Below are 70,850 nucleotides of genomic sequence, written 5' to 3'. Positions count from 1 at the left end.
AGAATGCCACTAAACATCCTATAATGCACAGGACAAAATCCCACAATGAAGAATTATCTGGGCCAGAAATGTCAATAGTATTGAAGTTGAGAAACCCTGGGTTTGATGTAAGAAAGAAATTTCTAAACTTGAAGTTATATAAGTATCGGAATGGGTTTACAGGTCCAGGACTACTGTGGGGTGAGTGAAGCACTGGCCTCTGGGTGCATAATTTGAGTGTCAAAAACCTCAGTAATCAAGATAAATAATATTTTTAGAAAATCAGTGCAAAAAATCCATGATGAACAGTGTATCAAAATTTTAAATAAAGACAGGATCCAACAGAGATGGGATTTGAGTAGAGGAAGTTAAAATCTTGTTTATCTTGATTACTGAGGGGCATCTCGCTTAAATTTTGTGCCCCAGGCAAGGACCTCAGTCCCCTCACTCTAGTCCTGACCTGTTGGATTATCAAGGGTGTGGAATCGTTTCAGCTAAAAGGTGATTTGATTTGAGTATTACTAAGCTGGGGAATAGTTAAGCCTGGTGGAGGTAAATGAGAAGGTCTTTTCCAGCTCTAGAATTTTAGATTTTGGTGACTAAGTTAAATAAGGAAGCGACCCCTATGTTAAGCTGCATAGAATTTCTGTAACATGGCTTCCTAACTTCTCTGATTTATAGCCTGGCCTCAGTTAGCCAAGATCATCTTCATTATAAAATGTAATGTATGAATGGCATCCCAAAGAAATACGTGGCATTAACTATACTCTTTAGCAACACTCTTCTACTGCAAATTTCCCTGTCAGAAAAATAAACATGGCGTGACTTTCCCATTTTACTCTTTCTCCTTCTCATCCTCTCATCTCCCAGCCCCACCTCACCATAAAGCCTCCTGACTCTTCTTTTTCGGGATCCATTGATATTGACATTCTTCTACATTACCTGCCCCTTTTGTTCCTTAAAATGCCATAGATGGAATCTTTGTGTGTGTGTGGAGAGGGGGAGGATTTTAAATATTTTTCCTTCTCTTAGGCTTGGGGAAGTAGTCTGTCTATATCTGATGACTAAGTTTATATATGTGGGCTATAGAGTACTTACCACATAATGCTAACCTCTCAGAAATGCCAGATGAAAGCTTCAAAGATAATTTATTATCCTGAGCGGGGCAAGATAGACAGTTATAAAAAATTACAGTAATATTACCAATTAGGAGAAATGTGGTCCTGGATCCATATTAGAACAAACACTCTAACCGTTATAGGTCGCCTTCCATTAATTTCCCCAGTTTCCGTCTATGTGTGGCTCCCGTTAGAGTACCTGCATTCAGCAAATGTACTCTTGCATGAAGTAACTGGATATGGAACCCACCACTTCCCCACATCCTGTCACTTAATCTAACTGACATATGTACAATTCCTTTTGATCTATGCTAACCATCCTTATCTCAGTGCAGATCTCTACTTCTATCTGTTATTTTTAAAAAATGCTTTAATCAGAGGGTTACGAAAAGTTGGGTTGAATTATAGGGTTTGGGTTTAGAATTTTTTTTCATTCTGTTAGAAACAAAACAACATCAAACTTGGGCTCCTTCTTCCCAACCTCTTAGTCATTGCTATTTTGATGAGCTATTTTGTGTTTATTTCTTGAAAAAAGACCAAAAGGAAAAGAAAAAGAAACTAAGTGGTAGATGGGTAGATGAGAAATAATTCTAATTTAATTGGAATTACCAAAGCTAGACATAGCCAAATGTTTTCTTCTCGTTTTTCCCTTATCCTTTTCATTTTCTTTTTTCTTCTGGGTCCAGGGTGAATGGAAGTTCAAGTAGTCTGCCCACTGCTTAAGCAAAGGATATGTTTAATTGTCTAGGATTTGGGACTCTGAGCTGCCTGGATGTGTACTTTGCTGCAGAAAATCCACCAGGAGAGGGCAGAGGAGAGCACTGGAGTGGAGACTGTTGCCTGGGGGCAGAAGTTCTGCAGTCCCTTTAGGATTATGCATTTTGACCCAGGACAGGTCACAGGATCTAAATGACACATATGTGCCTAGGTTCTCCAATTCTCAAGAAAAATACTCAAAGTTTCCTTTATAATAATCAGGCTACATGAACATCAGGTTTGTGGGCTTCCTATGGCGGAAAAGAAATTATGTCTCCTGCATAATTTTAGTTAGATCTTCAGAAAGGAGATCAAGTGAGACAAATGGGGTATTTGTTCTCTTTTCTACATCCCTGTTCTCTAAGCAGATGTTACTCTACCTATTTTATATAACATTACAAGCATATACTGAACAAATGGAGGAATAAGTGAATGAATCATTGCAAATGGTAAGGATTCTTTTAGAAAACTTTTCTCTTGGTCATACATAAAGTAGGAGTCATGAGGTAAAATGTTTTGTGTTTTTTTTTTTTTTACTGTGGTTTGCGCTAATCACTGCTGATAAGAGAGTATCATACAAAAAACACTACCACCCTCACCCCAAAAAAAACAAAAAAAAAAAAGAAGAAGAGAGAGAGAATGTCATATGACACTTTAAACAGAATCCTACGACTACTAAATAAATTATTACCTCATTACTGGAGGCATAAGCTGAGGGTTCAAACATTTTCCTTTAATCACTCTGCTCCTTGTGTTGCAATATAACTTCAGCTATGTTAAAACAACTCCCTCCATTGTACTATTGTGTTTTTGTGCATATTTGAAATTTTTCATAGAAAAAGTGTTTTAAAAACTTCCCACCCACTGCACCAATTTATTGTTCATAGTAAATAAGTCAGGGAGTGTCTCTTATGTCTAATGTTTTGAGGCAAACCCTTTAAGTGCAATCTGGGTCATCTCAGTGATCTCAAGGTTTGTGTGCCCTAAGTTGTATCTTCTGTTCAGGTCTGTTTCAGATTATGTCTGTAGGATAGAAAAAAATCCATTACCATAGTAAACCAGCACCTTTTCAATATACAAGTTCAGTTAAAATATTCTCACAGAATGCTTCCATTGAAAGAGGCTGACATAGAGAATGGACTTGAGGACACGGGGAGGAGGAAGTGTAAGCTGGGATGAAGTGAGAGAGTGGCATGGACATATATACACTACCAAATGTAAAATAGCTAGTGGGAAGCAGCCGCACAGCACAGGGAGATCAGCTTGGTGCTTTGTGTCCACCTAGAGGGGTGGCATAGGGAGGGTGGGAAGGAGACACAAGAGGGAGGAGATATGGGGATACATGTATACATATAGCTGATTCACTTTGTTATACAGCATAAACTAACACACCATTTTAAAGCAATTATACTCCAATAAAGATGTTTAAAAAATCTTAAAAAAGAAAATGAAAGAGGCTGACAAAAATAAATACTAGGCTTTAGGAAGTGATCATTTAGAGGTTGCCTCTTCTAAAAGATTCATTTTCCTCTCCATTATAGGTATCACTAGAAACTCAAAGAAGGGTGAACCTCACATTTGCAGGACACTTGTGCACCAGGCACGCTTCTAGCTGCTTTCATTCGTCACCTCATTACTCTCCACAGCACCTAAAGTGTTTGGTATTATCAACCTCACCTTACAAGCAAGAACTGAGGCAGCTGAAGTCCTGACCCCATCGGTTCTGGTGAGAAGCACCAATGGCAGACTAAAATATGGCTAAAAACTTGGTGAGGAAATAGCTGTGTACCCACAAGTGGTGACAGGATGACAGGAGTCACCTCCTCTGGGAGGACACTTGTGATGCTAGAGTCCTCAGGTTGGTCAGTCAGGAGGTAGAAGCTACCTTCCTTATTCAAGTGCTCTGGGTTTCACATGAATGTCATCTCCTTTGGTGGGGCTTCAGAGCACTGTAAAGGCATCTTAACCTTCAGAAATGACGCTTTAGCACCCGCATGTGCTGGATCTATTAGGATGATCAACTTGCCCCAGTTCACCTGGGACTGTCCCATTTTAAAAGTCAAAGTCCTGCATCCCAAGAACCCCGTCCATCTCCAGCAAACTGAGATGCCTGGGTTTCAACATGGCTCTGTAAGAGTTAGTAGTTTGGAGTCTGACAAATCACATCGATGTGAGTCTCATAAAATCCACCAAGTCACTGTATAGACATCAAATATGTAAAAGCAATAAAGTATTATATTTTCAGTGACTCCTCTCCCCCAGGAGAGACTAAGCTTCTGTGAGTTGGCTTTGATAATGGGAAAATGCAGTCACTAGAGCTCACGCTGGCAAATCAACATCATTTCTGGGCTCCTCTAAACACGAGGAATTGATATTTCTTTCATAGCTCAGCCCTGCCCCAATGACTTTTCATTATTCCTGTTTGAATGAGTGGGTAGGCTAAACACAGAAAACTTAACTGTGTTATACCCATTATTAGATAAGAACAGAGGGTGAGAATTTCATAAGATGAGGTGGGGTCAGGGGAGCCGTTTCCACTTGACATCATAATAGCGTTAGCTTGGAAAAATTATCTGGAGCCGCATAGAGAACACACTGGATTTAGATCAAATCCACTAAGTCTGGCTATTTATAATAGATTCCTTTGTACAGTCTCTTCTGCTTGTTACACTTGACATGAAGTACTTAGCAGCCCTACAATAAGAGAAAAAGTATTTGTAGGTATTTAGTAAAGTGGAGTCATTGAATAAAAAATAATAAAAAAAAGAAAGGGCAGAAAAAGAAAGATCCATCAGGATGGAATAAAGGAAAGTAATAAACAGGGATGGAAATGGGGAAATAAAACAAGTTACAGTTTCGATTTGTAATTCATCTTTTAAAAATCTATTTCAGGCCTGAGTTATATTGTAGCCCAGGAATATTTAGTCCAGACAAGGCTAAATGGTAAAGACAGGCTGATTTAAAAAAAAAATTTTTTTTTTTTGGCCACGCCACGAAGCTTGCGGGATCTTAGTTCCGCCACCAGGGATCGAACCTGGGCCCCCTGCAGTGGAAGGGTAGGGTACTAACCACTGACCACCAGGGAAGCCCCAAGACAGGTTGATTTTTAATAGTAACTCATTCAACATTAGATGTATGTATCATTTTCTTCATGACTGCTTATATACTATGTTCTGGGAGTCCCCAAATAGCAGTTTGATCTTCAAGTCTTTCGACTGGTTTTAAATAACTTTTCAGATAGGCAAAACGATTTGTCTTTCGGAAAACATCTCCCCCATTATTTTTAATAGTAATCAATATCAGGGAGAGAAGTTATTTACATCCTGAAACCAAAATGAACTTATATCTGTTAAAATACGATCGGCATATATTGCCAGAGTTCACTTAAATACCATGAGTTGTGTGAGTCTCAGAATGCAGGCTAGAACCAGCAGTATCAGTGTGCCCTGGGAACCTGCCAGAAATGAAAATTCTCAGCTCCCCACTCCAGACATGCTGAATCATAAATTCTGGGGGGAGGGGAGAGGGAGCAGCAATCTGTACTGTAGCAAGCCTTCCCGTTAATTCTGATGCACATACAAGTTTGAGAATCACTGCATTTGTGTATCCACAGTGGTGGCGTTATTTCCTAACCATCTTGTTTTATCACATGGATAGGCTTTACCAACCAGGCCAGCTGTACTGTATTCTAAAAAGTTCACTCTTTCTTCAAAGATTGATCACACCTTGCCTGATGCTGCCTCTGCCTCAAGGTGTGATTGATCACACCTTGCCTGAAGCAACCTACAGAATAGTTCTAGCATATGGGTCATATTTTCAATCATTATTAAAATCCTTACTTTCTTTTTTAATTTCAAAAATTTTTGATATAAATGACATATAACATTGCATGTAACCTACACACATTCTTCCTTATATTTTAAATCATCTGAATTTACTTATAATATGACATACAATGTAAATGCTATGTAAATAGTTGTAAATACAATGTAAGTGCTATGTAAACAGGTGCTAGTGGGGAGCAAAGTCAAGTTTTGCTTTTTGGAAATTTCTGGAATTAAAAAAAAATTTCTTTTTTTCTATTGAATCCTCGGATGTGGAACCTGCAGATGTGAAGGGCCATCTATATATGTACCACCCAGAGCTTCTGCTTGAACCCTGACTGATACAAATTGGCAGTGGTGCCAGATCAAACCCAAGGCCTCCTTTTGTATGACTCCTGAGCCAAGATGGTTTTTATGTTTTTAGAGGGTTGTGAAATAAAACAAAGAATGTGTGACAGAGACCATACGTGTCCCACAAGGCTGAAAATATCTACTCTCTGGCCCATTACAGAAAGTTTGCTGACCCTTGTAGGAAAAGTAGGAGTGTAAAGTGCTATGGCTACTTTTTAAACAGTTTGACAGTCCCTTAAAAACATAAACATAAATTTATCATATGGCCCAGAAGTCCTGCTCCTACATATTTACTGAAGGGAAATGAAAATACATGTCTGTACAAAGACTTGTACCTGAATATTCATAGCTTTTTAATTCATAATAACCCAAAATCAAACAACACAAAGGCCCATTAACAGCTGGATGGATAGACAAATTGTTATACATCCATAAAATAAAAGGCAATTAACCACTGATACCCAACAACATGGATACATGTCAAAAAAAATGCCAAGTGAAAGAAGGCAGAGAAGGAAGAGTACATATTGCATGATTCCATTCCATTTATATGAGGTTCTAGAACAAGTGACATCAGTCTATAGTGACAAAAAATGTACTAGTTGCCTGGGAGGCCAGTCTGGGGGGTTGACTGAAAAGGGGCTTGAGTGAACTGCCCAAGGAATTTTTTTTTTTTTTTTTTGGCAGTTCTGTGCAGCATGTGGGATCTCAGTTCCTGACCAGGGATGGAATTCGTGCCCCCTGCAGTGGAAGTGCGGAGTTCTAACCACTGGACCGCCAGGGAAGTCCCTGGGTGGCTTAAACAACAGAAATTTGTCTCATAGTTTTGGAGGCCAGAAGTCCAAGGTCAAGGTATTGGCAGGGTTAGTTCCTTCTGAGGGTTTTGAGGGAGAATCTGTCCCATGCCTCCCTCCTAACCTATGGTGGTTTGCTAGCAGTCTTTGGTGTTCCTTGACTTTAGATACATCAGTCTGATTTCTGCCTTCTCCCTGTGTATGTTTCTGACTCTGTGTCCCAATTTTCCCCATTTTATAAGGACACCGGTCCTACTGGATTAGGACCCACCCTAATGATCTCATGTTTGCTTGATCATCTGCAAAGATCCTATTATCAAATAAGGTCACATTCATAGGTACTGGGGGTTAGGATTGTAACATCTTTTGGGGGGGACACAAGTCAACCTATAACAGTTGTTCACAAATTAATATAGAGGTGTAGGACTTGGTCTCATGAACATGGTCTCTCAACAAATTCCTCTCTTCCTTAGGCCATAAGTCTTTGGAATCTTTGCCTGTCTTTCCTGTCTATCATGTTATCTTGATCTAGGCCAAGTTCTACAGGGTAAGCATAATTGAATTGATTTGGTTGAGGCAAACATTTAAACAGAGAAAAGACAAACATATGTACTCAATATTCAGCTAAACTATTCACTCACTGATTTACGTTAAGGCCTTAAAGTAAATATTACCTATTTAGAAAGGTTACTTTATCTAAAATAGTATGGCTGCAGCCGCAGTTGCCTTTACAGAGTCTATTTTTGAGACTTCTGAAGCTGTCATAGCCATAAGTGCTACCAATAAACCAAAGGTAAAAATTATTTTTATTAATATAATTTTACTTCCCTTTTCAGAGTGTAAAGTTTCTAAAGGCTGACTTTTCCCCCATCCATTTATTTATTTATTTATTTGTTTTTCTAAAATTTATTTACTTAAAAAATTTTGGGCTGCGTTGGGTCTTCGTTGCTGTGCGCGGGCTTTCTCTAGTTGCGGTGAGCGGGGGCTACTCTTTGTTGGGGTGCCTGGGCTTCTCATTGCAGTGGCTTCTCTTGTTGCGGATCGCGGGCTCTAGACGTGCAGGCTTCAGTAGTTGTGGCACGCGGGCTCTAGAGCGCAGGCTCAGTAGTTGTGGCGCATGGGCTTAGTTGCTCCATGGTGTGTGGGATCTTCCCAGACCAGGTCTCAAACCCGTGTCCCCTACATCGGCAGGAGTATTCTTAACCACTGCGCCACCAGGGAAGCCCCGTCCATTTATTTTTAAATGGAATACTTTATTCTAAAATTTTCTAATTAAAGAGTTAAGACATTTTTAATGGACAAAATTGTATCTGTCTGGTTTTTTCTTTGTATTTCTTAATTTCAGCATAATATAAAATTTTCACAGAAGAGAATAATTCTATTGGAAAATAGAATAAAAAATTCACCCAAATGCCATTACCTAATATAGCTATATATTTTTTCCTGAAATTCTATACACATTACATTTAGATGTACCGATTGAACAGAGCATATTTTTTTTCCTTCAAAATATAGATGTGCTTCTTCCTGCTAATAACTTTTAGTATAACATTTCCACTGTATTTGTGTTCATTGAGAGGAAAACGATGTCAGATTTCTTTCTTTATACTAACGAGTTTACACATTTCCTAGCCTTTTCTTTATGTAATAGGTAAAAAGATGAACTTAATACCAACTAGCTAATCAACGACTGGACAGGGTTATAGTAATGTTCCAGGCACTGAAAAAGAAATTAGGGAGGGAGAAAAGAGGTCAGTGTCCTTAAGAACTGGAAATCTAGCTGACGAATTTACAAAAGAAGTGCCAGATCTGAACGCAGATCAAATTCCTTACTATGTTGATCTGCACATTATACTTCTATGCCTGGGGAAGCTCCCCCAGGGCCATTGTGTGTCAGCTACCAAGGGAAGGGATTCAGTGTGACTTGATTTCTTCAAGTTTTTTGCTCAGTGGGGCTAACAGGTGGTTGAGGGAATTATAATAATAAGGTAGTGAGATATCAGTTATTATTTAATATGAAAGGAAAAATATGCTATTGACATAAGGCATAAAAACAGAGATTCTTCTCCCATTTGGAATGAAAGAAACACACATCAAGAGCGGTTGCTAATGAAAATGAGAAATTTCTACTACCCACCCTGTAAAACAAAGAAAACAAGCAATAGAACCTCACAACACCCCACCCTTCTTTTATATTAAGTACCTAATTTCTGAATGTGGAACATTAATTATATTGTTGAGATTAAGCCAATTTTGGTAATTTGGATTTTCAAGCTCATTATCTCTTGTATCCAGATGCAAATGAATGAAAATTCTAGGGACAGGGGTTTTACAGAAGATTTACCAAAAAGCAGGGTCCTCTCCACAGAGAGCTATTTATTTTCCATTTAGCAGAAGTCATGGCATAGAGCAAGTCCCAAATAGTGCAAATTACTACAAATGTCTCTGCTCAAACATTTTCAGTCTCTCTTGCATCAGGATAATTGTTTCTACATTTTAGCTTATTTTGTTAGCATAAACAGGTTTTTGAGTTTACCTGGATAATTTTTTCACCTTCCAAGTTCCTTTTGCCTGTAGCGTCCCAGCCTTTCTTAGGGAAAGGACTCAGCACTTCTTCAAATAGTCATTGTGATTTATAATCCTATAAGTTAATTGGCTTGATAAGGGCTTCTGGGGCTTGAGTTCCAGGCATGGACACTCCAAATTCTCATTATATTGAGGACCCTTGTATTGACCAGCAGTCTTCACTTGGTTATTCCCCAAGCCCAAGTTATGGGATGTGTGAGCTTTGCCTCTCCAGAAGTTTTCCTCTAAATTCATCCTCCTTGTGGAAACTGTTGGATAACCCAACCTTCCCGTCTAAATTAGCCCAATTACTGAACCACGATTATAATTAGCAGCATACCCATTTTTTCATTCACTTTGGGAGCCAAAAGTACTTTCTCATCATGAGTTAATTCACCAGGCCAGGTCTTGGGATTGTTGTCCTATCACTGTTGCTAAAAGTTGTCATATGAAGTCAACAGAAGAGAGTTTCAGTACACAGTTCCAGCCTTGCTTGAAGCTTGGGTTCCAAGTGCTATTTGAACTATTTATTAGTTGTTATTAGTGCTATGTAACAAAGAATTTGGCTGGCTTTTGTCTCTGGTTACTGTGAGAGAGCCTCTAAATTATTGGAATTTCCCAAGTGGTAGGAGAGTCTTTGTTGTTCTTGGTGAACCCCTCAGACCCCACCTGAGTTTATGCTAATGAGGTGACTCATGGTGGGCACATGGATTGTTTCAGGATGGGGGTTGGCTAGGCTGGAAAGATCAACCATGTGATTAGAGGGTTGGGGCTTTGAGCCAGGCCCTATCAGTGCCATATGGGAGGAGAACTGGAGATTGAGTTCAGTCATGTGGCCAGTGAGTCAGTCATTCGTGTCTATGTAATGAAGCCCCAGTAAAAAACTTTGGACACCTGGAACTCAGGTGAGCTTCCTTGTTGGTTATACTCATTGATGTGCTGGGAGGGTGACCTGTTCTGAGGACACGGAGGGTTTGTGTTTGAGAGCCTCTCAGGTCTTGCCCTATGTGTCTCTTCATTTGGCTGGTCCTGATTTGGATCCTTTATAATAAAACTGAAATCATAACACTTTCCTGACTTCTGTCAGTTTATTTTAGTGAATTATTGAGCCTGAGGGGGTAGTAGAAACCTCCAAATTTGTGGCCAGTTTGTCAGAAATGCAGTGGCCAGAGAACCCAGGAGCTTGGGCTGGTGTCTGAGGTGAGGGGAGTCTGCTTACTGTGTCCTTAGCTAAAATTTTATCTAACTCTGCATAGTTAGTATCAAAACTGCATCGCAGTGAGGAGCTTACTTTAATTTTTTTAACAGAAGTTGAAGAATTTCTTACACATACGTAAGAACACATAAGAACGCATAACCTGGTCAATTGTCCAATTAATTTTCTTCTTGAGATTTTTTTCTTTTCTTACAGTAGACTTTCAAGTCCAAATAAAATAGGTTTTTTTTTTTGTTCTTGTTGGTTTAGTATATTGAAATGCAGCATGATATTCTCTTAATGGTTTTTTTTTTTTTTTTTTTTTTTTTTTTTTTTTTTTTTTGCTGTACGCGGGCCTCTCACTGCCGTGGCCTCTCCCGCCGCGGAGCACAGGCTCCGGACACACAGGCTCTGCGGCCATGGCTCGCGGGCCCAGCTGCTCCACGGCATGTGGGATCCTCCGGGATCGGGGCACGAACCCGCGTCCCCTGCATCGGCAGGCGGACTCCCAAACACTGCGCCACCAGGGAGGCCCTAATGGGGTTATTTAATACAGCCCTTGTTTCAGCAGTTTGGGGTTTATAACCAGCTAGGTTACTTTTAGTTCTTAAGTAGAAATGAAATGATTAGGTCTTTTAAAGAACCACTTGCAAGACTTGGACACTAAAGCTCTAAGAGGTGGGAATTCTACAGAACCACCAAGAAAAACCGGATATGTTGCTGACGGTCTCCTAGTGACAAAGATTCAAGGGTGGCACCAAAGTAGACACATCAACTTGTTTTGGGAACTTCAGAGGAGGAGAGAGGAGGGCAAATCATCTCCATGTCTCTCACCACATGGAGTCTTATAACAGAAGACTTTGCATATAGTAGGTGCTCAATAAATGAGATGCCATGAATAAGGCCCTTAAAGGTTATGTGAGGGCTGGATGCAAGTCCCTGTGTAAGATTCTGGTTGCCTGCTGGTAGGTACTTTATGTAGTTTAATAAGCTTCAAGGACTGACAGCTCAGCGACAGGGAACTAGAAGCAGTGTGAGGAGTCATGGCTTCTAAATTATGCTTCTGAAACAGGTGTTTATATTTTCTGTTTCAAATTAGTGCTTTAAGTACTGACACTTCCAACATGGCCCCCATCTGGATGGGTGGAGAATATGGGGCAAAATCAAGCAGCCTATTCTACAGAAAATGTCTCCTCCTGCCCCTTGAAGAACGGTGAGGAATCCTGAGTAGCGAGTGTGATGCTGGGGCTAAGATAGGGCAACTATCAAATGTGATAGGTGAGAAAAGTTTTCCAATCCAAATACTTACTAGATGGCGAACACATCGTTTAAGTTCAGAAGGAACTTACATCATTCCTTTATTTTTTTTCTCCTTAAAAATGACATTTCGATTTAATTATGTAATTATTAATTTTAAAAAAGAACTTATATTGGAAACTACCTGAAACTGTATTTTTCTGTTGCTTATACTAAAACGTATAGTATGATGAATCTCCAGGTACTCATTATGCAGTTGGGTGAATTTCAGTTGTGAGAACTGAGCCAATGTTGCCCTACGAAGCAAAGACTAATGAAAAAAATGTTCACTGAAATGGTAAAGATATCCTTCGTGAAGAAATAAGACACTCTGGCATTTCTTCAAGTGTGTCTCTGCTGTCCAGATCAGTTTATGCTGCTCCAGAGCCTTCAGAAGGCAGTTGTGGAGCTCCTTTAAAAATGTCCCTGGCTTCTCAGTGGTCCTGGGAATCAAGGTCACTGACTGCAGTGGAAGCTTTTCCAGATACTCCTCCCTTGAGGGGGTGAGAGAGAGGAACCAGTGAGTAAGTTGGGAAATAGAGCATTAGAATTCCTGAATCCTCAGAGGACCTGCTGGGGCAAAATCCCCAAACAAAAGAGATGATTAAACACTGATGATGGGACATGAAGAAACTCCCCATCATGGTACGTTTAAGGGAGCTATTAACATGTAGTGAGGAGCAGCTGGAAACACTTGCATTTCACCCTCACAGCTGGCTCTCTCGCTGGCCACATGAGGTTGTCATAATGGCCTTGTAAAACACACCCAATTGTCTCTTATTCCTTAATTAACATCTTATAAAGTTGACAATATGACTATGATGGAATTGAATCAGAAATGAATTGACACTTATCTGCACACACCATAGCTTCCTGTCAAGAATTTAAGGAATAGTGTGGGTAGGAAGGGAGCTGTCGACTACATGAAGACAAAGCACAAATTGTGACATCAGGAGCTCCTTTAAACCTTTAAGGAAGAAAATAACAAAGTACAGTAAGTGCTGTCAGTGGGAAGGAATCTTAGCCCTATGATTCTTTAAACAGTTTCATCTCCTTAGCATAAGACTGGCTGTGTACACTCTACAGTAGCCAAGACCTGGAAGCAACCTAAATGTCCATCGACAGATGAATGGATAAAGAAGATGTAGTACATATATACAATGGAATACTACTCAGGCATTTAAAAAAACCCAAAAAATGAAATAATGCCATTTGCAGCAATATGAATGGACCTTGAGATTATCATACTAAGTGAAGTAAGACAGAGAAAGACAAATACCATATGATATCGCTTATATGTGGCATCTAAAAAAAATGATACAAATGAACTTATTTACAAAACAGAGAGAGACTCACAGACATAGAAAACAGACTTATGGTTACCAAAGGGGAAGGGTGGGGAGGAATAAACTGGGAGTTTGGAATTAACAGATACACACTACTATATATGTAAAATAGGTAAATAACAAGCACAGGGAACTATATGCAATATCTTGTAATAACCTATTATGGAAAAGAATATGAAAAAGAATATATATATACCTGAATCCTTGATCATCAATCCAGAAAACTCAGGTTATTCTTCATGAGGGAATGGCAGGAGGCAGCTTTGATATTAAACAGAGCTACATGCAACTCACAGGAAGGGTTTATTCTGAGTAATAACTACATATATTTATTTTCATTATGTCTATAAACATTGATTTTTTTTGAAGAATATTATACAGCTAGGCTTAAAGGAGTATGACCGGCATCAATTTTTTAAATAAACATTGCCTTTATCACAATTATTTTTTCAAATGGTTACTTCTAGAAAGGTACTCAAATCCTTTATTCCATTTTTTGATGTAAATCATTTAGGACAATAAAGCACAGTGAGGTACAGATGAGCGCTATGGTCTGGATGTTTATGTCCTCCCAAAATTCATACACTGAAAATCTAATGCCCAAGGTGAAGTTATTAGGAGCTGGGTGGGGCCTTTGTGAGTTGATTTGGTCATAAGGGTGGAGCCTTCATGATGGAGTTAGCTCCCTTATAAACAAGGCCCAAGAGAGCTCCCTTCTGCCTTCCCCAAATGACAGATACAAGAAGTTGGAAGTCGAGGATTGGTTCAAGACGGTGGAGTAGAAGGAAGTGCACTCACTCCCTCTTGTGAGAGCACCGGAATCACAACTAATTGCTGAACAATCATCCACAGGAGGACACTGGAGCTCACCAAAAAAGATACCCTGTATCCAAAGACAAAGGAGAAGCCGCAATGAGACAGTAGGAGGGGTGCAATCACAATAAAATCAAATCCCATAACTGCTGGGTGGGTGACTCACACACTGGAGAACACTTATACCACAGAAATCCACCCACTGGAGTAAAGGTTCTGAGCCCCACGTCAGGCTTCCAAACCTGGGGGTCCAGCAACGGGAGGAGGAATTCCTAGAGAATCAGACTTTGAAGGCTAGCGGGATTAGATGGCAGGACTTTGACAGGACTGGGGGAAACAGAGACTCCAATCTTGGAGGGCACACACAAAGTAGTGTGTGCATCGGGACCCAGGGGAAGGAGCAGTGACCCCAGGGGAGACTGAACCAGACCTACCTGCTAGAGTTGGAGGGTCTCCTGCAGGGGCAGGGGGTGGCTGTGGCTCACCATGGGGACAAGGACACTGGAAGCAGAAGTTCTGGTAAGTACTCCTTGGTGTGGGCCCTCCCAGAGTCCTCCATTAGTCCCACCAAAGAGCCAGGTAGGCTCCAGTGCTGGGTCACCTCAGGCCAAACAACCAACAGGGAGGGAACCCAGCCCCATCCATCAGCAGACAAGCAAATTAAAGTTTTACTGAGCTCTGCCCACCAGAGCAACAACCAGCTCTACCCACTACCAGTCTCTCCCATCAGGAAGCTTGCACAAGCCTCTTAGATAGCCGCATCCACCAGAGAGCAGACAGCAGAAGCAAGAAAAACTACAATTCTTTAGCCTGTGGAAAGAAAACCACATTCACAGAAAGATAGACAAAATGAAAAGGCAGAGGGCTATGTACCAGATGAAGGAACAAGATAAAACCCCAGAAATACAACTAAATGAAGTGGAGATAGGCAACCTTCCAGAAAAAGAATTCAGAATAATGATAGTGAAGATGATCCAGGACCTCAGAAAAAGAATGGAGGCTAAGATTGAGAAGATGCAAGAAATGTTTTACAAAGACCTAGAAGAATTAAAGAACAAACACCTAGAAAAATTAAAGAACAAACAAATAGATATGAACAATAAAATAACTGAAATGAAGAATACACTGGAAGGAATCAATAGCAGAACGATCACCTTGATACCAAACCCAGACAAAGATACTACAAAAAAAGAAAATTACAGACCAATATCACTGATGAACATGGATGCAAAAATCCTCAACAAAATACCATCAAACAGAATCCAACAGCACATTAAAAGGATCATACACCATGGTCAAGTGGGATTTATCCCAGGGATGCAAGGATTCTTCAATATATGCAAATCAATCAATGTGATACACCATATTAACAGACTGAAGAATAAAAACCATATGATCATCTCAATAGATGCAGAAAAAGCTTTTGACAAAATTCAACACCCATTTATGATAAAAACTCTCCAGAAAGTGAACCTAGAGGGAACCTACCTCAAAATAATAAAGGCCATATATGACAAACCTACAGCAAACATCATTCTAAATGGTGAAAAATTGAAAGCATTTCCTCTAAGATCAGGAACAAGACAAGGATGTCCAATTTGCCACTATTATTCAATATAGTTTTGGAAGTCCTAGCCATGGCAATCAGAGAAGACAAAGAAATCAAAGGAATACGAATTGGAAAAGAAGATTAAAACTGTCACTGTTTGCAGATGACATGATACTATACATAGAGAATCCTAAAGATGCCACCAGAAAACTACTAGAGCTAACCACTGAATTTGGTAAAATGGCAGGATATAAAATTAATGCACAGAAATCTCTTGCATTCCTATACACTAACAACAAAAGTTCAGAAACAGAAATTAAGGAAAAAATCCCATTCACCATTTCAACAAAAAGAATAAAATACCTAGGAATAAACCTACCTAAGGAGGTAAAAGACCTGTACTCAGAAAACTATAAGACCCTGATGAAAGAAATCAAAGATGATACAAACAGATGGGGAGATATACCATGTTCTTGGATTGGAAGAATCAATATTGTGAAAATAACAGTATTCACAATATTGATTCTTTGGGTAGTGAAATATTCACAATATTTCACTAACTAAAGTGATATACAGATTCAATGCAATCCCTGTCAAATTACCAGTGGCATTTTTTACAGAACTAGAACAAAAAATCTTAAAATTTGTATGGAGACACAAAAGACTCCAAATAGCCAAAGCAGTCTTGAGGGAAAAAAATGGAGCTGGAGGAATCAGATTCCCTGACTTCAGACTATACTACAAAGTTACAGTAATCAAGACAATATGGTAGTGGCACAAAAACAGAAATATAGATCAATGGAACAGGATAGAAAGCCCAGAGATAAACCCACACACCTATGGTCAACTAATCTATGACAAAGGAGTCAAGGACATACAATGGAGAAAAGATAGTCTCTTCAATAAGTGGCGCTGGGAAAACTGGACAGCTACATGTAAAAGGATGAAATTAGAACACTCCTTAACACCATACACAAAAATAAACTCAAAATGGATAAGAGACCTAAATGTAAGACCAGACACCATAAAACTCTTAGAGGAAAACATAGGAAGAACAAAGCTCGTTTGCCACTTAAAATACTTGATATTGACACACACTAGTGTTTGTTCAAAGTGCTTTTGTAGGCATTTAATATATGGAATCGCTATTTCATGCATAACTTTTTGTTAAATTACGATTGTGGAATAACGTCAGGAATGTAAAAACGATGCTCCTAATCATTCAAGTAGCAATATGCAATCTTTGTCTTTTTTTCCTCTTATGTTTGTTCTGATTTCATTTATTGCAGTGCAGTTTTATGTTTTTTGAAATAATTAGAAATCTAGGCTTCTCTTTTGCCTATTTATCCATCTTTCAAGCAATTCATTTTGATTGTATTTTACAAAAGTATCTCGTAGCGATGGGTTGGAAAAACAAAGAACCCGAACTTTCACCACGGAAAACTTGGGAAGCTTGTTTGGAGGCTAATTTTGAGGCGGACAATGGGAGAGTACTAAGAACCTGGGCGCTGCAACGAGTTTCAGCGAACGTAAAAACCAGCACAAAGCTTTAGTAACTAACTCTTTTTTTTCTGGATAAATATGCTGTTTGTAATCCGGTGGGCGTTGGCCAAATGCAAATCTAGAAAAAGGTGCCGGCGCCCCGCCCCACCCCCCTCCTACACCTTTGGCCTGCAGCGCGGTTAGAACGTAGCTTTTGAGGGAGGAAGGGAAAGGAGCAAAGGGGCGGGGGCGCGCAGCGTGACGTCACCGGAGAGCGCCGCTCGCAACGCGGGCAGAGCCGGCGCGCCAATGACGTCACCGCCGCCGACTGCTTTCTGGGAGGCCGGAGTGGAAGGCCCGCGAGGTATTATTCAGCGGTGGGGTTGGAGTTTCTCGTGCTTTGAAGTTCGCTTTTCCTGTCACCCTCCGGCTGACTGTGGGGAGGGGGACTGGGCTGCGTAGCCTTCCGCGAATGCGAGCGTTGGGGCAGCGTCGTGGCAAGATCCCCCACTTCCGCTTTCCTGTGGCTGCTTGCTGGCTTCGGCCTACCTTGGCCCTTCACGTCTCTGGGTCCGGCCTTTGGCTTTTTCTTTGCTTCTTAGCTCCACCTCTCAAGTATTGGAGGGCGGAGAAATTAAGAGCACGTGACTTCACTGTTAATTTTCTGCTGCCTTCAAGCCTGGATGAGGGAGGAAGGCCTAAGTGACAGATTTAGGGGAGTAGCTTTCCCTTGTCATCCGTTATCATTCACATACATGATCACGCACTGCCTGCCACTGCAATATTAGCCCACCTGAGATGGTAGGCTGATTTCGACCTTAAGGTGAAATCTAATGGAATCTCAAAAAAGTGTTTTTTCTTTACGGCCCAGGAAGGTTTAGTGTGACTGAAACTTCTGTTTGAAAGTATCTTTTGTGTCTTGCTGTTTGTTGACTGCAACAGTTTTGGCTTGATAAAGATGTATCTGTCCCAATGAGATGTTTATTAATCACAAATAAACACTTATTAATCTTTTTGGACTGTCTGATAGTAGGCTGACCCGAGACTTAACCGAATGTTGACTTTGGATTCGAAAATAACCAAATAATACCTATTGAAATTCCGTGAACTGTTTGTGATTAATGGAAAATGATAGAGCTCACCGTTTTGTTGAAAGAGAAAATAATGATTGTGTGAACAATGTTTTTTTCAAAATCATTAGAACGGTTCTGAGTCAAAAGATGTTATAGCTGTCTTCCGATAGCTGTGTTGTATGTATTGCAGTTCAGAGGTGATATAATTTTTCATAACATTCTTAAACTTTTCAAATGGCTCTTTATGTGTTTTATCTCAGTTAGCGACTGTTTCCAAACAGTTGACTCTTCAAATATGGCTCTAAATAGTCTCCACTGGGTTGGGGTGTTTGATCATTTTCACTTTAGTAAAATAATAACTAGTATTACTAGTTAATGTATTGAGTCCTGAGCCAGGCACTGTTCTAAGAACTTTACCTATATTATTTATTTAATCTGCACAGTACACCTGAGAGGAGATGAGAATATTGCCATGAGCAAATTCCATAGTTTTGGAAGGTAATTTTACTGCTTCACATCAATAATTTTGAAAACACTTCGAATTAAACGTTAGAATTAACAATTGAAGTAATTTCATTGTAATCTGATTTAATTATTCATCTCGATCTTGAGCAACCTCTTTGTAATTTATATCTTTTTCTACTATGAGACTTTGGGATAAATTTGTTTCTAGAGGCTAGCATCTCTATCTTTTCTCCGTGATTTTACTCTAAGTATGAAGGAGAGTTACAGGCTGCACTAGCGTAGACTATCTGCCAAAGACAACAATATTTATGGAGAGATTGTTGTATATACGTTTCACTATCATTTTCTAAGGTAATGCAGTGCAAAAAAGTCATTACGTTAATAGAATTCTGATGCAACATTTGCGGATGTCTCTTTAGTTTTCTCCCCAAATTATATATATTTTGGATTTGTTCCTGGCTTAGTTCATAATTGTATGTAACTCTACTTAGTATAGGGATAGAAACAGCCCTGGAATGTACATTATTATGTATTTTCTTTTGGATCCACATGGTCACTATCCTAATCTGATATTGAGATTATCCAAAATTTGATTCCAGTTTACTTTCATTGTTTTTAGTTAGTGAACAAATAGTTATTAAGTACGTGGCAAGACTTTATGTTAATCATTTGGAGATACAGTGGGTAAATAACCAGTGGAAGGTTTTGAACAGAGGAGTGACATTATCTGGTTTAGGTTTTTAATAGGATCACTCTGCCTGCTGTGTTAAGAGCAGGTTGTTGGAGAGAGGGGTGGGGCAAAGCCAGGAGACTAATTAGGAAGGTGTAATAATTCAGATGAGATGATAGCAGCTTCACAGCTGGAAAGACTGGTGAGTAGCAGTTCAATTTTGGATGTATTTCGTAGGTAAAGCTAACAGATTTGCTTATGGATTGAATGTGGGTTGTAAGAGAACTGTCAAGGTTTTGGGCTTGGGCAACTAGAATGCTTAATTGCCATTAACTGAGAAGTGGAAAACTATGGGAGGAGCAGGTTTGTGAGGGAGAATTGGGAGTTCATTATGATGTGTTAAGTTTGAGATCTCTGTTAGTCATCCAAGTGGAGATGTTGAGTAGGCAATTGAGTCTACCAAGTTTGGAGTTCAGTGGGGAGGTCATTGCTGGAAAAGAACATTTGGGAGTTGTCAGATGGTATTTAAAATCGTGAGGCTGGTGACAATCGCCAAAGGAGTGAATGTAAACTGAAAAGCAGTACAAGACGTGAGTCTTTAGGCATCTTAGCCTTTATAGGTTTGGGGAGATGAAGACCCAACAAAGTAGACAAAAAGAACAGCCATCGGGGGACAAGGACAGTTTTGGGAGTCTATAGTGTTGTGGCATTCAGGGTGGAGTAATGTGTTCACTATTCTCAGACGCAGGTTATAGATCAGATAGATAAACGAGGACTGACATTTTTGGATTTATCAAGATACATGAGAAGGAGTGTTATTAATGGATGAGTGATAACGGTCTGGAGAACCTTCGGAGCAAAGAGGAAGAAGAGACTACTTTTGTTTGGGAGATATGGAAGCCTTTATAGAGTAGAGGGCATTTGATGTGTGTTGTAAAGGATTAATAGGTTTTACTAGGCCCAGAAGACAGGGGAGGAGTGGGGGGAGGGGGTATTGCAAGCAGAGGAAAAAGCCTTACTTCTCTCCCGTCAAGGCCATACCTCCCAGTCAGCTGTCTTCAAGGTGCTTTTGCAAGTTCTTTCCTTTGTATCCATTAGTCAGTTCCTCACTCTGGATTACCATTCTTGCTCCAGGCCTACTGAACCCTGCTAAAGAAATTCACAAAAGACCCAAATTAATGCTACCCACCTTCAAATGGGTCCTTTCTCGGTTGTCTGACAGTTGCTTTACTTATCCCTACTCTCTTCCTAGCACATACTCCACATTTACTCAGCATTGACTACATGCCAGGCACTGAGGAGTCATTTCTTTAATAGATATTTATTTAACATCTATGACATGCTACCCTGTTATTTGGAGTGTATATGAGCAAAGACTTGCCCTGCACCAAGGTGCTTACAGTCCAGTGTGGATGATGGACACTATTCAAATAATCACAGAAATATAAAATTACAACAATGATATGGAGAAATACATGGTGCTGCGAGACTGTGTAACTAGTGGATGTGACTCAGTGTGAGGCAAGAGGGACTGCTTCCTTGAGAAAGCATTGTTGATGAGGGAGCCGAGTTAAGCAGGCCAAACATGTTGGTGGCAGGGAGTCCTCACAACAACTCTAGGAGGAGTTTCTAGAGAGCACGAGGCTAGAAAGGCTTTTGTACCATGAGAATAGGGAGAAAGTGGCCTTATGGTGGCTAGAAAATTTAGGTGTAGGGAAGACAATCCATTCATATAGTTCTTTGAATAAAATAGAGCTAAAGAATATAGGTTTTTAAAAAAATTAATTAATTTATTTTTGTCTGCATTGGGTCTTCGTTGCGGTGCGCGGGCTTCTCATTGCGGTGGCTTCTAGTTGCGGAGCATGGGCTCTAGGTGCGTAGGCTTCAGTAGTTGTGGCTCACGGGCTCTAGAGGGCAGGCCCAGTAGTTGTGGTGCACACGGGCTTAGTTGCTCTGAGGCATGTGGGATCTTCCCAGATCAGGGCTTGAACTCATGTCCCCTGCATTGGCAGGAGGATTCTTAACCACTGTGACACCAGGGAAGTCCGGGTTGTAGGTATTCTTGTGTGTTGTTCTTAAGTTGATTTGAAGAGGCTTCTTTTATCTGTCTTAATGTTGCAAATATTTTGACTTTAGACTTGGCTTTTTTATTTATTTTTTCATGCATACATTTTAGTAAGGGCCAAGTAAAGATATAAGGCATCAGGATTTTTTTAGAAGGAAATTTGTGACATTATGGAAGTAATTAGACTGGAACGTCAGCCTTTGTTGGAAAGGTTAGTAATACAGTACAACCTCATTTGAGGCCACTGGCTCTGTCTTGTTTTTTTTTTTTTTTTTTTTTTTTGTTTGTTTCTGCTTTATAACAAAGTGAATCAGTCATACATATACATCTGTTCCCACATCCCCTCCCTCATGCATCTCCCTCCCTCCCACCCTCCCCATCCCTCCCCTCCAGGCAGTCACAAAGCACCGAGCTGATCTCCCTGTGCTCTCTGTCTTGTTTTTATAAGTTGTTTAGCAACTATCACAGAGCTGGTGAACACCCAGTAACCTACCTTCCCCTCACTCCAAATTATATTTGGAATTGAAATGAGATGTAGTGGAGTATTCTAGACTATACTTTCTATTTAGGTGTTCCCCAATTTATTTATTTTTTGGAAACCTAGGAAGTTTTAAAAAAATTTATTTTATTATTTATTTTTATTTTTGGCTGTGTTGGGTCTTCATTGCTGCGCGTGGGCTTTTCTCTAGTTGCAGAGAGCGGGGGCTACTCTTCGTTGCAGTGTGCGGGCTTCTCATTGCGGCAGCTTCTGTTGTTGTGGAGCACGGGCTCTAGGCGTGCGGGCTTCAGTAGTTGTGGTGCGCGGGCTCTAGAGCGCAGGCTCAGTAGTTGCAGCACACAGGCTTAGTTGCTGCACGGCATGTGGGATCTTCCTGAACCAGGGCTCGAACCCGTGTCCCCTGCATTGGCAGGCGGATTCCCAACCACTGCGCCACCAGGGAAGCCCTCCCCAATTTATGAACTGGGTTATATTCTAAAAGTTAATTTGTGGCTTGGCTATCTAATTTCACTATAGAAATAATGTACATAAGATCTTATCTTTGTTCTCAAAGTATGGTGACTCCTTGAAGGCTAGCTTTTTTTTTTTTAAGGTAAATTCAACATGTCTTGTAATTTTACCCTTATGTGCATCAGTTTACATCCTTAAATCATAGGGGTATTTTCTTATGTAACTGTGATGGCATTTTTATAGCTGAATTATAATTTCATAGCAAAATTATCAATAATTTCTCAGTGTCATCTAGTACCCGATCCAGGTTTGGGTTTCTTTCTTTCAAAAATATCTTTTTACACTTAGTTTATTTGAATCAAGATCCAAACAAGGTCTACACATTCCATTTGGTTGTTCAATCTGAAGGTAAATCTCTTCTTTCTCTCCCTCCTCTCCCTTTTCTTAGTTTCTCTTCATGCCATTAACTTGTTATGGAAACCAGGTCAGTTGTCCTATAGAGTATTTCTCATTCCAGATTTGTGTGTTTGCTTTCTTGTGGCATGAACTTGTTTCTTTATCCTCCATATTTCCTATAAGTTGAAAGTTAGCTCTAAAGGTTCAGTTAGATTCAGATTCAACTTTTTTGGGGAGTTGGAAATGCTACACAGACACTGCTGTGTATGTCACATTGCTTCACATCAGGAGGTTCATATACGTTTATGTCATGTTTTTAGTGATGAAGACTGATCTGTGGGTTCAGGTAGTGACAGTCTCACTCCTCTATTGTAAACTTTCCCTTTTATCTGTCAGTGAACATTACGTGAATCTGTAATTTCACTAGGGGTTGCAAAATGGTGATTTTCTTTTTTTTTTAAAGGCTATGATTTCTTCCACATTTGTTAACTGGAATTTGAACTCTAGTTTTATTACTTGGGAACCTGACAATCATCAATAACATGTCTATTGTGGAAAAATGCTGTCAGAGCAACAATTTGGGATGCCAGGAATATACCTTTCCTGGCTGTAGTTCTGGAGGCTTAAAGGAGTGTGATGGTCTTTTTGATGTGTCAGCTTGGCTAGGCTGCAGCCCCCATTCAGTCCAACACCACACTAGGTATTGCTCTGAAGGTATTTGTAGATATAATCGAAATACACAAACAGTTGACTTTTATTATTCTAGATAATCTGGGTGGGCTTGATCCAATTAATTAGAAGGCTTTAGAAGCAGAGCTGAAGCTTCCCTGATGAAAAAGATGTTCCACCCGTGGACAGCAGTTTCAGCTTGCAGCCAAGAGTTCCAGCATGTTCTTTCTTGCTCCCCTGCCCTGCAGATTCCTCCACAATTGCATAGACCAGTTTCTTGCAGTACATCTCTTCAGAATACCTCCTACTGGTTCCGCTGCTCTGGTTGAACCCCAGCTGGTACCAGGAGCCACTCTCTAGGCTCTCATGTTCTCTAACAAAGTGGGGTGAGGAGTGGTGGCAAGGGTCAGAGAACCTACCTTTGTTAGGGTAACCCTATAATTTGTTGCTCAAACTGGGGCTTCTGAAAGAGAAATGGGGAGCTGAGCAGATGGCAAGCTGAAACAATAGACATACATGGGGACTCTCTTGGGCAAGTTGAGACATAAAGTCATTCTGTGTGTCAGCCACTGGTGACACATCAGCATGGCGGTGTCATATTGATGACACCACCCCCTCAGGGAGCTTGTAGTCAAGGTTAAGTAAATCAACACATGTCACCAGATAGTGTTTTAGGTGACATGAGAACCTGTAGCTGTGCTTATCCAGACAGAGGGAAAGGGAGGGTGGCACTCAGAGAAGTCCTATGCACTAAAGGGAAACCTGATCTTACCTCCACACGTAAGCAGGGTTTGAACAAAGTGAAGTGGGAAGGATGGTTCACGTATAGAGAACCACACAAGCGAAAGGTTAGGCTGAAGGGGCATAGAGCATCTGGAAAACTGCCGTGGTGGCTAGAGCCATAGGATTGGAAGAGGGGAGCAATGAAAGATGAGGCTAGTCAGGCAAGCAAGGGCCACATCGTAAAGGGCCTCGCGTCCGTATAAGGGGTTTGGAGTTGACCTTCAAGGTGGCGGGAAACTATTGCAGGATTTTAAGCAGGGGTGTACCATGACCAGACTATCTTTATAGTAAAGTTATGTTTTGTAACATCCTAACATTGAGAGTGGAGAAAAATTGACAGTAGGGAGACTACTCCAAGGCTCTTGACATGATCTAGTTAGTGAGAATGGGGGAAGGCTTGTGGCTAAGGAAATTAAGGAGGCCGTATTGACAGGACTGATGGGACTGGGGCCTGAGGAAGCGATGAGGGGCGACTTCCAGGTTCCAGGCTGCACTGAGCTCCCTGAAGCAGAGAATGGAGGGGAGGAGGTCGGGGATGATGTCGTGTGCCCCTCCTTTTCTCCTGTCGGTACTGTGGCTCTCATCACCAACGAGAGGAGGAAGGAATGGCAGTAACGTCCTGTGGGGATTGCTGGGCAGGGTTTCTTCCCTCTGCCCCTGAGCCTCAGCCAGACCTTCCTGAGGGATGAAGAGAGGCACCTTCTCTCATGCCCTCTTCCACCTTCTCCACTTCTGCAGCCTGCGCTTTAGAAGGAGTAGGTGGAGGGGCGGGGAGTCCCTGCAGAGCCAGGCAGCGAGTGAGGGGCAGAGAGGGGTGAGTTCTCTTCTTTCTCTTCTATGGACATTTACCACGTACAGTCTTGGGCAAGTTACGGAAACTCACCATGGGTCCCTTTGTTGTCTGTGAGGAGTCAATGAATGAATGTGTGCGGATGCTTAGGGTAGCGCCTGGCTCACAGGCAGTGGGGTTCAGATGTTGGCTGTGGCTGCTGATAACCATCCCTTCACTGCACCATCCTGGCATCTGAGTAACAAAGGGGACAGAGGACGATTTCTGCAGCTCCCTCCTTGCAGTGCTCCCTGTGGAAGGAACAAACGCTCAGGAGCTATCTGTATAAAATGTTAGAAGAAATCATTTGAATTGGGGGGAATTTCTGATAATAGAAGAACCTTGATTTTTCAGTCTACCTTGCCTTTATTTTTTAGTTAGGAAAAAGGCAAGTGGTTCAGTTCAGATTTAATGAGAGTCATTATTCTTACTTACTGCCTTGCTTTCAGTGTTCACCGTAACCCATTTTAACAATAAATAACTACTTGTTTACTGGGGCTCAGGGACAAGGAATAATTGCAGGAAAAATCCCCATCATGATTTTGAGAGGGGAAATATTTTCTAATAGAAAAATCGGATGAAAAAATTCACATTTAAATAAAGGCTTTTTTTGTGTTTTTTATACTTGCAGTATTTGTTAAAAGCCAAAATACTTTATTAAAATATGCTTTTTAAAATTTAATGATTGTTTATTTTTATTACAATTTTAATACATGCTTTTTGAAATAACGAAATTTAAACAACGAAGAATGAAGAGCTAAAAACATGAGTCTGCTTTGATCCCATTCGCATTTCCTATCTCTTCTCAGAAAGAATGTCTATTTTTGTATGTCTCCTTCCAGACCATTTTCTACATATCTACATATACAATTTTTTAAATAAATGGCATCTGTTAGACACATTACGTGTTATATACTATGTTCTTTGACTTTTTTTCACCACTTATCATGTATTACTACATAAAGATTTACTTCTTTATTTTTACTCTTTTGGATGGATGTGGTATAATTCATTTAACTGTTCCCCTATTGATGGCTATTTAGATTATTCCCAGTATTTGGTTATAATTTCTTCATTCAACAAATGTTTATTGACTGCTAGGCAGTGGTAGTGAACAAAACACAAAACTGCCTGTTTTCATGTAGTTACTTTCTTTTGGAGGCAGACAGACAATAAATGAAATATGTCAGATGCTGTTGAGGCCTGAAGGGTGAAGAAGGAGATAGGAAATGCTGGGAATGAGAAGACGGGTATGCATTTTAAAATAGGATGGTCAGGGAAGCTTTACCAATAGATAACATTTGAGTAGAGATCTAGCAGAGGTGAAGTCATGAGCTTTGAAGCCATTGGTGGGGGAGAAACATTCTAGGAAGGAGAGAAGTCCAAAGGCTCTGAGATAGGGGCATGCCCAATGAGAAGAAGACTAGTGAGGCCATTATGGCTGGAATGGAGTGAGCCAGGGGCAGAGTGGGAGGAGATGAGGTCACAGAGGAGGCAGCAGAGAGTCAGGTTTTTTTCGGCCACTATGAAGACTTTGTCACTTCCTGAGTGAGGCGGCAAGCCTTTGAAGGTTTCCAAGCAGAGGCATGATAGGATCTGACTTAGATTTGGGATGATCACTTTCTTGATAATAAACTATTGGAATGGAAACAGGGAAGCCATTTAGGAGGCTATTGCAACAATACAGGCCAGACACAATGATGGCTCGGACTGGCTCGGACTAGGGTGGTAGCAGTAGCGGTGGTAGGACGTGAATATGTTTTAGAGATAGGGTGAGAGGGGAGTCAAGGACTATTCTGTAATTTTAGGTCTGAGCAATCGAAAAGGTGGAGTTGCCGTGAAGTGAGATGGGGAGGACCGCAGTAGGCAAGATTAGATTCTTTTTTTTTTTTTTTTTTTGCTGTACGCGGGCCTCTCACTGCTGTGGCCTCTCCCGTTGCGGAGCACAGGCTCCGGACACACAGGCTCCGCGGCCATGGCTCGCGGGCCCAGCCGCTCCGCGGCATGTGGGATCTTCCGGGATCGGGGCACGAACCCGTGTCCCCTGCATCGGCAGGCGGACTCTCAACCACTGCGCCACCAGGGAAGCCCAGATTCTTTTTTTTTTTCGTTGAAGTATAGTTGATTTACAGTATTGTGTTAGTTTCAGGTGTATAGCAAAGTGATTTGGTTATATATATGTGTGTGTGTGTATACACACACACACACACACACACACACACACAGAGTAAGTCCCCTACATACGAACCTTCAAGTTGTGCACTTTCAAAGATGCGAATGTACGTTCACATGTCCAATCATGTAAGTTAGTTCAAGTGTCTGGCGTACATTGTCACGTGCATGCATCCTCTACAGTGGTTGTCCTTTTGTGTACTTTACTGTACAGTACTGTATAGAGTACAGTAGTACAGTATGTTTATTTCCTGCCTGTTCATTCGATGCCAGCTATTGTACTGTACTACTGTACTTTTCAAGGTACTGTACTGTAAGATTAAAAATGTTTTATTTTTTGTATTTGTTTGTTTTCTATGTATTATTTGTGTAAAAAGTATTATAAACCTATTACAGTACAGTATTATATAGCTGATTGTGTTAGTTGGGTACCTAGGATAACTTTGTCAGACTTAATGAACAAATCGGACTTACGAACGCGCTCTCGGAACTGAACTCGTTCATATGTAGGGGACTTACTGTATATCCACACACACACACACACACACACACATACATACATACATACATATACTTTTTCAGATTCTTTTCCATTATAGGTTATTACAAGATAAAGTAAGCAAGATTAGGAATTGGGCTTTGGGCACATTACATTTGAGAATCTATTAACAGCCAACCAAGGTACTGAGTAAGCGGTTGGACATTAAATTTGGAGTTCAGTGGCAAGGTCAGGGCTGGAGATGCAAACCTGGGAGTCATCAGTTTATTAATATAGTTTAAACCCAGAGCTCACCTAGAGAGTAAATTAGAGAAGAGATTCAAGGACAGCCCTTGGGCACGTCAAGGTTAAGAGGCTTGAGGATATGAAAAGGATGCAGCAAAGAAGACCAAGAAAGCAACCTGTGAGGTAAGAGAGAAACCAAGGAAATGTGATGCCCTGGAAACCAGACAAACTGAGCCAGCTATGTCAAATGACGAGAACTGAGAATTGACCATTGAATTTGACAATGTGGCTGAGTGGGTGACCTTGACAAGAACAATTTTGAGGGAGAAATAGGGGGCCTGATTGTAGTAGATTCAAGAAAGAATGGAAGGAGAGGAACTGGAACTCTGGTATTCAATATTAGCAGTCCTTTTGAGGAGTTTGTTCTAAAAGGGAGATAGAAAATGGGGCTTAAGCTGGAGGGAGATATGAAGTCAAGGTGTTTCTTTTGTTTCTTATCTAAGATGGAGGAATAAAATGTTTCAAGCCTATGGGCAATGATCCAGCAGAGAGAAAAATTGATGTAAGGCAAAGTCCCCACTTTAAGAGAAGGGTCCGAAGAGTCCATTTTAATAAATTTATATGCATGTATACAAGGATTTCTGTAGACTACTTTCTGAAGAGGATATCCTGAGTCATAGGGTGTGTGCCTTTAAGAAATCTGTACCAATTTATATTCCACCTCCAGTGTATACCCTTGCTAACGTCAAATTTTGACAGTCTTTAAAATTATTGCCAATCTGATGGGTGAGATCTTCATTATTTTAATCTGTTTTATGCTTTGTAGGAACTCTTTATATAATCTGAATAATCCTTTGTTGTATTTTGGCAAATATTTTCTCCCATGCTGTTTCTTACATTTAACTTTGCTTATGGTATACTTCTACCATATAGATGTTTTTTTCAGTTTTTATGTATTTAAGTCTGTCAGCCATTTCCTTTTATAGCATTTGGGTTTCATTTGGATTATATACATATTTTATATAATGTATATAATCTTTTAATACATTTATACATTTATCTTTTAAATTCATCTGGAGTTTATTTTTGTGTATGTTGTGAAATAGGTATCTAAGTTTTCCATCTCCTTCTATGTTCTTAAACAGTTAAATACCATAAAAATTAACTGTTTCTTAAAGGTTTGGAAGAAATTACCTATAATATTTTCTAGACTTGGAACCTTTTTGGAGCATAGATCCTTGACTTCTTTAAAGTTTTTTTTTTTTTTTTTTTTTTTTGTCTGTGTAATGATCTATTTGTTTTATGTACTTCTTTTTAGGTTAGTTTTGGTGATTTTTTTTTCCCTAACACCTCATTCTTATCATCCAGATTTTTCAAATTTATTGGTTTAAAATTTTATGTAAAGAAAAGAAATATCAAGTCTTCTCTATATTTGTGTCTGTCCCTGTACTTATACCTTTATCTGGGCAGTGGATGCTGGAGCTGTCCTTTCACAGATTGGGAGATTGGTTTAGCAGTTTTCAGCCCTCATGATTCATCTCTTACTGTCCTTCACCTTGGGTTTATTCCTAGATTCTCCTTCTCTTTTGTTTGTAAGGGATTGCAGGCTCCTTGGTTCTGTTCCCTATCAGTCTAATCCCATTTGCTCTTTAGCTTATAAAAATTTCTGCTGTTGAGGTCGGCTGATGGATATGTACCCTTCTTGGTTTCCAGCATTACTATGGACTTATTTTTGTGTTTCTTCTGTCATTTTGGAGAGATTTTTCTGGAAGGAATGAGAGGCAAATCCGTATTTTCAGTTAACTTTTTGAAATAGGAAGTCACAATTCTTTCCTGTGTGGTTTTCTTTTCTCATAGTCCTTTGTTTAATTGCTGTTTGCACAGTAGTTGGATAATAACTTTACAGTGTGAGTAGTGATAGTCCCCTGGACTTCACTTTTTTAAAATTTTAAATGAAACCAGATGTCTCAGTGGACTGTACTTGTTGAATAGAAATGTGGATATATTGTGACTAAATATTCAAGTAGTACTTTTAAAACTTAAGTGACATAGTCATAACATTTAGAATTATAAAGGACTTTAGAGATCATTAGACCAAATGCCTTATTTAATGGATGAGATATTTGGGGCCCAGAGAGATTCAGTGATTTATGTAAGGTAACAAAGTCAGTGATCAGGCAAGGTGGAAAGCCCGCGTCCCTTTACTTCAGTTTGGCTATGCTGTTTGTTATTTTGCACATTCTTGATGTTCTCCTTAGCTGTGTAATGAAAGAGGTATTTTCAGCTAATAAAACCTAAGGATGGTACAGTGGCTTGGAATTGCTTCTGAAAATTGATCTTAGATACCATATTAAATACATTGATGTGGACTTTTCTTTTCCTCATATAGCTATTAAATATTATGATATAAATGTGAATTTTAAAGAATGGGCCGTCAAGGTATGCTCTACTACCCTAAATGAAAACCATATAGTTTATTTCTTCCATGTTTCATCTTTCCTGCTTACAGACTTTATGTGATCTATGGACTCTTGAATTTCTTATTAATATTTTAAGCTTAAGGAATATATATAAATATAAATATAGGCTTTAAAAGTTATTTTAGTGATAAATAATCATAAAATATTTCAGATCTAAGATTTCTAATTTTTTGGTTTAATATACCATGCTGCTAGATCAACATCTAAATTTAGAAGTGCTAATATGTATTTTTTTTAAAAAAGAGCTTTGCTTATCATTTTTTTTCAGCAAGCATTAGCGGGTAGCGTATATTTATCACACTTTCATTGCTTTGCTTGGTCTTTAACTTCAACAGAAAGTTTTTAAAATATAGGATTTTTATTATTGATATAACATGTTTGGTAGTCCTATCTCTTTAGTTCTCAAAAAGCATCGAGGGATTGAGGGATTGATATGTGTAGCGTTAATGAACTTGGGTGGGTCCCATCCTGGCGGCCCACCCCAACTCCCCAGCAACCTAAGAAGAGGGGATGTTTAAACGTGGTTGCTCCAGAATTATATTCTAAGAAGATTTGTTTAATTAACTTCAGGTCTTAACTCTTTTAGCACTTTTGAAACATATGATATGACCTATTAATTTTTTTTGGTAACCTAGAGAGCATTCTCTGTCTCCAGTATGAACTAAGAATTTAATGTTTTCCCAGTTGGTCATAATGGCAGGTGAAGAAATTAATGAAGACTATCCAGTAGAAATTCATGAATATTTATCAACATTTGAGAATTCCATTGGTGCTGTGGATGAGATGCTGAAGACCATGATGTCTGTTTCTAGAAATGAGTTGTTGCAGAAGGTATTTTAAGTAATTTCTAAAAATGTAATTCATAAAACCGAGTGCTATGTTATGAAACATATAGAAGAAGAAACAGATACATGATATATGCCCCTTTCCCCCTTTATTTCAATTTTTAAGTGTTTGGATATCTTTAAGGAGAAAATATAACAAACTCCAAGCTTAGGAAATACCTCCTAACTATATTTTTATTTTGACTTGGTTTTGAATTAAAAAAAGCTCTCCCAGCATTCTTTTTGACAGACTCTATCTTTGACCTTTTAAGTATTACAATGATGTTATCAGGGTTTCTGGAAACCCTATAGGACAAAAAGAGTAAATTGATTTTGACAGTCTAAAACAAATCTCATTATGTTTCTTCTGTCTTTGGTATTGCCTAAGCATTTTAGCCTGCTTCTTATACATAAATGCATCATGTACAATGTTTATATTGATGAATTACTTTTGACATACAAAGCCCAGATTGTAAATCCTGAAATTAAAATAATTCAAAAGAATTTTTTTTTATTTTGGATTATACACATTCCTTGTTTAACTTAAAGATGGTATGCTGAAGTGAAAATTTGTGGGCAAAAATCACTAGTTAACCAAACTTTTCTTTTTGCAAATTATTTCCAGGTTATTTGTTTTGATTATTGGATTATAGGAAGTGAAAAAATGTGATGGTGCTCAAAGTTTTTATTTCTTTTTTCTTTCTCTTTCTCTCCCTCTTTTTTTAATAGTTGGACCCACTTGAACAAGCAAAAGTGGATTTAGTTTCTGCTTACACATTGAATTCAATGTTTTGGGGTATGTATATTACTTTAGATTTAATTAGAAAGCAAATTATCATGTCAAAGGTGACTTATTTTTTAAATGCTAGCAATTATACTTTATGGCAATTTTAATAGTCAGATATTTATTTCTTTTAAATCAGAATACCAGATGCCCATGAGCCACACATACATTTAATATTACAAAGAGGTTGAATAATTTAAGATTTAGTTAATAATTTGTGTGACGTTTCCTTTTTGTAACTAGAGTTTCTTTAATTAATGCTCTTAATTAATATATATGCATTTTATTCCATGAAATCTTTCTCTTGTAGTTTATTTGGCCACACAGGGAGTTAATCCTAAGGAACATCCAGTAAAGCAGGAATTGGTAAGATTGCAGTGGATCGATTTCTTTTTATTTTACGTGTAATGTCTGTTGTAGTGTTTCTAAAGGTAAAATCGCAGTACCTTTATCACACTAATTGTGGAGAACAGAATTATTTAGGGATGAAATTATGAAAGTGAGCCAGATTTCACTGTGCCTTTAGTTTTTCTTTCTCTCACCTTTGTCAGAGAAGGGTGTTCCATATATTATATAAATCTGTGGATGGGAAAATGTCACGATTCTAGTAATTATTTATAACTGCTATATTATTTTTCCTATAAATTCTTGAAATCCTGTTCATCTCTACAACTGCCTGTTTTTTTTTTTTTAACTCTTATGCAATTCTTAAAAGTATATTCTAGTTGATTTACTAGCCAAGACGGGAAAGTTTCTCCTCCACCGTTTCAATTCTTCCATTAATTCATTTTCTCAGCAGTAAAGAATCCACTTCGGCAACAAAGCTAAAAGCTTTTTTGGCACCAGTTGTATGTGTACTGTCCAGTAATTCTGCATTAGTGACATATTTACAACCTGTAATAAATCTTCTAGGTTTGTCTTTGTATTCCATTTAGATGTATAAGTATAGTATATTATATAAGGTCTGGTATCTTGGAGTTTTTGCTGACTTCAAAAATTAAATCAAATCATTCAATTTGAAAGAAAAAAATTTAGAAATCAAACTTACGGTTACCTTCTTGACTTGGCTTTATGAATAAGAATATTAATAAATTTATTCTTTGTGTTTATAAAATATAAGGTAAATATATATGTGAAATACACTTGACAGTGTATTGTTCTAAAGTTTTATGGTGGTTGATACGTATTTTTTTTATAACTTAGTAAAGTACTTGGTCATTTATTTAAAAAAATGAGTAAACCAGATCTGTCTTCAATTTTTAAATGTGTAGACTAAGACATTTTCTTCTTCTAAATTTCTTGGGGGAAAAGTAAATTTATTTTGAAATACAGAAATTGTGAAAGATACTTAAAGCAAAAATATAAAGCAATATGATCCATAGAGCTTGATTTGACAAGTGATACTGGCTTTAAATCTTAAGAAGTATGCATTGTATCATCTGCTTTCACCTTTCTAATATGGACTTTACATTTATAAAATTCCTCTTTCTTCTCTTAAACACAAAGTTATTTGGAGTAGTGTAATACTTAATTCTGTCACTGGAAAAAGATAAAGTCATCTGTCTTGTTTTTCCCTCAGAATCCACTTTATGGAGGAGTACATTTATATTTTGGACAAGGGTTGATAAATGAAAAGCATCCATAAACCTATTCCCCTTTTCTGACCTTGTGACAGATGTCACTAATTGATCACAGAGTTAGTATGTGAGATGAAGCCTATTTGCCATATCTATCATGAATGGGGAAGGGCATTGAAAATAGTTTATTCATTCGACAAATATTTGAATGCCCACTGGAAGCCAGGCATTATTTCCAAGTTAGATAATTCCTCAGTGAATAAAGCCAATAAATATCCCTGCCTTTGTGGCAGGTGCCAGACTATCTAGTGGAGGGAAACAAACAACATAAACAAACAACAAATAAGAAATACATATGAATATATAGTATGTTAGAAAGTTACGTTGTGGGAAAAAAGAAAAAAATAGCACAGAGTAAGGGCATTGGAGTGCTTGGGTAGGATTGCCATTTTCAATAGTAAAGGCAGCATTTATTAACAAGGTGAACATTTGAGGGGACTGGAAGGAAGAGAGGGCTGGCCGTGTGGGTTTGTGAGGGAAGATCATTCTGGGCAGGGCTGGGCTGGGTGTGTGTTGTGAGGACTTTGGCTTTTACTCAGAGAAATAGGGAGCCATGAGAGGGTTTTGAGCAGGGTTGTCAGTTTTTTTAAATGAAAAAATTCTAAGGTTCTGCATTTTTCTGTGTATGTTTATATAACTATTTTGATTATTTTAATGAAACTTGCTTTTAAGCAGTGATCAATCATTTACTCTGCTGTTTTGTAGCTCTCACGCCTTTATTTCTCCAACTGAAGTATAGAATAGCCCTTTATTCTGATTAGTGGTCTCAGAAGATTCAAAGTGGTACAGCAACCTAGTATGTTTCTCACCTTGTAAAGTCTGATTAGAACTGTATATTTCATTAGAAAATATCATGTGCTTTTCAGTCAGAACCATGACATTGGATAAAAAGATCTTGTATTTTCATTATACTTATTTTAATTGTGACACGAAGGTAACACAAAAAAATAAATAGTTAAATACTGCCTTAGCCATTTCCTGTTTAGAAAAATTTCTGGAGAGTTTAGTTTGTATGTTGAAAGTATGTGAAAGCTTTATTTTAATTAATTAATTATTTATTTATTTAGGCTGCGCCAGGTCTTAGTTGCAGCATGTGGGATCTTAATTGTGGCATGCAGCCTTCTTAGTTGTGGCATGTGGGCTTCTTAGTTGTGGCATGCAAACTCTTAGTTGTGGCATGTATGTGGGATCTAGTTCCCTGACCAGTGATCGAGCCCAGGCCCCCTGCATTGGTAGTGCAGAGTCTTACCCACTGGACCACCAGGGAAGTCCGGAAAGCTCTATTTTAGATTATAGACTTCAGATACAAGAGAGTTAGTATGTGGATTTAGGTGAATGCTAAATTTAAAAATTTAGTGTAACCACATATAAACAGTTAAATGTTTATCTCTGTAGTGTCTAGATCTTCCTCTTTTGAAACACTCAGAACACTTCTGAAATGACTTTTTAAATATCTGTATTCCCCTCAGACTGTGAACTCCAGGAGAACATGGAATGTGTTTATCCTATTCGCTTTGCACTTATTAGCACTACTCAATAAGCAATAAATACAAAGCCGTTGGATTTAACTGAGGTATAGTATAATAGAACTTAGTGGTTAACAGCTTAGTAAATCTGTTGCCTTTCTTCTTTTTTTGCCTTTAAGGAGAGAATCAGAGTATACATGAACAGAGTCAAGGAAATAACAGACAAGAAAAAGGCTGGCAAGCTGGACAGGGCTGCGGCTTCAAGATTTGTAAAAAATGCCCTATGGGAACCAAAACCTAAAAATGCATCCAAAGTTGCCAGTAAAGGAAAAAGTAAAAGTTAACCTTTTGGTTTTGATGTACACATATTCAAAAAGTACATAATTTTTATTGTTTTCCACAAAATAGATGATGATTATGTGCCATTGTAAGGTTTAAATGTATTCCATATTGAATTCGCGTGTAAGATTTGCATTTTAAATTTGTAATGCTAAATACTTTTCCCCCAGAAAGATTAAGTTATCCTTATTGATTTTCCTATAGAACATTATGTGGGTTTTTTTTAACATTGTGGTATATTTTATATTTATAGTTTACTGTCTCTTGACAAGACTTATTTCCTTATATAGGTCAATTTTTCAAGTGCCATTTTATAAGCAACTTGAAATTTAAGTTAAATGTTCTTTGCAAACATTTGTCTATTTTCGATGAATAATGATTTTATGAAGTATGCTGAAGTTTTAAATACATCTGTTTTCACTATATAATATTAGGAAAGAAAGAAATGACTTAAATGTCCATTTTTTCTGTGAAGTTATTTCATTATGCTTTCATGATTTTGGGAATTACTGCTTTTTGTGATGTTTGAAGTATCCATTTAAGACTTTTAAGGTTATTCTTTAATTCTTGGTGCTTTGCCACTATGTCCCATTTAAAGTAAAAATATATTCTCATTAACTTTAGATGGGAAATGAGGTTGTATATTGATGGCTGAATTTTGGCATAATGGCTATACACTATCAATAAAGCTGTAAATGTTGTGTAGCTGACCTGTTTTTTATTTTTCTCTCTTGAGTAAATTTTCTCTTGAAATTAGGAAGGTAGTTTTTAGAAATCCTTAGGAATGGGGGAATTCATGAGTTTTTGTTCCTTATGCATAGTGCCCACAGTTCTCTTGGCCTCATGTTTTCAGATTTTTTTATTGTATGTTTCTGAGGCTATAGCAATTACATAGAAGTATTTTGGAACAACTTTGTTATGTTATTTAATGCCACTTAAGCAGAGGAGAAATCCAAAGGAGATTACATTGTGTTTATATTCGGATTTATTTTTCTGCAGTATTTGCTACAGAGAATTCTAAATATTAAATGAATTTTTTTATGTCTAAGCCCTTGAATTTTAACTATATACCCTTAATGCTTTCAGTCTTTGAATTCACATCATTATGTATAGGAATGCCAAGTACAGTAAAATACTTTAATTTTTGAAAATGAAGTTGTTAAAATTTTTTGTGTGACTAATTCTCCATAAGTAACCTTGAATAAATGGATTTCTTGATTTATGGTAGCAGATATTGGAAATGGTCTTAAAATGTAATGGATATTGTAACGCATGTTGAACTCTTTCTATGACACATGAAGAGGTAGTCACTGATAGATGCAGAAAGTCTTCTGGCTCAGATGTCAGACAATTTTTGAAGTGGAAGAACGCTTATAGTTAGTTCACTCTTTTTTTCACCTTCGTCCCCTCAAAATTCAAATTTTTTTTTTAAAGTAACTTCTTCATGAGAGAAATTAATGTTACTAAGATCAAATATAGTGGCCTAGTGTTATTTATTGCAAAGAAGGTTATAGCTTGCATTTCTTTATATTTTCTCATTTCATTAAGAAAAAAAAGTTAAATGAAAAATGTCATGCAGTTGCAGAAAATCATTAGCCAAATTATTGGTTTGTGAAAGTCCAATTCTACCTTCTCTTAAACTGGAGATTCTTAAGTGAATAATTCTTTTAAGTGCTTATTAGAGGTAAAAAACAATTTGAGTGTATTCCATTTTATTGTGTATGATTTTAAGTACTTACTAGCACATAGTAAGGAGCTGAGTGATATAGTAAGTGTATTGGGTTGCTTATTTTTTGTCTATTCATTTCACAAATACTTAATGACATTTACATTGCTAAATACTGTGCTAGGTTCCAGATAAGACAACTCCAGCCTTTATTCTATTTTAAGTATTACGAAAACACTAGTCTTTTCATTCAATTCAGTTTTCTGGAACATTTATGACAAGTTGTGCTCATTAACCTTAGTCAGAATCATAAGGGGTGATGGGCTGATCTACTTGACTGTGGTACAGTTATTGTTAGCATAGTTTGTTCCAAATGACAGTCTGCTCTAAGTTTAGATGTTAATTATATCTTGTATTAATCTCTTCGGGAATTAACAAATTGGAGGGGTTATAGCTATAGATACTTTTAAGATTAGAGTTATGGATTATTAATCTAATACTAAATAATGAGATTTAGTCTTTTAATATTATTTTAAGCACAATTTTCTTATTGTTCATAGTTGCAGGATGGGAATTCATTTTAGTAAGTAGAATATTTTAAGAGGAAAACTAAAGTTTGAATTACGGTTTACATTCCTGGAATTTGAGCTTATGTCAAATTGATTGGTTTAAAAACCTGCAAATATAAAAAATTGTTCTACTTAGCTATTAGAGATGGATTAGTATTATTTCTAAATGAGTCTTTAAAAATTGACTACAGGGTTTCCCTGGTGGCGCAGTGGTTGAGAGTCCGCCTGCCGTTGCAGGGGACGCGGGTTCGTGCCCCGGTCTGGGAAGATCCCACATGCCGCTGAGCGGCTGGGCCCGTGAGCCATGGCTGCTAAGCCTGCGCGTCCGGAGCCTGTGCTCTGCAACGGGAGAGGCCACAACAGTGAGAGGCCCGCGTACCGCAAAAAAAAAAAAAATTGACTAGAAATACAGGAAATGCTTAAAAAATGGACAGTGTATTGAATATAGATACTTTTTCCTAAGCATAGGTCATTGGAGAAAAAGATGTTTTAGGAATCACTTAGCTTATAATACTGTTAAACCATACCTTTATGCAATAAATTATCAGAAATTCTGACTTTACAAAGTAACATTAACTGAGAAAGGTTTGAACAGTGATTCTGAGCCTCATGTAATAGCTAAGTTTGGTAGATAAAGCGGAGAAAAAGAAGAACTGGCATCTTGTTTTCTCCCTTCATAGAATAGTTAGTAAACTTGCTCTGATAAATTCAGGGGCTCTTTTAACTGAATAGCAACCTATTTTATATAAATGTGATCTGAATGTACTTAACTAATAAAAACATTTCTTTTCCCTATATCTTGGTCTAAAACTCATCAGTTTTGGAAATACAAACCATATTTTGCTTATTTTAAATATTAGCATTTTATAGTTTTCATTAACAGTTATGTTAGGGGGAAAAGTATACAGATTTTATTACATTATTCTGTAGATTTGTTCTCCTTGATTAATTTGCTGTTATATTGCTTGTGCACACGATTTCAAGAAAATGCTTTGAATAATTTTGGTTTGCAGATTCGTTTTCCTTTCACAGAGCAACCACCCTCTGACCTGATGTGCCTTTTAAAGTGTTTATTTTATGGTATAATTTTAATATAGCCAGGAACATTAGTTAAAGCTATCCAGAAAAGGGGGTAGCTATAGTGATACCTACTGGCAATTGAGGCTTAATTTTAATTCTGTAACCCCCTACTCCCAGTCTTAGGCCCAAAACCAAAACCAGCCTAGCTCTTTATTACTTATCTGTTTATAAAAGGTTGAGAAAACATGCCATCCCTTCCCTCCGACCCCCCTCCCCAAAACTTTGAAGTCTGGCAAGTGTATCATGGCAAAATAACTGCATGCAAGATGTCAGTTTTGTAAAGTGATACATTTCAGATAGTACACAAAATTTCATGGCAGGAAAAATAAGCTTTCATAAATGAAACATTTAAGAGACTCTTTTATTATTTCCTTTCAGTTTAGTGTTGCCTTTAAGGTGTGCCATTTCAGTTTGGCAGCTACAATAAATGACTGAAGGAAATTGAAGATGATAATTCAGCATTTCAAGATGCTTCTGCTGAAATGAATGTAGACCTATCCAGGGCTTGAATTTAAAGTTTATAGTAGTACAGTATTTTAAAGCCAAGTACCCAGGAAATTCATGGTGATAGGATTTGAATGAGATGATTAGGAGAAATAAAAAAGAATACCTTCAGTTTCTTATTAGGTGAGTATTACCTGTTGAGAGCCTATGTTGAAAAATGTTATTGTAAAAAGTATAGAGGCTTGTTATATGCAATTTACTATAGTGTATAATTCATCTTGGACCTTGTCCAAAGATGTTTAATTATTAAAATACAACAGAATGATTATAACAAGGAATCATTTCTGATTTAGTGCTATAGCAGTGGTCTGTAGACCATGTTGTAATGTATCTGGCTGATATTGTTTCATTTAGTGACCTTTGCTCTCTCTAATAATACATTCCTTGATTATTTAAACTGTAATCTTTAAACTGAAAGCTTATTTAAACTGAAATCATTTACTATCCCATTTCTGATCCTTTCCTTCTTTACTATTTTCCTTTAAGAAAGAAAGAAATCATTAAAAGTATGTATAAACATTTGGGGTGCTAGTTTCTTTTTTAGAGTTTTTGGGTTTTTTTCGGATATGTACCCAGGAGTGGAATTGCTGGATCATATAGTAGTTTCATTTTTAGTTTTCCAATGTTCATTATTTACAATTGTCAAGGTATGGAAGCAACATAAGTGGCCATCAACAGGTAAAATGGATAGAGTGAGTTCCCTGGTGGCCTAGCGGTTAGGATTCCGAGCTTTCATTGCCATGACCTGGGTTCAGTCTCTGGTCGGGGAACTAAGATCCCCCAAGCTGTGCGGTATGGCAAAAAAAAAAACCAGAGGAGATGTGGTGCACGCGTGCACGCGCACACACACACACACACACACACATACACACACACAAATGGACTACTACTCAGCCATAAAAAAGAATGAAAGTTTGCCATTTGCAGCACCATGGATGGACTTGGAGGGTATTATGCTAAGTGAAATAAGTCAGAGAAAGACAAATATCACTTATGTGTGGAATCTAAAAAATACAACAAACGAGTGAATAAAACAAAAATGAAGCAGACTCACAGATCAAACTAGTGGTTGCCAGTGGGGAGGGGCAATATGGGGTGGGGAAAAATATGTATAATAGTTGCTGGGTTTTGTGGGTTTTGACATTTGTGAGTCTCAACATTTATGATTTTCACTATTGGTGAGTGAAAAACACTTTTTTGTGTGTGTGTGTGAGTGACTTTAGTGGTTCATGGAATATATAGTATTTTGCAATTTTGCCAAGGCATAATCTTAATTCCTGCTAAATTCCATGCAGGAAGGCCTTGTTCAGCTAATGATTTAGCCTAGCTAATCTCTCAACAGCTACAGTTTTTTTCCTCACTTGCAGTCACATTCATTTATTCACTCATTCAACAAATATATTGAACTCCTCATGTGTGCCAAGTTCTGTTACAAGCATGGGAAATTCAGCAGTTATTCAAACAGTGTATAGTGATAAGGAGATGTCAAACTTTATCTGTGAAAAATGGCTGCTCTGGGTTGAATTTTTCCCCCAAAATGAGTATGTTGAAGTCCTAACTCTTAATTTATTTATTTATTTTTGCTGTGTTGCGTCTTCGTTTATGTGCGAGGGCTTTCTCTAGTTGTGGCAAGCGGGGACCACTCTTCATCGCGGTGCGCGGGCCTCACTATCGCGGCCTCTCGTTGCGGAGCACAGGCTCCAGACGCGCAGGCTCAGTTGTTGTGGCTCACGGGCCTAGTTGCTCCGCGGCATGTGGGATCCTCCCAGACCAGGGCTCGAACCCGTGTCCCCTGCATCGGCAGACAGATTCTCAACCACTGCGCCACCAGGGAAGCCTGAAGTCCTAACTCTTAATACCTCATAATATTACCCTATTTAGAAATAGGGTTGTTGTGGATGTAGTTAGTGAAGAGGAGACCACAGGGTGAGCCCTAATCCAATATGGTGTCCTTATAAAAAGGGGAAATTTGGACATAGTCTTACACCCAGGGAAAACACCATATGAAGATGAAGGCAGAGATCAGGGTGTTGCTTTTATAAGCCAAGGAATACCAAAGGTTGCCTGCAAAGCACCAGAAGCTAAATGAGAGGCATGGAACAGATTCTCTCACAGCCCTCAGAGGGAACCAACCTTGCCAACACTGTGATGTTGGACTTCTGGCCTCCCCAACTGTGAGGCAAATGCATTTCTGTCTTGTAAGCCACTCAGTTTGTGGTACTTTGTTATGGCAGCCCGAGCAAACTAATACAATGGCCGTTTAGATAGAAGGAAAAAGATTTATAACTTGGAGTGAAAGTATGTGCAAAGAAACTTCATGACGCAAGATGAAAATGTAATTCTGAAGAAAACCAGGAACCTATGTAGACTTATCTAGGACTATTTTTGAATTGGAGCAAAGATCTCAAAATTTAGACCTTGAAACGTCAAGGGTCTGTTATACTCTTTCTGAAGCCAAAATTTTCAGACCTCTCTAGTAGACTTTGTTAGTTTTGATTGAGTGTACCATCTTGTAAACTTTACCTTGGTTTGAAGAAACTCATTTCCCTGAAGGAAAGAAAACCCTGTCAGGTTTCTACGGAGGAGAGATTTTCACTAAGCCAATTATCATGTGCCATGTGGTCTCTTCCTAATATAACACAGCAGTCAGGTTCAAATAATGAAAATAAATACATAAAACATCTTACACAAGTTGTATGTAATTTGTGCTCATCCAAGAGCACAACCACTTAAAAAATTGCTTATTGAATTCATCTGTATAGAGATTTTTTTTTAAAGCCCTAAAACTTTTTTCCCCCCAAATTCTTAACTCTGTAGTGTACCATTCAGTTTTATTTTTCTTTAAAGTTAGGTATTAGAGAACTCAGAAGTGGGTTTTTAATCTTAATGATTTGGGACCAGTTTAATTAAAAAAAATTGTAAATGTTGCTTACTGGTTTTCAGCTTTTACAATCAACCAGTAGATTAAACAGAAGACAAGAATGTGAAGGAAATCAACTTCGATAATGTAAAAGTGAAGGTACGGTAGACAGAAGTGAGTTAGAAATGGAGGGGAGGGAAGAGGGCACGCTCATGGCAGGAAACCTGGATGCTGCACGACACTGTTGGGTGAATGTGATTTTAAGTAAGTTGTAAGGGTAATAGCTATATTTTTTCTTTCTTTTTTTAAAATTGAAGTATCGTTGATCTACAATGTTGTGTTAGTTTCTGGTGTACAGCAACGTGATTCAGTCAAAGTGATTTCATTTCTGGTGTACAAAGTGATTTCATTCTTCTGTCAAAAATTGGAAGGAGTAAGGGAGTAAGGTGCGGGGAGTGGTCTAAATTAAATCCTCATTTTTAGGCTGGGGAGTCAATAGACGAGGGCCAATGAAATACAGTGTAGGTGTGTGTTACGAAGGTAATCACCAGAATTAAAGACCAATTATTTAAAAGTGATAATCCCTCACATGAGCAGAAGTAAAATGGGAGCAATGGTTTTTTGTTTTCTGTTGTGTCGTGTTTTCTGTTCATGGTTTCTTCGGTAAAAAGAAATGAGAAAAAGAAGTTGTACTGATCAACATTTGCTCAGAGAAGCAGCACGAGAATCGGATAACCTAGTGAATGCTATTTATTCAGTTCGTGAGATGTTAGGCAAGAAGTAAAATCCTTCCATGACAAGGAAATAACATGAGCATGCTTATGTGTAATAGCAGATATTTCATTGTCTTAAAAAAAACACCATGTGTATATAAAAATGTAGGCATTTAATAGTTTCCTACATGTGGGCCCAGTTTATTTTCAATTTTAATGTTAGACAAATTACATTCAGATATAGCCAGAAAAATGAGAATTCTTAGTTGAAAGTGGCTCTTTTTGTAACCTGCTTTCTACACTCTTGAAACTTCTAAATGTTGTTTAAGGTAAGGTGAGATACCACAAAAATAGGGTTATGTGTAAGTGATAGTGGGATCTTTGCTTGATTGTCTTAATAATGCCGAATCGGAAGAGGGATCTTATTGCACCTAATTTTCATAAAGCGAGGTTAGTTCATAGGAAACATGCTTATATTTTTTTCAGGATCTGTTTTCTCACTGCAATCTAACTGTATTGTAATGGAAATTAATTGTTCAGTATCAGAAGTTATATATGTCAGAAATGTAGCAAAATATAAAATCTTTCTTAGGATTTCTTCTAAACAATTTAAACTAAGCCTTAAGGAATTAGAATTGCTAGATTTTATCTATCACTTTTTAAATTTGTAGAAGACAGTAATAAAGACCAACCTAATAGTGTTTCCTTAATTATCGACTACTTAAATTTTTATTTTAGCATAAGTTGTTATTTGAGCTACATTATACTTAGCTATATTATACCTAGATACATAGCATCGGAAATATTTGTAATTAAATTTCATTCTCTCACTTAGCTAGGCATTTAAAGTAACTTACAATAATTTAAATAGATAACATTGAAAAGAAATGTTAAAAGCAGCTTTTGGGAATAGTGTCAATGTGTGTTTTAATCCTTTAAGGGAGGTACCAGGTACAGCTTAATACATATCTTCTTAGACTCTGACTTGTTAAGCTTAGTTCTTATGTGTTGCCTTGAAATTTACAGAAATATTTGAATTAATCATTTTAAGCTATAATTGTACGAGATGTCCTTGTTGCCTGTACTCCCCTTCCCCCTTATATGTAATTTTTAATAGATTAATTAATAAACTTTAATGTTTAGCGTAGTTTTAGGTTCACAGCAGAAAACACAGAGAGGTCCCATATACCCCCTTTTGCCTCCACCACCAGACATCCACCACCAGAGTGGTACATTTGTTACATACCCTGGATGAATCTACATAAATACATCATTATCGCCCAGGGTCCATGCTTTACATTGGGGTTCCTTCAGGGTGTTGTATATTCTTTGGGTTTGGACAAATATATAATGACATGTATCCCTCATGACAGTCCTGTACAGAGTACTTTCACTGCCCTGAAAATCCTCTGTTCCACCCATTCATCCCCTCCTCCTCACAACCCCTGATCTTTTTACTGTCTTAATAGTTTTGCTTTTTCCGGAATGTCATATAACTGGAATCATGTATGTAGTCTTTTCAGATTGGCTTCCTTCACTTAGTAATTTGCATTTAAATTCCTCCATGTCTTTTCATGGATTGATAGCTCATTTCTTTTTAGTGCTGAATGATATTCTATTGCCTAGATGTCCCACAGTTTATTTATCCAGTCACCTACTGAAGGGCATCTTGGTTGCTTCCAAGTTTTGGCAATGACGGATAAAATTGCTGTAACCATCCACGTGCCTGTTTTTGTGTGAACATACGTTTTCAATGCCTGTAGGTAAATACCAAGGTGTGTGATGGCAGGATCATTTGGTAAAAGTACGTTCAGTTTTGTAAGAAGCTGCCAAACTTTTCCAGAGTGGCTGTACCATTTTGTATCCTCACCAGCAATGAATAAGAATCCCTGTTTTTCCACGTCTTGCCAGCATTTCGTGGTGGTGGAATTTATTTTTAAAGCTTTTATTTGTGGATTCTGCTATATGTTTTTGTAGGGGTTCAAAGCAAAACAATTATTTAAGTGATCAAAGGAGAGGTAGAAAATCTTACATTTCTTGATGATAAAATAGAGATGGAGCTAGGAGCTGCATCCTGAGAAGCTGGCAACTAGAACATTTCATTCTGAATAAGACTTGGGCTTTCCTTTAAAATGTGTCTTAACATTTTTTGAATTTCCTGACTCATTGGAAGGTATTTTCAATATATTCAAATTTCTATGAGGCAAAGCATAGGAATCCTCTTCCCCAAATAGATATTTTTTGTTAGAAATAAGAAATGCTTGTTAATATGTGGGTTGGGAAGCATAATTGAATTTACTAGGGCTTTGTCCTTTCCAATTGTTTTAAATATTTTTGCCATTTATCAAGATAAAGTGGAATAAGTGATATCTTAAAGTTCCTACTGGATTGCCATTTTCACCGCTGGATTCCAGGCTCATTGTTTACTGTTTTTGTACTAGTACCTGTAGTTAAAGCATAGATTATAAATTTAAAAAATGATTTACAAATGAATAAAAAGATTCTCCAATCATCCCTTCATCTCTGAATAATAGTTTTTCTGTGCGTATGTATATTAAGGTTGTGCCTGGTCCATGTGTGGGCATTTGTGGCAGCTAACACCAGGTCCTGGCCATGGTTGGGGCAGACTTGTGTTATCTCATCTGTGATCTATACAAGCCAATTGAAGTGGGTATTTATGTCCAAGAGCACATAATTAGTGAGGCTAAGATGTGAGTCCACGTTGGAGACTGCACCTCTCTCACTGTCTCTGACCTGAACTTTATAACCCGCTCAGAAACTGCACACAGAGGGGCTTCGCAGGAGGAGAGGACCCGGGTCATGGATGCTGTTTGCTGATTGGCTAAACCTACACTGAATTTTCAAACACTGGAAAGCTGGTTTCAGTTTTGGTTTATGTAGTCTCGGTGTTAAATTTGCACACCAACTTTGGAGCATGATTTGGAGCTATATCATATTTCTGACCCCGTGCTCTATCGCTTGTGTCCGCGACGGGAAAATCATTCTGAATTTTTGACCAGTTTTTACAATTTGTTCTTCTGCTCAGACCGCCTTAAAAGTATTCGGGGCTTCCCTGGCGGTCCAGTGGTTAAGGCTCCGCGCTTCCACTGCAGGGGGCGCCGGTTAGATCCCTTGTCGGGGAACTAAGACCCCTCATGGTGGGCGGCGAGGCCAAAGAAAAAGAGAGAGAGAGAGAAGGAAGTCCTCTCACTGAAAGATAATTGACTAACATTTAAAATACTTTATTTGAGCCTGTTATCCATTTATATTCAAATGCAAATACAGCTTTTTCGTTGTTTTTTATTTTTCCACTTGATTATAATAAGCATTTTAATGAAACGGATTAGGCTAAACAGGTGTTTAAGCGCCTACTACGCGCTGACGCCCAACCAGCCTGAGTCTAGGAAAAGTGAAGTGCTGAGCTCCCATTTTTGCTTGAAATTACAATCTAGGGGAGGTTTTCCCTTAATCTTTATGCAACATAAAGGAAACCTTTTTCATGTAACTGCCTGCTTCGACATTTATCCCTTTTCATAATTTGGATTTTCATGCTTTGGGTTTTCTTGAAGGTGTGTTTCTGTCTCCTCAGTTAGATTTGTCATCCTGGCACTTGCTGATCAGAGCCACTAGGTGGCAGCAAAAGAACATAGAAGAGTTTGTTTTGCTTTTGCAGTCGCAAAAATGAAGAGAAAGCTATTTGGATTTCGTGGGTGATGAGAAAATAAAGTGATTAAAACTTGATATGTAACTAAAGCAGGTGAGACGCCAACACATCTCATCACTGGATGTATGTTATGGTAGTAACATAAAAGATTAAATGTATGCTTTATTATTACCAAAGCCATATTGTAAAGTTCTATTCCAGTTTCTTTTAGTCACAAAATATCTTCAAAATTCCCATGCCATTACTTTTCTGTTTTTAAAAGTAAAAAATAAGAGCCAAACTAGATATTAAGAGAAACTTGTTTAGCAGGAAACTTGTGAACAGAGATTTTGAATGTCAAGGAACCGTGGAAAGAGGTCATTTTCTTGATACCCTGTTTTAAAGATCATTCTTGGAGAAAAATCCATTGAGTTTGGAGATCTCGTTCATATACAAGAATTTGTTTTCCTTTTTTTTTTTTAAAAAAAAAAATTGCTTACCAAGCAGATTTCAAGTAATGAGTGTCTTTGAAGATTTCATCCCATTTCTATAAAGTTACAATGGCTTTAGTTCCGAACTGAGCATACCTTACAAATGATATATAGCTCCAACTGAAAATGTGAAATGGGATTGAGGCAGTGACAAAGTAACAAACACTTGTTTTTTATTTTATTTTATGATTTTGTACAGATATATGAAATCTGCTTAGGTGAAAATACAGCTGTCCCTTTCTCCCAAACATTTGTCAACATACTACTTTAAAAGAATCTTTTAATTTTTAGACAAAATATATTTAGTCTATGTGAAAGCTTCAATGAGTTACATAAAATATTAACTGAAGAATGGAAAGGTTGCATTTGTCCAGAAAACTGAGTATTGAGTGAAGCTAGGGTATCGTCCTGGGGCTTGTTGTCAGAGGATCATGGAAGAACAGAGCACGTGTTTCTTCCCCTCTTGAGTTTGGGACCTTCCAGTTGTGCCTGGAACCTGAACCCTCTTGATTTTATTTCTTACTGGCACATTATCATTGCCTTTTGATGTACGTATGATATGGATCAGGTTGACCTCATGTTACTTAACTCTTAGTGGAAATGAAGTTTTGGAAAGTGGGATAGTTTTCCCCCAATAATGAAGTATATGGCCACCAGAGTCTCAATGTCTAACTTCCTTTAACAGTACTCAAGAAGTTCCAGCAGTATTTATGGGTACTGAGACCTGAAACCCCAACCTGAAACTATATCTGATAACCGTCCTGGGTTTGGACTCTGGCCATTAGTGTCTGCTGTAAACCAAGAGCAAGGAGAGAGAAATAATTCTTATTTTCACCATTCCCTCCTTTTGGAGCAATTTTTTCTTTGGGGGGGGCAGTGAAGGGGCAGAAGTGAAGCATGTGTATTGTCTCAATGCAAGACAGATCTATGTGAGATGTATTTAGTATCTTTAGAAACTATATAGAGTCACTACACTGAAAGAGTCTCAGTTGCTATTTCTATTAGTCCAGAGTATCTGGGGGCCGAGGGTTGTAAATCCTCTTGGAAACGTTCTAGGAAAGAAAGTTCTGGGGCTTCCCTGGTGGCGCAGTGGATAAGAACCCACCTGCCAATGCAGGGGACACAGGTTCGGTCCCTGGTCCAGGAAGATCCCACATGCCGTGGAGCAACTAAGCCCGTGTGCCACAACTACTGAACCTGTGCTCTAGAGCCCGTGAGCCACAACTACTGAAGCCCGCGTGCCTAGAGCCCGTGTTCTGCAACAGGAGAATCCACCGCAATGAGAAGCCCGTGCACCGCAATAAAGAATAACCCCCGCTCGCTGCAACTAGAGAAAACCCGCGCGCAGCAACGAAGACCCGACGCAGCCAAAAAAAAAAGTTCTACACACTTCTTCAGTAATAGTCACCTATACATCTCCCCTGTGTCTATCATTTGGCCATGTGGTTTTGATTTATTTGTATTTGCTATCAAGATAAAGGGAAATTATAAATAAATGAAACAAAGTTCGTTTTGAAAGTAAACGATGGTAAAACTAAAGGCTGAAACTAAATATAATTTGTAGCTGTCTTTACAGACCATAGAGACCTAGCTTTCGAATTTCAGGATTTATTTTGCTCGACTTATTTTTGTGGCTATTTTATTTTTTAATTAATTTATTTTTGGCTGCATTGGGTCTTCATTGCTGTGCGTGGGCTTTCTCTAGTTGCGGCGAGCGGGGGCTACTCTTCATTGTGGTGCACGGGCTTCTCATTGCAGTGGCTTCTCTTATTGCGGAGCATGGGCTCCAGGCGCACAGGCTTCAGTAGCTGTGGCTCTCAGGCTCATTAGTTGTTGCTTGCGGGCTCTAGAGTGCAGGCTCAGTAGTTGTGGCGCACGGGCTTAGTTGCTCTGCGGCATGTGGGATCTTCCCGGACTAGGGCTCGAACCCATGTCCCCTACATTGGCAGGTGGATTCTTAACCACTGTGCCACCAGGGAAGCCCAGCTTTGATTTTTTGATTCTGTCAATGACTGCTGACTTTGAAATAAGTCACTGAAATTATGCCTATGCTTCTCCAGCTATAAGGTGGGTACAACCATGCCCATTTTTCACCATCAACTATACAAATTCAAATGAAAGGGAGAAGGGGATTTGGAAGAAAATGCTACTTAAAATGTTATGTTGATAGTACTAAAATTAAGATGACTTACCTCAAAACTGGAGAAATTTAATGGAAAGTTTCTCTTCTAGTTTGTCCTTTATTTTCTTTGTTCCAAATAAGTTTTCTAAATTAATATTTGAAGAGGTCCTATTGGGAAGTTAGTGTTCTCAGACCTCCACATGTATGGTTCTTTGCCTAGAGTCTTAGGTACTCTGTTTGGATAGCTAAGGTTTTGCTACGTTGTTTGAAATCATGGGCTGACCCTTGAAGGAGTCAGGCAGTGAACAATTTCTAGCAAAGGAAAAGGTATTATATTATATGAGAAAGTGTCAACCCTTCTCTAATTTATTTGGAGAGAGAAGACCACACCACAAGAAATAGAGTCCCCTGTGTTTGTTAGGAGTGGGAATTGTTCCTCTTGACTCCAGAGCCGTGTCTAGACCAGTGGCTCTGAGTTCTGGCTCCACATCACTTTTGGAGTTTAAAAAAAAAAATCCTCAGGCTTAAGAAGAACGAATCAGACTTTCTGGGCATGGTGTCCAGGCATTGGTATTGTCTGAAGCTCCTCAAGATATGTAATGACTATCCAAGGTTGAGAAGCATTGATCTAGAGACAGGTGGGGAATAATAACAACTTTGTAAAAGCCTTAAAAAGAGAACAGCCTTCAACATCTGTTACTTTGTTCTTGCTTTTGTTATCTTATTTTTCCAAAGCGAACCTGTAACTTGAAAACAAACAAACAACATGTAAGAGTCAGACAGCGAAACTTGTCAGCTAACCATGGGCCTTCCTGGGACAATCCTAACTTGGCTGTACTGCTGTGAGGGAAGGGGTCATTCCTTCCAGCCTATCTACTCACTCTGCCATTAAAAGGAACTTAAAAATGAACATGAAATTCATCTGAGCCATCTCAGATACTGCTGAAATTCTTAGATATTGACACAGGATGAAAGAAATATTTTCCCCAAGTTGAACAAGAACCCGTACAAAAATTACAAGAAATTAGCAGTTTCTCTATTTTGCCTGGAATAAATTTAAAAAAGAAAGAAAAAATAAATCTCACTACTTGAAGCATTCAAATAATGATGTAAAATCATTTACATATACATATAAACAAAAAACACATGCAGGAGACATCAGTTGTAGGATCACAGTTCTTGATTTCATTGTGTGGTATAAAGAAGATCCACCTGGGGGATAGACATAGATTCCGGACCTGAGTTGGTCCTGGCTGGCTGGGACCTTAAACGTTTCTTTTATTCTCACTCAACTTTAATTTCCTCACTTATAAAAGGGGGTTGCAGTCGTGATTCTGGAAAGCCAGAGACTTTATCTACTACTTCCATGATCCTTATTGACTTCTCAAATTAACCCTGCTTGTAGAGATTTTTTTTTTTTCTTGCAGTACGCGGGCCTCTCACTGTCGTGACCTCCCCCGTTGCGGAGCACAGGCTTCGGACGCGCAGGCCCAGCGGCCATGGCTCATGGGCCCAGCCGCTCCGCGGCATGTGGGATCCTCCCGGACTGGGGCACGAACCCGTGTCCCCTGCATTGGCAGGCGGACTCTCAACCACTGCACCACCAGGGAAGCCCGCTTGTAGAGATTTGAAGTTCCAATTAGCTGTAGACTTGCTTTAGAAAAATTCTAACCACAAGTGATCATTTTTGCTGGGTGAGTAGAAAAGAATGTTGATGTCATTTACTATCAATTGCATTTGTCCCTTTTTATGAGGAAGATAATACCGACATCAGATTAAATTTCAAGGCTGTCTTAGGAAGACACATTACACCGAGAACTGGGAGATATTCTTTTCACTGATTACGTTACAGACAGTAATGTTTAACATGACGCGTAAATCAGCAAAGGACAGGAGCAAGAATCTGACATGTTTTGAAAAGGAACCTAGCAGTATACTTATGTGTTTGACATATACTTATGTGTTTGACATAACAAATATTTGTTAAAATGTGAATGAATTTGAAAGATTGAAAAGCAATTTCTGTCTCAAATGCTAATCTGAAGAGATTCTAAAAATTAGTGAGTTTTGGTCATAATTTATGGTTTTGATTTAAATTGGATTTTCTGAAATGGTTAAAGTTTGAGTACAGTAAAGTTAGAAAACATCATGAGACAAGAATGACAATTTTTAATCCGATAGTGCTTGGGTTAACATACTTAGGCAATCATTTCGAAAAGTTCACGAAAGTTGCAGCAAGCTTTGAAATATCTTTAACTCATTTTGTTAAAACCGTAATCTCAATGAACAAGTCTAAGGAAGTCTAAGGGATACTTCTAGTTATTCCTATGGTTACATCAACTCTGTTAAGCTTTGTGACTCTGAAGCACAGTTTTGTTAAGATGTTGAAGAAAATGGAAGTCACATTAACATTCTGACATAACCTACACCTTAAACTTGTACAGGGCTGTATGTCAATTATATCTCAATAAAACTGAAAGAAAAAGTATTCTGATATAACCATTTGTTTAAATTAATACTTTTTAAAAGACATTAATTTGGTCAAATGAGTATTTGGTTACTCTGGATTAAATAATTATAAATTGATGAACTGCTTGGGAATAGAAGGAATTAGGTAGCTTTTTGTTTTCCTAGCTCCTCTCATTTAAGATTGAAAACAAAGGATGAAATCAGGTTTAAGTATATTCTGCTTTTATGTCTTCATTTAATTAAATTAATTAATTTATTTAGGCCATGCTGCATAGGTTTTGGGATCTTAGTTTCCTGACCAGGGATTGAACCCTCGCTCTCAGCATTGAACCCTCACTCTCAGCATTGAAAGCGCAGAGACCTAACCACTGGACCGCCAGGGAATTCCCTCTTATTCCTTTAATAATGATAGACAGAGTAACTTAAACTGACCCTCCTGAGCCAATAATCTAAGCTTGTACCTCAAGAAGTTAGAAGAAAATATCAAATTTTATCTAGAGAAGGAGAAAAAGAAGAAATAGTAAAGAGTAGAAATCTATGAAATAAGAAATAAATGTATACTAAAGAAAATCAATGAAATGAAAATTAATAAACTCTTTAGCAATACAGACCCAGAAAAAATTAGGTAAGGTGCAGACAACCAATGCTAGGAATAGAAAAGGGGATATTACCATAGATCATCTCAATAGATGCAAAATAAGCATTTGATGAAATTCAGCATCCATTCATGATAAAATCTCTGGATAAACTAGGAGTAGATAGAAACTTTTCTGGTCCGTTAAAGGGTAACTACAGAAAGCCTGCAGCATAGAGACACAGATGTAGAGAACAAACGTATGAACACCAAGGGGGGGAAATGGCAGGGGTGGGATGAACTGGGAGACTGGGATTGACATATATACACTAATATGTATAAAATGGATAACTAGTAAGACCTGCTGTATAAAAAAATAAGTAAAATAAAATTCAAAAATTCAGAAGAAAACAAAAAAGCCTGCAGCAGCCACCATACTCCCCTTTGAGTCTGGGAACAAGGTAAGAAAAAAGTAAAAGGTGTAGGACTGAAAAATAAGAAATAAAATGGCCGTTATTTGAAGATAGGATTACGTACATAGAAAATTTAGAAGAATCTACAAATAAATTATTATAATTCATAAATCAGTTAAGAATACTAATTATCCAGGAATAAATGCAAAAAGCTTAGCCCAAGGCCTCTGTTAATAGATTGAATGTTTGTGTACCCCCAAAATTCATATGTGGAAACCTTAACTCCCAGTGTGGCTGTATTTGGAGATGGGGCCTCTAAGGAAGTAACTAAGGTTAAATAAAGTCAAGAGTGGGGCCCCGATCTGGTAGGATTAGTGTCCTTATAAGAAGAGACTCAAGAGGGCTCTCCTGCTCTCTCTGCTCATTCTCAGAGGAAAGACCATGTGAAGAAAAAGTGGACATCTGCAACCCAGGAAGTGACCCTCACCTGGAACTGAATCAGCTGACACCTTAATCTTGGACTTTGAGCCTCCAGAACTGTGAGAAAGTAAATTTCTGTTGTTAAGCCACCCAGCTTGTGGTATTTTGTTACGGCAGCCCACACTGACTAATACAGACTCTACAGAAAACTATAAAAAATTATTGAGAGCCATTAGGGTAGACCTAAATAAATGGAGTTGTATAGCATGGATTGGAGGATAATCATTTTCTTCCAAGTGATCTGCAAAAGTACTTCTCAAACTTTACTGTGTACACAAATTTTATGAAGGGATCTTGTTCATGTGGTTTCTGATTCAGGAGATCTTGTGCATGGCCTGAGATTCCCCATTTTTAGCAAGCTGGCAGGTGACATTGATGCTCCCGGTCTTTGAGCCACACCTTGGCTACTAAAGGTGTCCAGATTCAATGAAATCCCACTCAGTGCCCTAGTACCCTCACCCCTTCCCTCCCTCCACCTCTCTCTCTTTCTGTAATATTAACTAGTGGTGTAACTTCCATGATTCACATCACATGGTCAGTTGCATTTCCTCGAATCCCCCTCCTCCCTCCTGCAATGGATTATTCTGGAGTAAAACTAGACATTATATCATTTTATCAGTAAATACTTCAGTGTGAATCTTTTTAAAGCATTAGTACAATGCAGTTATCACATCTAAAAAAACTGACACTACTTAAAAAAAGTAATCAAATATGTAGAACATTTCCAACTCTCACCTCTTGTTTTCTTACAATTATTTATTAAGAAAGTTAACGTAGTTTCTCTTTTCCTCCGTGATATGGTTTGATATGTACCTCCACCTCCTCCATTACCCATAAAATGATAATAGACCTATAGATGAGGCTTGATGAGATCTGGCTTTTTTTTTTTTTTCTTTTTCCAAGAATACTTCAGAGGTGGTGATGTGTACTTCCCATGACACTTAAGAGAAGGCACATAACATCTGTTTCTGTTTTTCATGACATTAAGATTGATCAGCTTTTCACCTACTGGTTTTAGCAGCCATTGGTGGTATCTGCCCATGTCCATTATTTCATTAGGGGTTTCAAAATGGTGATATTCCAATTCCATCATTTCCTATTTATTTAGGTGGAATTCTTCTCCTAAAGAAGAATTTTCCCTCTCCATCTATTGTTACCCACAGGTATAGTTCATATAGGAAAGGGGGAATAAATACTTGATTCTTTTCCTTTGTTTGCCAGTCTTCAGAATAATGATTTGAGCCTCTGGCACTCTTAAAAGGCCACTAATTTTTTAAAAAAGTATTGTTATCAACTCCAGATTTCCCACTTTCACTGTGTTTCAATTTTTGGTAGATATTATTCTTTTCAAGGTTTCATTTTCCATCTGTGGTCAGTGGGAGCCTTTTCAAGTTGTCTGCTGCATACTTTTGACACAACCCCAATGAGTCTGCAGCTTCAGCCCTGTTCACTGCTAAGCATTTATATCCTTTTCTGACCTACAGAGATTTTTATCTGGTTTTTGAGCCCAAGTTTGGATTTTTGTCTTTTTGTCTTTATACTTTATCATTGCTTTCTTTATGAAAGAGTGGTGAATCACTGTACCAGCTTGAGTGAAAAGTGAAAAGAATTTTTGAAATGATCATCCATTTGTAAGATACCCTAAACAATAAAAATTGAAATTTCAGTGCATGATGATGTAAGACGAAAGTTTCATGATCATGAGACACATGTAGGGAGATGAAAGGTCCAGAAGGGGTCAAGCTGAAGATGTGTGGTCTTGACCACAGGGTAGAGGAAGGGGATGTCAGAACTCCATGTTCACTGTGTACATTTCGCCACAGGTCAGCCATAGGAAAATGTTGGTCATTCTCATTCTAGAATGTGAATTAGCCACTCTCAGCAAGTTATTTTGCCTTAAGTTTTAGCTCAAAGGACTCTTCCAGGTAATGTTTATCCACAGATTCTTGGATGGGGTGACCTACATACCTGATGTAGAGAATAAGCACAAGCAGGTAGAATGCCCTCCCAAAGAGCTGTCTTATGAGGTGTATTTTTGTTGGACTGGGCTTTTCCTCTACAATGACATATCCAATATTTTAAGTTCTCAAATTGATACTGTAGAAGTAATCTGTTCATTTTCTATTTTTAAAGAATCCCCTTTTTAAATTTACATTAATTTTTGAATAGTTAATATTTCAAAAGGATGCGTGTTTCTCGTTAAAATGATTTTTTCTGTGCTGAATGAAACTGTCTGAAATATGTTTATTAATTTAAAAAGACAAATGTGTGTGTGTGTTTATTGTTTTGGGTTTCAATGCTATCATCCTTATCTGGAATCACAAAAATCTCTGCCCTTTCTCCTTCCCAAATGTTCATGATTAACCTTTTAAATTGGAGCTAAGTAGCGAAAAAACAAATATATACATCAATAAATAATTATTATTTTCTGAGATACTCTTGAAATCTGAAAAGTTTCTTTAAATTTACTTTAAATTATTCTTAAGTTTAGAATAATTAAGCACCTTCTTCTGGTAGGAAAGATGCTAAACTTAATCCTAGGCTGATATTGCATTTTTCTGAGGAGTATTATAATGTAAATTAATTCACCTTATGTTAGTTAATGCAGTTGAAGTAAGTTCAGTTTCTTTTATATGTATTACTTGAGTGGAGGTTCACACTATTGGCATTAAAAAGTAATGTGAAAAAAAGGTAACAAATAAAGTATTTGATGGTTGATAAGGCCTAGACTTCTTAGTTATGTTGTGTATGAATCCACAAACACCAGATTTTGGAAAGCGAGGTCTCACTAAATGGACTGGGTGGTTTTAACGTTCCAGTGTTGACTGAAATCAGTTAATTTCCCCATAACATTCTTGTTTCTGCTAGAGTTACTTCGCTGATAGTTTTTTGTGAATTTAAACTTAGGTACTTTTTATAAGTCTTTGGATTTTCAAATTTTGTAGACAGGCGATCCAAAGCCAGGCGTGAAGTTTAGGAAACCAGGATCTCTGCCTTGACTTCCTCCTTCTGTCACCTCCAGGAGCTTGCTGCAGGCACTAGGAATATGACTGAGAAGGCCCTCTGATTCGGAGCTTAGTGGCACATGAGATGACAGATCTAAAATGACGGTGCTACCAACACCACAAGGTGGGCCACCTCTTTCATGTTGGGTGCAATATGCTTCTGAATTGCCTTGTTCTTAGTTTTGAATTGGACAGTTTAGTTGCTTGCAAGAGCTACATTTTATCCCATCTTTTAAATGTTCTTTGCATTTCCCTCTGGTATTTTTAGTTATATGTGTCTTATTCTTGTTACTAATGTAATAAATGTATTGTAAATATTCAACATGAGAGAAATACAATGTAAAAAATGAATGCGTTCAGCAATCTCATTGTAGCAGATGCTGTTGGTGGACCCATCCACAACCACTCACACTTGTCGGTTTCATACACTTGTCAGTTTCATGCATCACTACCAACACCAGAAAGTTCTTGCCTGCGGACTTTGCTTGAGGGCCCGCTCTACCTGTGTTTGGGATGGTTGGAAGTGCTGGGGAATGAGTAACCCTTGGGATCCCTCGACCAGTGACTGACAGGATGTGTGAGTAAATATCTCAGCCTCCTTGCCTCTTGGTTGGGATAACTGAAGATAATTAATGTTCTACAGTCTCTCCTGGCATTCCCTGTTGGAATTAAGCTGAAGTTGCCCACAGTAGCAACTTGCTTGAAAACACACTTTCTAATGGCTTCCTTCCTTTCCTGGTATTACCTCTCTACTCCCCTACTGAGGTTTCCAGGGATCACTTCCCAAATGAACCACTTGTACTTGTTCCTTCTGGGAGGACCTAACCTAAGGTACCCATCCATCCAAGGATGACACCATGGCTTTAAATTCTCACTCTTCTCATGTGGATGTGAAGAAACTACACTGTTCTAGGGACTTTCTTGAGTGCTCTTAGGCTGGAAATTTAACCAGAGATCCTGTTCATTATTTAGGAACTGAGTCAGGTTGCCTGTTCCCTCTAGACAGTCACTTATCTGGGTTTCTCCAACTTGGCACCACTGACATTTAGATCTGGATAACTTTGTTGCGGGAGCTGTCTTGTGCATTGTAGGACGTTTAGCAGCGTCCCTAGTATCTATCCGCTAGATGTCAGGAGCATCCCTGACCTGAGTTATGACAACCCAAAATATTTTCAGACATGGCCAAAAGTCCCTGGGGACCAGAGTTGGCCCCAGCTGAGGACCACTGAGTTAGATCCAAGTTTATGTGGGTCTAATGTGGCAAGTTTGTTGAGGGTACTTAAAGGCTTTCTGATCACCCAACAGGAAGGAAAGGACAGATTGAGGATGACCTGAAAAAAATCTTTGTGGTTATCCCCTTGCATTGGAACTACCTCCTCCCAATAAAATACATATAAAAGGTATATATTAGAAGAATTTTTGTAGGGCAGTAAGGGTTCTTGGGTGGTGATACTTAGTCTGAGAGGAGTTAACATCTTTAGAGAAGGTGGCAGCTGGCTGGTGTCCTGAAGTAACTTGGGAAGTTACACTGAATTTCGCAGAATGCCCAGTGGATGCAATTCTTCAATAAGAGGGAGTTCATGAAGACCTGGGAATCCCTGCTTTCAGTATGCGGGTGGATAAAGAGCATCTGATGTTTCCACCTGCTGCTCTTCTGGTTTGGTGAAGGGAAACCCCATCCCAGATGCAGACGGGAAGCCAAGAATTCTCTCCACAAACAAGAGTCAATCAAATTATATCCTAGAGCGACATAGGGTGGGGAATCGAACAAGTATTTGACATACTTTGTTTTCACACTAGGTGTGATAAGATAAGATGTCCAATGCCAGGGAAATTGTTAGGGAAAAGATATAGATTGTCATCTAGTTGATAGTTTAGAATTCCTGACTCCTCCCTCAGTTCTAGTTCTAGTTCTCCAAGGCTTGACCGATCCCTTTCATATACCCTGGGAACATAGTCCAGACTTATCTGAGCTGCACCTTTACTCACCTCAAATATGAGATATCACTTCTCCTCTTCAAAGTGACTCCACTTTTTCCTGTGTTGAAAACTTCAGCGGCTGATTCTGTCCTCAGTTTGGAATCTTGAGGGAAGGCATAGGAAAGTCAGTCTTTTCTAAACTGATTGGATTTTGGCATGGGAAACATGCTACTGCAGCCTCCGTTTCATGGTCAACGGTGGTGACGCTCAAAGTGTAGTTCCAAAACCAGCTGCAGCACCATCTCCTGGAAACTAGTGAGAAATGCAGATTCTCAGGCCCATCCCAGATCTGTTGAATTAGAAACTCTGGAGGTGGGGCCCAGAAATCTGTTTTGTAACAGGCTCTTGGGGGTGATTCTGGTTTGCACACTCAGGTTTGAGATTATTGGTCCATGTTATAGGGCAAAAGGAAAAGTGAGGATGTGCCTTTCAATCAGGCTCCTGCTTGGATTCCTGCACCCAGGCAGGGTCCTTGTCTCATCTCATTGCCCATGGAGGCCCTGACACCAGGCCCTGAGGAAGATCACCCCTCCCATAAATCAGACCTCTGTGTAGCACCAAGGACATAGACACGGGGAGTGAGACTTCCTGGGACCGGGGAGCAAGGCCTGCCTAATTCTCAGTAACAGGCAATGATCTCCCTTGTTGGAAATGTCATTGCAAACTGCCTGCCAAACACAGCGCTGGGTGAATAGTGGTGCTGGCCTGTGGAAATGCTTCCTCTGCCTGTTCCCTAAAACAGATGAGAAAAATGGCCATCTTTAAACAGTTGCAATGATGTGCCAGGCACCGTGTTAAATCAGCCCTGTGTGTGTAAATTTCATTTAACCCTCACAACATCTCTCTGTGGTGGCTACTTGCTATGGCCTGAAAGTCTGCGCCCCCCAAATTCATATCTTGAAGCCCCAACCCCCAGTGTAATGGTATTTGGAGGTGGGGCCTTTAGGAGGTGATTAGGTTTAGATGAGGGTGGTCATGAGGGTGGATCCTCCACTGATGGGATTAGTGTCCTTATAAGAAGAGGAAGAGACCAGAGCCCTCTCTCTCTCCACCATGTGAGGACACAGTGGAGAGAGGACATCTGCACACCAGGAAAAGCAACCTCTCCAGAACCCGACTCTGCTAGCACCCTGATCTCAGGTTTCCAGTCTCCAAAAATGTGACAAATAAATTTGTTGTTTAAACCGCCTGGCTTATGGTATTTTGTAACGGCAGCCAGAGCAAATACAGTACTATTATCATCCCATTTTATAAATGAAAAAAGAGGTTCAAAAAGACAGAGCCACCTGTCCTAGTTCACCCAGCTAGTGAGCAGCAGAGTAGGTTTGGTTGTGGCCTGTGTGATTCTGTCCTTGTCAACCTGAAGGTCCCCATCTCCTGGGTAGCTGAGGGTATAAACCCCTGCTTTTGGCTGAAACCTTAGTGACAGGGCCCTCTTGTCTCATCCATCACCCATGCCCGGCCTTTGACCCTTCCTCAGTGATCCACGCCTCAATTTTCCTGTGCGCTTCCTCTTGACTCCACAAAGTTGTCCAATTTGGGGAGTAGCTATATTAACCTGCTCTGTTCAAAATCACTCTAAGGCCCTTGCACGGGCCTCTGTTCCCTCCTCCTCTCTTGCCCTTCCCCCATGAACCCACTCTCTCCTGGTGACTTGTTCAAGTACCACTGGCAGACTCTCTGCTCTGAGAAGGCAGTTCTCTACCTCTCAAGACTATGCTCTCTGGTCTTGAGGCTGCTTTTATTCACTCTAAGCAGAATGAGGCCTGGCCTGCCCCTTAGAAGGTGGATTGCCATATCTTTGCATGTGTTGTCTGTGTTTGCCTTACTTCTTTGGTCAGCTCAGTACTAGAACCCCTGTGTATTATCACTCGATGAGACTGAAGCAGAATTCTGAGGAGAAGGGCTCAACTGAGTAACTTTTATGACTGAGGAAAGATGGTGTGTATGTGTGTGTGTGTGTGTGTGTGTGTGTGTGTTGCTTCGGGGGTGCTATTGGCAGAGAGGGAATGGTGCTATTCTGGATGTATCTATGTTTGTGCTGACATTTCATGTTTGTAAAACCTCACAGCTTGATGTGTTGATCCAATAAAATCATCCAGGGAGTGAAATAAAAATACCCAGAAGATTGGTGGGCAGGAGAGCTGACTGTGTGTGAAAGACACCAGAAAACTCTTCTTGTCACCCAAAGCATTGCTAGAAGGAAAAAAAACAAACAAACAGTCAAGGAAAAAAGACCTAGCAGGCAATAGGGGGATGGCGGTCCTGAGTTTGCCTTGGGCCTCTCATGATAGGCTTTTATCTTGTTAGAGCTGATTGGCACAGAACTTATTAACAAATTTAGAAGTGTTCATTCCTTGGACTATTTTGGACATTATACCAACTTTTTCTGGTGGGTTTTTGAAAGGACTCTATTATGTCATTTTGGCTTGGGACCCAGGAAATGAGCCAGCACTCTTCAAAGTTAATAAAACATCATCTGTCATAGAATTTGCAGGTGTGACTCAGTTCCTGCACTAAAATATACAATAGGAGGCCAGGGCTGAGGAGCCAGCCCTTTGGCAGGCCTAACGAGCATGCTCTGAGCAGTCTGGAATCTTCTGTGTGCTGTCTAGGTTTGAAGAGACTTATTTGTGGGAGGATCAGACCTGTTACCCTCAGCACCATGCAGGCCACTCTTGCCCCTGGGAAGTGCAGGAGAACCCCCTGTTGTTTCCCTGGGGCTGGTTGCAGGTTACCCTACAGATGTGCCTTGACATCACACATGACTTTCATCTTCCTAAAGAGGGGAATTTTATTGACAGGCTCATGGCACTGGTGGTGGCCACACTGGCCAAAATCTGAGTCTTTTTTCTAGATGAGGTGGGTTCCAGGAGTGACTGGGAATATTAAAGTGGAGTGCTCTTGTGTTCAGAACCTCACCTCCCCAAACGATGTGTTGCCTGCAGGATCTGCCCCCAGGGAAAAAAAAGCAGGCTGATTGATGCCCCTTGGATGAAGGGCTCCCACCTTGGCCTGTCTCCCCCAGCCTTTCTCTTGTATGAAATTCCTTTTGAATATGATGATGTGTTCACACTTCGGGTGGAACAGTGATTTTTCAATCTCTTTGGTCACAGGACCTCTTTATACTTCTAAATTATTGAGGACTCCACAGAACTTTTGTTTCAGTTGGTTATATCTATTGACATTTATCATATGACAGGGGTCAGCAAACTGTGGCCCATGGGCTAAATCTAGCCCATGACTGTTGTTTGTAAATAAAGTTTTAGTGGAACACAGCCAAATGCATTTGTTTATGTATTGTCTATGGTTCTTTAACGCTCTAATGGTAGAGTTGATTAGTTGTACTAGAGACTGACTGGTGAAGCCTAAAATATTTATTATCTGTACCTTTATAGGAGAAGTTTACTGATGGCTAATATAAAAAGTAAAATGAGAAATGTTTAAAATATTTACTTATTAATTCATTTTAAAAATCAGTAATAAAACCATCACAAGAAAACAGACTACTTTTTTTAATTGAAAAATGTCCATACTTTTCCAAAATATAATAAAACAAAAAATATTTAGTGAGACTCAGATTGGCATTGTTTTCCATTTCTGCAAATTCCTTTGATGTTTTGCTTAATAGGGACAGCTCAATTCTCATCTGCTTGCATTTAATCTGTTGTGGTATGTTGCTTTGTTTGAAGTGGGTGAAAATCCAGCCCCATAAAGGTATGTAGTTAGAAAAGGGAGGAGTATCTTAGTAGTCACTTCAGATATTTATGGATGTTTCCCTTTGACTACAACAAATCTTGACAAGTGGTAATTTCTAGAAGGCTGCATGTAGAATCTGAAACCATAGCAATGAAAATTTCATACTCTGTTAAGTTAAAATCCACTGGTCTAAATTGTACTTTGAATGGTTCTTATACCCATGTAAGATTTTTGTAACATCATGTATTAATTATTTTGAAAATATTAGTTCACTGAGTTATTCATATCTTCCAAATGTTGACATATTTCATTTTGTGTCATATCAAAACATCACATTTGTTAATATCCCCATCGAGCTCATTAGAAGAGTCTTTAAGCTGTCAAACGCATGATGGTGCATACAGTTTTCCAAAATTCTAATTTTTGCTTGAAAGCTCAAATTTTATAATTGACATCAAACTCTGCCAGTTGTTTTGCTTGTCGAGATCTGCTCATTTCATTCATTTTTCAAGCAAATGTCTGCCAAATACTCAAATCTGTATAACCATAGTTTGTCTGTCGTCAGTTAAAGTGGTGTCCCATTTTTAAAAAAGACTAATTCAGTTTTCAGCTCTAACAATTGCACAAGAGCATTTCCCAGAGACAACCATTCAATAAGCAGGAGAAGTGTTTTATGTATATTTTTTATGTATTCACACAGCATGTTATATAATATATATATATATATATATTCAAAGGTTGCAAATAATAAAGTTAATATTTCTTACAGCTTCATAAAGGACATTTTTAAAGTAAAAGTGTTTTTTTCTTTCTTGTGAGTACATGGTGGGAAAGACATACAGTACGAGGCCACTGCCTTGACATATGCTAAGGCACCAGCAGTTTTACCCTCCCCCTCATTGCTCTTGGATCATCTGTGTGAATGTCCAAATAGTGAAGAAGACAAATAACATCTTACTATTATTATGAACATAGATTTGACCTTGTGGATTTTTTTTATTGAAGTATAGTTGATTTACAATGTTGTGTTAATTTCCACTGTACAGCAAAGTGATTCAGTTTGATACACACACACACACACACACACACACACACACACACACACACACGTGTTCTTTGGTGGGAATGTAAGTTGGTGCAGCCACTATGGAAAACATTATGGAGGTTCTTCAAAAAACTAAAAATAGAACTATCATATGATCCAGCAATCCCGCTCCTGGGAATATATCTGGGCAAAACTCTAATTCAAAAAGATACACGCACCTCTATGTTCATAACAGCACTATTCACAATAGCCGAGACATGAAAACAACCTAAATGTCCATCAATAGATGAATGGATAAAGAAGATGTGGATCTTTGAAAGTGTGTCCACGGGCCACTCTTGGAGAACCTGCTGAGGTAGAAAGGGAACAAACTGAATTAAATTCTGCTGGTTCTAGGAGATGCCATGTGGGGAAAGGGCGATCAAGTCCTGTTGGGAAAATGCAATGTATTCTATCACAGTGTTGGGATTTCCCAGTGCTCATTAGCTTTTAAATGCTCTGAGAAGTCCTCGAGAAAATAAATGTCTTTGAACTTGGGATTTTTCAAACTCATTGAACTTGGGATTTTTCTAACTCATTTGGGCAAAACATCCGTTTCACTCTTTCAACATATGTGAACACCCTTTGGGAAACCATGGCTTTCAGGGTGTATACGTGGCTGTTGGGATCCCTGAAAACAGGCTGTGATGGGCTGAGAAGTGTTGTGTCGGGGAAGGGCTCGGAGAATAGGTGGACCCTGGCCTGAGACCACCCCTGGGGCATCTTTTCTTCATTCCTGGGCTGAGTTCCTGACCACAAAGCCAGTGACTGAGCCCTTGGAAAGTATTCAATAGTGTAATCCTCCCACCCATGTGCCTACTCCTTGCAGAGGATGCCAGCATATCTGCAGAACTGCATTTTTCACATTGCTGGGTGGATTTTGAAGAGCTGAGCCAGGCAGAAAGGCCCAGACGTCTGCCCTGAAGGGGGTAGGTATGTCTCAGGGGTGCTTAGCAGTGAGGGGTTTATTTCTCTCTTCCAGTCCCTGTTTGTGTTTATGGGTCTAGAACCTCAGCCACCTGGCCCTAGGGTTCTTGTGATAACTGGGTGCAGCCCCTTTTTAACTGTGACAGGCTGGGGACTCCGAGATGGCACAGGACTTTCTAGGGGCCATTCTCCTGAGGATTTACTCTGTACAGCCCATCCTCCGAGAAGAAAATTCCCCGTCTAAGGAAAAATACTGAATGTGATGATTCATCGTCAGTGAAGTTGAACTTCTGAAGTTTCTTCCTCAGTTGCTCTTCCTTCCCTCCTAACAAATACCTCCTGTCAATTTGTATACACACCCCATGGTTGTGGCTTCCCCAAAGTGTCCCAAGGCTCTGTGCCTGCATAGTTTAAACAGATTTGTGTCATGGTTTTTCCTACAGATAATGACAAATCTGCAAAGGGAGTGTGTGCTCCTTCTGTACAAAGTCTTTCCAAACACCCACCCAGATCCAGGTATTCCATCCTGTCCATGGGTCCCCTCTCTGGTTGTTGCCACCAAGGTTGTGGTGTAATTCTGGGCAATCACTTCAAGAGCCTTTTGTTGGGCATCCACTGTGGGCAAAGTGCTCCCCAAGGTGTGTGTGTGTTTGGAGGGGGGAACAAAGTCAATTAAACCACCTAGCGTGGGAAAGCAAGATGTTCACAGATATCCTTGGGGGTGAGGAAGTTGGTGGAGGTTTGGGGGTGTGTGAAGCAGGAGCCTGGAGGGCAGGGCAGGGGCACTTTTGACTGGAAAGATCCCAGGAGGCTGCCTGGAGGAGGAGGCATTTCTGGTGGTCCTTGAAGGTTGACCAGAAGGCTGCCAGGACAGGGTTTGTGTGACAGTGGGAGGTGCAGAGTGGGAAGGCCCCTACACACAACGATGTGTGGGTCAGGCTCAGGGGAGGGGAGGGAGGTGTGGATAGGGATGTGAGGAAGAGGGCACGAAGGCTGTTAGCCAAGACAGGTGAGAGGGAATCAGGACATTGGTGGTGGGACTGCAAAGGCAAGGGAGGGTGACCCTTAGTGTCCCCCTCTATGAATGAGTGGGGCATCAGACTGGATCCGTGGGGGTGGAGAGGGCAAGGGAGATGGGACCGTCCCACCCCCGTTCATTTGAACATACCTGCTTTTACCTGTTCTAGACTCTGCATTTTGGCATTGGACTCATTCAAACCAAAGATTCTGTTGCTTAAAAAATACACTGAAAATCACCAGGCAGCATGTCTGATAAGGCTCCTCCCATCTCTAAATGTATCCCACACTTCTTGGTAACCTCAACTTCCTGATGTTTTCCGGGTATTTTCTTATGATTCTCAAGAATTGGCCTTTGTCCATACTCAGTGACAAGCTTCTAGAAGGCAGGGAGCTTCTATACACTTTGATTGTTGTTAAAACACCCAGCAGGGGTGTGAACACAGGCCTTCCATAACTGCAGCTGGTGTGCTGCCGCCAGTGCTCTGAGCAGGCTTCCGAGTTCCCACTGTTTCCCTCTCTCTGAAAACTGGCCAGTGGGCGCCTAAAGGGTTTGATGAAAATGACACTGAACTGGGCAGGAGACCTGGGTTAAAATTCTGCTTGCCATTCTCTAGCCCTGGGACTGGGGCCATTCACACAGACTCTCTTGTTCTTGGTTTCGTTTTCAGTGAAATAAGGGAGCTTTTTTTAAAAGCCATGTTTCCCAAATGTGACCACAGAGAACTAGGATGACAACAGGGTGTCCAGACACATTATGAAGACATAATGTCTTGTATATATGTAATTCTTTTTTTGTGTGTGGTACGCGGGCCTCTCACTGTTGTGGCCTCTCCCGTTGTGGAGCACAGGCTCCGGACGCACAGGCTCAGCGGCCATGGCTCACGGGCCCAGCCGCTCCGCGGCATGTGGGATCCTCCCGGACTGGGGCACGAACCCGTGTCCCCTGCATCGGCAGGCGGACTCTCAACCACTGTGCCACCAGGGAAGCCCTATATATGTAATTTATTATTAAGGTGTTACTGAGTTCATAGTGCCTGTTAATGGCAAATGTAATAAAGACTAACCTTTATCAAATGCTTGCTAGTTGTGAATTATGGTGAGTGCCTGTCTCAAGTTGGACTTTCAAGCCCAGAGAAGAGAATTTGTATGCAGGAAACTCATGTAGGATTTCTCTGAGAATGGACAAAACAGGGCAGAGGAAGAGAAGAAACCAAGCAGGGGTGTGGTTTTAGGTGAAGCCCCAGTCTCAGCCTGATCGGGTGGGGGGCTCTGGAGTGTGAGTCACAATGTGGAGTTTGTCCTCACTGATGGCAAGGGAACTGGGCTTTGTTATACCGACCCTGGTCCACTGCGGGCTCAGGGCCACCTCAGTGGGGTGATGGTGGTGTTGGGGCCTGTGAACTCCCAGGTACTTCTGGCTTTTTGTGTCACACCACAGAGCAGCCTTGGTAGCCTTCAAACAGTTTTCTGACAAGAGTTAGAAAGAAGATGAAGGGAAAAAAACCCAAGAAACCATGTGAATGCTCTGGTGGTTCTGGTGGAGTGTTCATAGGACCTGCTTGCTCATTCTCAGCTCACTCAAACTGACAAAAGAAATTTTCACATATTGAGATACAGGGAAGTTATTCTGGCTTATCCATGAATTAACCTGAATTTTACGCTAACTAAAATAGCCTGTTTATGGCCTATCAAACACACATTGTACATGTGCTTTAATTATTAGAGAAAAGCACACACTGACCAAAAATAAAGAATGTCCATGTTAAAAATAAAGATTAAGTGCCTCCCTTTCTGGGATGCCAATGCTGGTACTCCTTTAATAAGACACCCTCTGCAGGTGCAAGGCCGTGCTGACTTGCTATGTACATGCTGGTCTGTTCTTTTTTTTTTTTGAATCCTTGAAGAAATGTATCCCTGACTTTAATGTTCTTTGCTCTGACAAGGTATAAAACTGTGCTGGAAACCATGCTTCTCTGGGACAGTTTCTCTGAGTAATCTGGGCAGTGGGCATCCAGGCTAGCCCTCAGTTTGGCTCAAATAAAACTCTTTTCTATTTCTTATTCTTGATTGCTTATTGATTAGTTTCGTTGACAAATCCTTCCAACAACCTTGGGAAGTAAGTATTATTGTCTCCATTTTACAGGAAACTGAGGCACAGAGAAGTTAACAAACTTGCCTATGGTCACACAGCTAGTAAGTGGCAGACCCAAGATTCAAAGCAAGAAGCCCATGCTTTTACCACCATACTGCATGGTGCTTCCCCAAATACAGCAGCTGTCATGTGTGTAATCAAGAATATTTGGGGAAAGAGTGAACAAGATATTGGAGGGTCTGTGTGGCAGTCTAACATTCGATGACATCATGAGCTCTTGCTAGTTTGTGCTCTGATTTCAAAGCAATTTCAGGGGCAATTTGGATTTCAATTATTTTCTGTCTTAACAATCATTCTGACTGAAGCAATTTAAATCAAAATCATAAAGGTCCAACCGTAGTTGGTTAATAGCTACGAAAACAATGGCCAGAGGTGAAAGATTTTTAAAGAACTACAGGCATTTCTGTTGGCAGAATAATTGAGAGATGGCTGTTTGGGCGGGAAGCAAGGTGATCTAGATTTCTAGTTTCAGTAAAATTACTGAACTGACAACATATGGCTCCCAATCACTGTAGCAGACCAGGGAGTTGTCTTTTAAGTGAGGAACACGTGGAATGGTGCAAGATGGAAGATTCCTTACTATGGCAAAGAGAAAAGGTTGTCTTCTAGTCACTGTTAAATTCTTGGCATTAATTGTCTCTTCCTCCCTGTAATCCTGTGTTCATGAGGATAGTGACACAAAGTTCCATCATGTGCCACTTTGAGACTTCCATGGGCGCTGAAGCACTCTGCAACTGTGCTGTGCGCAATACAGTCAATTGTTGAGGGTGCTCAGGAGGTCTTGACCTAGACTCACAGTGGTTCCCAATCAGGGACAGTATCCTTGCCCTCCCCAAGGGTTCTTGGAAATATGGGAGGAATCACAGTGAATAGGTTGTCTCATGGTGAGTGTATGTGAGCTACTGGAATTTAGTTCCCAGGGGGCTAGTGGTGCTAAATATCCTGCAATGCACAGGACAGGCCCACTTGAGGAAGAAGTCTCACTCTGAATGCTAATGACACCAACACTGAGAAACGCTGGGGGAAGTGATTAGAAGAAAGTGAATCGTCTTCAAGTATGAGAAATCATGGCCTCTGAAATGACTTACACTTTTCCATGTACCTCTGGAAGACCACATGTGAAATTCGATGGAGACCAAGCATCTCAGCAGTTAAGGCCGCTCAGGATGGACTTGTCCTTGTCTTTGGTAGTGAGATCCCCAACACTGGAGGTATTCAAGAAGAGGCCTGTTGACCTCATGGAAGGGATATTGTGAAAGGGATATCCAGCCTGAAGAAGAGGATGGATTAGATGATCCCTGAGAGGTATCCTAGTACCAAGATACAAGGATTCTTCTTATGGTTTATTCTCAGAATTCTAGGTGAGGCTTGGGAGGAAGGGAGTTAAAACTGAAAATCTCCCTGCATATGTGTGAGGTCTAGTCGGAGAAACAATGATGGACTGAAAGAACATGAGTCTAGTATTAAGAGATAAAGGAAAAAGCACATCGTGTTGGAAAGACCTCTGGGTGAGGAGTCAGCCAGCCCTGATTCCTATCTCCACTGGGCTCTCGCTGGTGAGTGTGGTGCTGGGCGGATCACATTTTCTCTGCATCTGTCAGGTGATGGCTCTCAGTGGTTCAAAGCTCAGAATCTGTGATTCTATAGTTTAGGGGTAGACAGTGTTCTTTTTTTTTTTTTTTAATGTGGACCATTTTAAAAGTCTTTATTGAATTTGTTACAATGTTGCTTCTGTTTTATGCTTTGGTTTTTTAGCCACAAGGCAAGTGGGATCTTAGCACCCTGACCAGGGATCAAACCTGCGCCCCCTTCATTGGAAGGCGAAGTCTTAACCACTGGACCATCAGGGAAGTCCTCTAGACCATGTTCTTTGACATAATTCTACTGTGGCCTTAGGTAAGTACTTTATGATTCTTTCCCAATATGTGAAATAAAAATATTGTCTATTTTTTTTTCTATTTCACAAGGAAATAGAATTGAGTAAGCTTGACGGCCAGAATACCTACCTTAAAAGTAGAAAGGATGGTAAAGTAAGTGTCATTTTGAGATTTTCCTTCTCTAACACCACCTAAACGTTCTAGTACCAGTGGGTAAATGGGTCTCACTAAGTTGTTTGCATCCTTCATAAATCCTTGATACCTTTCTTTTTGGAGTCCCATGCTTCATCATAGTGAACATATTATAATATTCTCACATCCCCATTAAATAAATTTACATATAACAGTATGTTTTCTATTCTGATAAAATGTTTTATAAGCATTTAATTAAATTATACTGAGTTTCATATTTTGGAGATGATGAATTTGTTTTTTTCTCGATCTCAAACCTTCTTGGTAAGCCCTTTAAAAGCTCAGAGCTACTTGTCACTGTAACTAATAATGCTTCGTAAATGTCTTTAGAGAAAAGACTTAAGTCAATAGGTAGAAAGAAAAAAATTCCCTTCTCAGAGCCTCCCTCTATGCTCCAATAGGCTAGCCCTTTTATTTATTTATGTTTATAACATTTAAAAAATATCTATTTATTTATTTGGCTGTGCCGGGTCTTAGTTGTGGCATGTGGGATCTTCGTTGCCACGTGTGGGATATTTTAGTTGCGGCATTCAGGATCATTAGTTGCAGCATGGGGATCTTTTAGTTGCAGCATGGGGATCTTTTAGTTGCAGCATGTGGGATCTAATTCCCTGACCAGGGATTGAACCCAGGCCCCTGGAACTGGGAGTGTGGAGTCTTAACCACTGGACCACCAGGGAAGTCCCGGTTAGCACTTTTAGGTCAAGATGGATCTGGGCACAGGAAAGGAGGACATGGGGAGGCCACTGGTAATGGCCAAATGCCTGCAGCTAACTTGTAGGTACCTGTGAAAAGTAGTGAATGTGCATGCATGTGTGTGTGTGGTAGTGAGAGTGACAGATGAGGGCCCTGAGGGGTAAAGTGTTATGAGAGAAAGGACAGCCCAGAGTCAATGATAGGGCATGGTAAGCAGAGTTTGGAGACGGCTCTCAAAATACCCACCTCCTGGAGTACACAGCCTGTATAATCCCTCTCCCCCTGCCCCCATGTGAGTGTGTGAACATGATGAGATTTCACTCCTGTGGTTAGTTTATGTCATATGGCAAAGGTGAATGGGTTTTGTAGATTTAATTAAGGCCCTTAATCAGCTGACTTTACATTATCAAAGGGGAGATGATCCTGGGTGGGCCTGACCTAACCAAGTGAACACTTTAAAAGGAGGTCTGGAGGTCAGAGATGGAAGATGTTAGAGACACTCTCCTGTTGCCCTTTGTTATGGACTGAATGCTTGTGCCTCAACCCTCTCCCCAGTCATATGTTGAAGCCTTGACCCTTAATATGATGGTTTTAGAGCTAGGGTCTTTGGGAGGTAATTAGGGTTAGATGAGGTTGTGAGGGTGGGGCCCTCATGATGAGATTAGTGCCCTTATAAGTAGAGGCACCAGAGAGCTTTCTCTCTGTCTCTCTGTCTCTCTCCCTCCCACCCCCGACCCCGAGCACATGCATGTGCAAAGGTCACATGAGGCCACAGTGAGGAGGTGGCTGTCTGCACCCCAGCTGGAGAGCTCTCACCAGAACCCGACCATGCTGGCACCCTGATCTCGGACCTCCAGCACTGTGAGAAAATAACTTTCTGTTGTTTAAGCCACCCGGTCTGTGATATTTTATTATGGTAACCTGAGTAGATTCATTTAGCCTTGAACAAGCAAACTACCATGTTACCAGAGGGCCATGCAGCAGGACTAGCAGGTCTTTAGAAGCTGAGAGCCTCAGTTCTACAAATGCAGGGGGCTAAATTCTGCCAACAACCAGTGAGCTTGGACAGGAACCCTGAGGTCCAGATGAAAATGCAACCTTGTGAGATCCTGGGCAGAGAACATAGTTAAGCCATGCCCAGGCTCCTGACCCATGGAACAGTCAGATAATAAATGGGTGTGGTTTGAAGCCACTAAGTGTGTGGTGATTTGTTGCATAGCATAGAAGACTGAGGCATACTG

The 70,850-nt window shown here is 39.4% G+C and overlaps 1 protein-coding gene across 1 annotated transcript; it reads left to right on the top strand.

The window, feature by feature from the left end:
• The first annotated feature begins 17,364 nt into the window (after positions 1 to 17,364).
• C1D (C1D nuclear receptor corepressor) lies at positions 17,365 to 36,098 on the top strand. The gene is made up of 5 exons (XM_060117763.1): positions 17,365 to 17,432; positions 31,028 to 31,174; positions 31,897 to 31,963; positions 32,262 to 32,317; positions 35,234 to 36,098. The coding sequence occupies exons 2-5, from the start codon at positions 31,037 to 31,039 to the stop codon at positions 35,396 to 35,398; spliced, it is 426 nt and encodes a 141-aa protein (XP_059973746.1). The 5' UTR covers positions 17,365 to 17,432; positions 31,028 to 31,036; the 3' UTR covers positions 35,399 to 36,098.
• The last annotated feature ends 34,752 nt before the right edge of the window (positions 36,099 to 70,850 follow it).

The sequence above is a fragment of the Mesoplodon densirostris genome, chromosome 14 (genome assembly GCF_025265405.1).
Source record: "Mesoplodon densirostris isolate mMesDen1 chromosome 14, mMesDen1 primary haplotype, whole genome shotgun sequence".
Classification (NCBI taxonomy): domain Eukaryota; kingdom Metazoa; phylum Chordata; class Mammalia; order Artiodactyla; family Ziphiidae; genus Mesoplodon; species Mesoplodon densirostris.
Note: the sequence above shows the minus strand (reverse complement) of the source record. Positions and strands in the feature narration are given on the sequence as shown.

Coding starts and splice junctions, on each gene's coding strand:
- C1D (XM_060117763.1), top strand. CDS start 31,037: ATGGCAGGTGAAGAAATTAATGAAGACTATCCAGTAGAAATTCATGAA. Junction 31,964..32,261: donor ATTGAATTCAATGTTTTGGG/GTATGTATATTA, acceptor TTTCTCTTGTAG/TTTATTTGGCCACACAGGGA. Junction 32,318..35,233: donor ATCCAGTAAAGCAGGAATTG/GTAAGATTGCAG, acceptor TTTGCCTTTAAG/GAGAGAATCAGAGTATACAT.